The sequence below is a fragment of the Pygocentrus nattereri genome, chromosome 6, assembly GCF_015220715.1.
Source record: "Pygocentrus nattereri isolate fPygNat1 chromosome 6, fPygNat1.pri, whole genome shotgun sequence".
NCBI classification, from domain to species: Eukaryota; Metazoa; Chordata; class Actinopteri; order Characiformes; family Serrasalmidae; genus Pygocentrus; species Pygocentrus nattereri.
Genome location: NC_051216.1, coordinates 26,140,110 through 26,212,198, shown reverse-complemented (window position 1 = coordinate 26,212,198; position 72,089 = coordinate 26,140,110). Strand labels below are relative to the sequence as shown.

The 72,089-nt window shown below is 40.3% G+C and overlaps 2 protein-coding genes across 3 annotated transcripts; both read left to right on the top strand.

Moving 5' to 3' along the window:
• The first annotated feature begins 3,383 nt into the window (after window positions 1-3,383).
• Window positions 3,384-27,596, top strand: wars2 (tryptophanyl tRNA synthetase 2, mitochondrial). Of its 2 annotated transcripts, XM_017704590.2 has the most exons (7): window positions 3,453-3,509; window positions 10,872-10,977; window positions 18,558-18,815; window positions 23,128-23,208; window positions 24,641-24,723; window positions 24,807-24,925; window positions 26,728-27,596. In XM_017704590.2, the coding sequence occupies exons 3-7, from the start codon at window positions 18,651-18,653 to the stop codon at window positions 27,174-27,176; spliced, it is 897 nt and encodes a 298-aa protein (XP_017560079.1). In that variant the 5' UTR covers window positions 3,453-3,509; window positions 10,872-10,977; window positions 18,558-18,650; the 3' UTR covers window positions 27,177-27,596. The 2 variants fall into 2 exon arrangements, with proteins under 2 accessions (XP_017560078.1, XP_017560079.1); XM_017704589.1 differs by lacking the exon at window positions 10,872-10,977 and having other exon boundaries at window positions 3,384-3,509.
• Window positions 27,597-34,706: 7,110 nt separating this feature from the next.
• tbx15 (T-box transcription factor 15) lies at window positions 34,707-57,819 on the top strand. Its single transcript, XM_017704558.2, has 8 exons — window positions 34,707-35,205; window positions 40,139-40,316; window positions 43,376-43,477; window positions 47,327-47,498; window positions 52,174-52,341; window positions 52,743-52,807; window positions 54,201-54,298; window positions 55,857-57,819. The coding sequence occupies exons 1-8, from the start codon at window positions 35,001-35,003 to the stop codon at window positions 56,690-56,692; spliced, it is 1,824 nt and encodes a 607-aa protein (XP_017560047.1). The 5' UTR covers window positions 34,707-35,000; the 3' UTR covers window positions 56,693-57,819.
• Window positions 57,820-72,089: the final 14,270 nt, after the last annotated feature.

Genomic DNA, 72,089 nt, shown 5'->3' with positions numbered 1-72,089 from the left:
GGGTGATGAAAGACTTTCATTTAGTAGACAGAGTTTCGTTTTTCTGCATGCAGTTGGAGTAGTGTCTCCTATAGCTGATTACATCTTTACCACACAGATAAACATGTGATTAAAGCCATTCATATTAGAATCTTTTAAAACAACTGTTCCAATAGGTTCCTTTAGCCTATGTAGAACAAACATAAATCAAAACGCCACACATCATGCTTATTACAGCATGGCTATTTGTGAGAGTATAGTAGACTTCCTAAAATTATATTTTGAAGGTGCCGAAAAACTTCAACTGCTTTGATGTTTTTTCTCAGGCAGGTTGTTCTGAGATGTTATTTTTTCATTAGCTAGTGAATGCAAACAGAAAGCAGCTATCTGTCCATTTTAGTGAAAATAAAATCATAGGTTTGCAGTTAGGATTGGGTGACAACCCAAGGATTCCCAGTGGTTGTATGATGTATTTGTGTAATGCATGCTGGTTATTGTATGAGAGAACATTGATGACCCATGACAAATATTATATTAAACTCTAGTCTTAGGCCAGAATGCCTATTTAAAGTGCAGATTAAGAGCCAAGAAGCGTAGATTCAATAGATGCACCCAACACTCCATGTTCTATATTTGATATAACAAGCATGTGCATACATGCATGTAAATGCAGACTACATCACTTAAAAATAGTTTGTAGAAGGATGCACTTCATATGGATGCACTTCATATGGACCACACACACACACACACACACACACACACACACACACACACACACACACACACACACACTCACTCACTCACTCATGCAACCATGAACATTCCAAAACACATGCTCACACACACAGATTATCCACATATTTTTCCTTAAATCTATCACAGCCAGATGACATGTATGCATTCCCACCCTCTCTTTCTCTTTCTCTCTCTTTACTCTCTCTTTCTCTCTCTCTCTCTCTCTCTCTCTCACACGCACACACACACACACACACACACACACACACACACACACACACACACACACACACAAATAAATTCAGCATTTACTGCTGCACAAAAACAGTCTCTTCCAGGCACCCTGGGCTGTAATAGCAGGTTAAAGATAGACGCATTGGGGAATATGAGGAGAGGTTGGAATAAAACCACCTATCCTGGACAGATGAAGGAAAGAAAATAGCACACACATTCATGAAAAAAAAAACTCATGATGGAGGTGCAAAGTGAAGAATCTCTACTGGGTGGCCAGGAAACAGAGCCCAGAGGCTGTAGGACTGGGTGAGGGGGTAGAACGGAGGACAAACAGGCAGGTCCACTGGTATATTCACACACAGATGTTAGAAAGCTCTTACTTGGGGTTTCATGAAATACAGTGCTGACTGCCGCGGGAGATGATTCTGAATATGGAATGATATTTGTGCAAATACAACCAGATGCAAAGGTGGGAGAAACCAGCAGCAGATGTGGGCCAAGGGGGTGAAGCAGCCTTCTAAACATGTGTAAAACAATCCGGGATGGTGGATAATCCAATAGGGCTGAGCGAACAGTTGGTGATGGAACGTGAAGCAGCCAAGGAGGCCAAGCCAGAGCACAACACCTTTCAGTCATCGAGGGGCAAATTCACTGTGTGACTTATTTGTTGCTGTGGGGTTTTGGGTTTTTTTTCATAAAATGTATTAAAGCTTTTGGTAACACTAAATTTGAGTGGTCCTTTATAAGTGATTAATAAACTCTTAACAGAATTTCAGTCATACATCGACAACATATCAGTGATGTAGCAGCAGTGAAGCATCTGAATACATTGAAGTAAATATCTTGAAGACATACTGTTGATACATTACTTACATTAAGTAGATGCATTGCTATGTTACATAAAGTAGACTTATTACGTTTCTTCTGTTAAGCAAAACATAATCTAACCCAAACTTATGTAAAACCTAACCTTAACCCTGGCCCTAATCCTTTAACCTTTAACCTTAACTTTAACCTTAACTCAAAACCTTATCCTAACCTTCACCATCACATGAACCTGAACACTACAAATAAAGCGAAAAACAATTTAATTTAGCAGATTATAAAGAAAATTTTGTATGCAGTGAATTAAAAGACTCTTGTTGATTTACTGAATGTATTCAGATGCTTCACTGCTCCTACATTATTACTATGCTGTTGATATGTTACTAAAAGTTACTGAGCTCTAAAAAGGACACTTCAAAATAAACTGTCACCAAGCTTTGAATGCAGGCCTAAACAAATCCCGGAGTCTGGTTTTATAGAACGCCAGATATAACGTACAGATATACATGTAAATTTATAAAATACAGAGGTGGACGAAGTGCACAAATCATGTACTTGAGTTAAAGTAGAGACACCCAAGATAAAATATTACTCCAGTAAAAGTAAAAGTCCTTACTCTAGACCTCAACTTGAGTAAAAGTACAAAAGTATTTGCCTTCAAATGAACTTAAGTATCAAAAGTAAAAGTACTAAGAGAATAATTATATCTCTGATGTCCTGTTATCATTTTTATAACAAGACTCGCTTCCTGAACTCATTTTAGGTGAAAATCCTCCAGTGTCTCTCTTGGTAAACCAGTCTTTTAATAGAAAGTCATTAATTAGTGACGCTGACGTCTATTAATATGATCATAAGCACAAAACACAGAAGGTAAACAGTTTCCATCAGGTAGAACCGAGTGGCTCTGAAATCACTTTTACAAACAAGCAAAGTTTCAGTTTAAGATTACTTTGAAACTTAGTTGAATAAAAACTTGCTTTAAACTCAGGATCACAAATAGGTTTTCCTTTACTGTATTGATCTTTAGGTAAAAGTGTTTGTATGAATTCAGAAAAAAAGAAACATGACAGTCACGACTGCATGTGTACATAATTCTATATTATGGTCTATTTACACAAAGTTAGGTTAGTTCATCATTTAGGTAAATGTATGTGCTCCCAAATGTTTATGCTGCTGCACTGATGTTGAACCGTGTGCTGCACTGGGTTGGTATGACCAACAGGTCAAAACAAGCTCAGAACAAAGTGACCGCTGTGCTGATTGGTGTTCTTGCTTTGTGCTTCTTTTGTTTTGACATGTTACATTTTTATACAAACAAAAACCAAAAGGAACGTCAGATTTCTCAAAATGTAGTGGAGCAAAAAGTCAGATATTTGACTTTGAAATGTAGTGGAGTGAAAGTAAAAAGTCGCCCAAAATGGAAAAACTTAAGTAAAGTACAGACACACGAAAAAACTACTGAAGTACAATAACGAATTAGATTTACTTGGTTACTGTCACCACTGATAAAATATGATACTCAACATGAGAAAATGGTTTGCAAACGAGGTGAATTCTTTTGTGACTTTCGAGGTAGAAACGCTTTGGACATCGTGGGCCACCATACATGTTGTGCTTGTGAATTCAATATGGCGCTCTCCGCGAGGAGAAACGTGAAGCGTCTTTTATGCTTCATTCAGAAAAACTCTTTGCAGAAAAGATTAATCTGCAACGAGAAGCTGCCGAGAACGAAGGTAGGCGTTCGTTTTAACCTAATCGTGTTTTATTTAGGTGTCGTCGTTGTTTAACGCGCTGGTTCACCCTCGCTTCTTTCAGCCCGCTCCTTGTTCTAATGTTGCCGTTCCACCTTAAATACTGCAGAAGTGACATTCTGATCTGAGGCGCCAGAAAGCGGCTGCTTCACCATTTAAGGTGGACCGGGTTAATTCAGCCTCGGGGAGGATTGAGAGGATTGAACGCTGTGGGTTAAGTGTGTTTTTTCTCGTCAGCTGTTCCTCGTGTTGGAAAACATTCTTCTTGTCGGTGTCTAGATGGCTAGTCGCCAGATTCAGACCGAAACATGACAACTTTGCAAACTTATAAAGATGTAGATTTGTGTATCTGTGCCTTTTTATGCATTTTGTCCTCAGCTGTTGTACCTGCACCATGAAACCCGGATGTAAGAAGAAACGTTCTAGAAAGATCCAGGAAAGCTTCTGTGCGAAGCTCAACATCCCGGGAAAATACTGTCATATGATGTAGTATTCAGTACAGAAGGATTGGTCACTGAGCAGAGGGAACGTGTCGTCTTGTCAGCTGTTTTCAGAGATGTGATGAGATTGGGCTGCCTTTCGCTGTGGTAGGGTTGTTTCTGAAGGAAACGAACTTAAAGCAATGGTTTAAACAGAACTCTCGGTCTGAGGTTTCCTTCCTCGCACTCCGTGTGTTGTATGTTTAAGCAGTTGTCAGCAGCATCTTTTCATTTGTAAGTTGTTATGGGTTTTCATTTATATGAATACCTACTGGCTTGTGCAGCCTGACTGAAATCTGACAGACATCAGTCTCCTCCAGTCGTCATATTCTGTGTCAGACTTGTCTGAATTACTAGAGGAAAAAAAAACAATAACATTTTTTTTTCTTTTTAAACCGTTTCCATTGTGTCCACCTGTCACCTGAAATATCATATGGATGTTATAAATTTGTACGGTCCTTTTGGACGTTGTCCTTTTGGAGGATTAAATTACATTAATTGTAGTAGTTTATATGTAGTAATTTATTATATTCATAAACTAAAATGTACTTAATCAGACTGTGCTCAATGTTATGGTGTATGTTGATATGGTTTATTGTTATTGTTTATGTAATGTTTATCATTGTTAATGTTTGTTTATTTAAACAAGCCTGCAAGATTATATTCCACGATCACAATACTGTTGTAATAGTCTAGGTGCTGTGTTAATCATAACAATAATATTTTTGGCAGACATGATTTTTTTTTCTTTTGTTTGTTTGACGTTTGAGTAGGAAATATTACATTACGCAAAACCCTGACAACTTCACTCTTAAAAGTAAAGGTGCCAACATGGATTCTTTGCACATTACGATACAAGAACCATTTTTGGTTCGCCAAAGAACCTTGTAGTGGGTGATTCTTTAAAGAACTGTTTTTGTGAATGAGATGTGTATGTGAGAAAAAAACCTTTCAAAGTTTAAAGAACCACTATATTATACAGAGGTTCTAGAAAGGACCCTTAAATTGATACAGAACCTTTACATAATGTGAAGATTCTTTAAGCCTTTAAAAGGTTCTTCACATTCTCATTTTCAGACCTGGTTCGTTAGAGCAGTGGATCTCAAAACGGTCCTTGGGGAGCCCCAGAAGGTCCAGATTCACAACACAGCAGAACTCACAATGCAGCATAAATGTGGACCATCTGAAGGTCCCCGAGTACCAGTTTGAGAACCAAAATAGTTTTTTCTATGGCGTCACCCAAAGAATCTCTTGGACCATTTTTTGTGGTATTGAAGTCCAGCAGTGTTTACTTAGCCCAAGAAAGGGATACACAAAGACTAACATGAAAAGCATGAGAAGATGTAAATATTAGATCTGCCAACAAGAAGGTAAAGAAAAGGCCTCCAAGCCGTCAGCAAGGTTTCGCAAAGAGAGTGAGCAAATACGGAGAGTGTAAACAGGCAGTGATGAACAGAAGTGATTAAGATTACGAAGAGCTGTTGTTTTAGTAATTATGACTGTTCACATCATTCTTGATTGCATGAACTTTAGCTGTGATATAATATATAATCATATATAAGCTAAAACATTATTCATTGTTATTATATTATTGTCTTAGTGCAGCTTTGCATTGTAAATTTTGGAAGCAAATGATTGTGAGGTATTCTCTGTCACAACCTAAAGTCAACTGAATATAAACCAAACAACATGCATCCATTTTTATTATTAAATTAAACATAATAACGTTTTGATCTGCCTTCAGAGGAGGTTTGAATTTTCAATCAATCAGTCAGGTAGTTGAGGGAGGGAAGAATTTACAGTGTAGCTGAACATTATACAAAGTGAATTTATGATGAGAAAAGTACAGCAAAGAAAATTCTTACTTTTGGAACCAATAAACATCAGTTTAAGCATTCAAGGAGAGGATCAGTTTGATCCTGAACTGGTAATAAACAGACTTTATTCAAAGCTGTAGGGTTATTCAGTTATGTGTTATCCTGTTTGACGGTTTTGTTGATATGATGAAAGAAAAAATTTGGTTTTCATTGACCTCAGGTGGCGGCATTGCACCCAGCTGGTCTTGTGAACAATTAGAGAGTCCACCTTACCTGGAAACTGAGACAAGGCAGAGTCAGAATGATAATGAGACAGAGTCAAGGCCAAGACGGTCCTGATACTGAGATCAGACTTGAGTACTACAACGCTAACTTCAAAATTATGTAAAGTATATAATTATAAAACTGTATAATTATATAACTTATTTTAATCTCAGGGTGACCTCATGACGTTCTTGTTCCATCCTGTGCTGATCTAAACCTATTTTTTAACAGAGACGAAATATGTTACTGGGTGAACAGTGTGTTGTCAGCAGACTCCAGTACATTATGCCTAATTTCTCTTTTGAAATGCCAAACACCTCCATGCACAAGGCGTCTTGGGTATGTTAATAAACTGTTAATTAAGCCTATAGCTCCCTAGACACCTGTAACAATCGCAACTGTGACTAAGTACAACAATGACCCTTAATTACTGACCCGCAAGTGTGCTATGGGGCGTTTAAAGTCCACCTCTGCTGCTCTGCCCTTTTCCTTGGTGTGTGATTGACGAGCTGAGTGAGCCGATGGCTGCCTCATGCTTGGCGCGATGGAATGTGCACTGACCGCCAGCCCGTCTGTGTTTTGTTAGCTAAAGGCAGCGTGTCACCAGGGACAGTGGAGAGGTGTGTGCTGTGACGGCAGGGGTGAAGGCTTCATGGATCTAGTGGCAAGTAATAGTAAAACCTCCAAACCGTCTCAGTACCCTTTCATTACCAGCAACAACATTAGGAATGAGGTGTTGGCTTTCATTTGTTTTTCATTCATTTTCTCCAAATGTGAGCGACTGAGCACAAACGTGAACATTCACAATGCCCCGAGGTGTGATGTGCGTCAAAACATTGAGCGTATTCTTGGCGTGGAACGTTTATGAAAAGACACTTTAGCCATGGTGGACTAATATTAAGGTGAGCATTGCTTCTTGTGCCTGAGAGTGCAATACTTGAAATTTGACGTGACGAAATCTCTAATGTAAATAAACATTTATTTGCGAAAAGAATGTTCAGTTGTGTTCACAAGCATGCAACATGAGTAACAGAGAAAGATTCTCTTGTGAAGGTGTGAAGTCTATAATGACTTGATCTTATTTTTAAAGTCAATAATGACTATTTTGGTTAGATTTCCTTATGTTTGGTTGTTAAAGTCCAGTTATTTGAAAAAAAAAAACAGTGTTGTGTGTTAGGGAACTGCTGACACCCCATTTGTGTAAGGATTTTTAAAGGGCCCATGTTATGGAAAACTGTTTTTCCTTAGTTGTTTGAAATGAAAGAGTTGGATGTAGCATAGAAACACAGTCACAAAGATATATGTGTACATATATAAATGCCTGTTTTCTCCTACAGCAGGTTGGTTCTGCTCATTAACATTGACGTAAGGAGTGTTCCAGCCAGAACTGCTGAATGAGGAGCAAAACAGCCAGTCTTATACGCACTGTAACAAAACAGCCTGTTTAATCTTAATGGATAAAAAGAGGCGTGAAAATAGTAATGTAAACATTTTAAAGGCTTTGATACATAAATCTGCAAAGACATCATATGTGGACATAAAGGAACACAATAAAATGTAAGGAAAAATGTGGGAAATGGACCCCATAATACAGTAATAGTGAGATGGGCTGTTTTTTGTACACAGTAAATACTTGACTGTTCACCTTGCCCTTGTGTTGTGTGACGGTGGGCCTCAGCAGGCTCAGGCCTCTGACTGTGTGATAAAACATGATGTTCCCTATCCGGCCCTTAATCGCCTGTGGTCTTAATGGCTGATATCAGTCATCCCAGCCTTGTGCCTTCACAAAGAGGAAGCGGCTCTTAATGCCGTGTCGGCTAAAGCCATTAACCCAACTCCCAGCACCACACAGGAGAGGTAACAAGCGGAAGGGAGGCGTATGCGCCAGGTCTTATAATATTAACTTATTACACAATTAGTTTTTAGTTGTCAGTTAAGCACTTTAATTTGCACTAGTCTGGTGTTATTAGGTTCATCGTGCTGAAGATTGAATGAAGCCATTGCCTTTAAAACATCCTTAGACTTTTCGGGGGCTCATTATGTTTTTGGATTTTTTGGGCTCAGTGTTTTGGCTCTGAGCTCCTGTGGAGTGTTGGTCGTGAGTTGCGTCAGACTCCATGTAGGCTTACACTTTCAGAAAAGCTGACGTTTTTAATTAAATTGAAGTAGGCTATCTGGTATCGCACTTTTGGGTCGGACTCAAGTCAACAGTTACTGCTTGTGCTGGAGGAAATTAGAGGGAGTGAGCAGGGGGAAGAGAGAGAGTAAGAATGTTGGCCAGAGCCATGCCTGAGAGTGACCATAATTATTTATATATATTGATAAATTTATGAGGTGTGTGCAGGTTATTTCTGCTTCATTGTGAGTTTTATGTGGTTAATGTGTTATTATAAGGCTAGCACCTCAGCCTTTTCCCGTTAAAGTTAAAAAGAAAAGTCAACTGACATGGGTAGAAATATTAAGTGATTACATTTTCTGATGTGCAATGTTTACAGTAGGGATAGAGAATGGTATTGGAGGGAAAGGAAAAAAAATGTTGGCATGTTTCAAACCAATATTTGATGTAATTTTTGTTCTTACTTAAGAAGAGCAGATGAAATTTAGGTGATGCTGGGCTACTACTAAAATATGTATAGAAATGTTCTATAGAAGTGAGTGTTACTTTTTGCTGCAATGTTAATTGTTCAATCGCTTGCTGATGATGGAACTAGTCCAATTTTCTATAATTTATATATAATTAATATGTAATATATAAAGACAGGTAAGTATCAGCAAGGGATTGCACAACTGTTAATTTTTACTAATCGTTCAAAAAAGGATTGGGCTGGTTGTTTTTTATTTTTCTTTATTTGGCATTTCAGTAACTTTCTGTTTCAGCCACTCTGCTCGCAGTACCACACTGACTGTCTAATTTAAGCTTCTTGCTAAAATCCCCACAGCTCTCAGTATCTTGCCTTATAGAGAATTTAAGGAATATCTGGTTATCTTTGCTTCCATTTATTGGCATTACTTGTAGTCCTCTGGGAAACGCAAGCTAAATGCTAGTAGCAAGCAATTGCATCTACACTCAAGTCTTTAAGAGTGACGGGTCTGATTGCTAAACCAGAAAACATTAACACTGTTCTATTTTAGGGAGTTATTCCAGAATTTTATTTGAAGCCAAAAGTAGTGAAAAAACGAGATTGTCCTTGTGCATGTCACAGCCAGAACTCCACAACCGTGAATTTTTATGTCATGTCATGGGAACGCTGAGCTAAACGGTCTGTAATTGGTCCTTTTGCTGTCAATCAAACAGACCTTTCCTGTCAGAGATGCTGGTTTTGGTATCCAGTCAGGCTTTGAGCCAGTATTTCAGCAGATTGCAGAAGTTTTACACAGCTTTAAATGGAAATTTGTGTCATATTTCCACATAAATTAAGTACTTTGGGCTTTGTACTTAACAGACAACTGTCTTCTACTCCTGCTGGTTTACTGTAATATTTTTTAAGCTCAATCGCATTTCAGGCCCTGTTTTCAACTGGTCAATTACTGCCCACTATGCTGCCTGATGGATTTATTACTCAATTAGTTGACTATTCTATGTCAGATGTAGTCACCAGCCCCTAATTCCTATTGAAATCCCTACTTTACAGGTCACCTGTGTCAAATTGTCTCATGTACAGTTTTTACAGGTCAGCTGTATCATTAAACTATATTGTCTGTTCCATAGCACTTTATTATTGATTTAATGACGACATTCCTGTATTCACTCAAATATATGTATATGTAGTAAGTGCATTTCTTTCTTGGCTATTGTAGAGTGACCAGTGCTGGGCGAATGTTATAGTAATAAAAGTTGCTGGTGCTAAACGGCTTGAAACTTTGCATTTGGGCTTTGGCCTTGTGGGTTTGTGGAGCAAGCGGTGCGTACTGGTTGCGCCTGTCCTGGCCTGGTTATTTTTGGAGGGCTAGCCGTCCTGTTGTGCTGGGAGCGCTGTTTTTGAAGGGACTCCAGCGCCATTAATCAGGCCGGGGACCCCACGGTGTGAGAGGGCCCCCAGCCCTGGCTCTCCACACTGCACGTTTCTGTTCCTCTGCCTTCACTCTCTGCACAGTGTGAAGCGTAGAGGAACCTCATCAATCTCACCTGTCCGAAATGTCAACCACAGATTTAATCAAACGCTCCGTCTCCCGCACACCCCTCCCTCCCCCGCCACCTTCAGAGCGCCGTCCTCCGTTCCCCTAAAATACCTCTAGTCTCCCTCACTCTGCCGCTGCTTTTCGGCCTCGCCGCTTGTGCTTTCTTTGCCTCTTTTTTTTGTCTTTTCAGGTCGGTTCTCTTTCATTCTAGCCACTCTGTTTTTATTTTAGGTCATTCGCACTTTGCTTCAAGCTGAGTGTGTTTCAATACAGAGAAAACACACAATCCCCACCGTATCACCCCTTTTAAAAGCAAGAGTAGGTACACTAAACATGATTTCCTGCTCAATACCTCACTAAAGCAGGGCCCCGCTGGTAGCCTGGTTTAACAGGCCGTGTGAGTGAGTGAGGTAGAGAGAGGCGGGTACAGAAATGGCAGGTCGGAGGCCCGTGTTTCTGCTGTTCAGCGTGATGTCTGTTTTAATAGGGTGCGTGGGGCTGCACTGACGGACGCTCTAACAGTGGGTTCTGTGTGTTTGAGGCCTGCTGGGGGACAGATGGATTGTAGCGGTCATGTCAGTGGTGCCGTTCAGACTCTCTCCTTCCCTCTCTCTCCCTCACTCTCTCTCACTCTGCCTGTCCCTCTGTCTGTCTCTCTCTCTAAGGATCCCCTGCAGAGGTGGACCGACGTGGAAGGTGGCGTGGGGAAGTGTTGAAATTGGCTTGCTGTCTCAGTCGGAATGCTGAAGTCCACCCCAGGCTATCCATAAAGTCAGACCCTTGCTAGTTTTGATTTGCTTTACTTAAAGTGGTTAAATTGGTTGCACTCTCTCATGTACATTTCTTATGCCCCTTTGTAGTCTTTTCAGTATTTTTTAGCTTGTTTACACTCTCTCTTCATTGTAATTTTGTTATGCACTTACAGTACTGTGCAAAATTCAGAGAGCATTCTTCATTTAAATTCCTGTCGAAACTGCCATTATGTACAATTGTTCCTTTTTCCAGAAGATAGTCTGTTTGATTTGCTGTAGGATAATCCATTTGCATAGAGAATGGGAATGTCAAAGGAAAATAAATATGAAATGGACCATGCAATACCTGGTAGACCACCAAAACTGTCACCATCAGAAAAACAGTATTTAAAGCTTTTATCTTTGAGAAGGAGGCTCCACTCTTAATTCAGATCTGAAAAAGGATGTTTATCCATCCTTCCACTGTGAGAAGACACTCAGCACTATGAGGCTGACTTTAATAAAGTCAAAGAGTGCACATTAATTCAGAAAAAAAACATATTTAATTGTTGAGGCTTTTTTGTAATTTTCTTGTAAATATACGCTATATGGCCAAAAGTACACGAACACCTGACCATCTCACTTTTATGAGCTTGCTGGACGTCCCATTCCAAACCATGTGCATTAATATACAGATGCCCTCCATTTGCGGCTATAACAGCCTCCACTTTTCTGGGAGGACTTTCAATCTTTTGGAAAATTTTGCAGTCTGTCTGTGTGAATTTGTGCCCCTTCATTCAAAAGAGCATTTGTGAGGTCAGGTACTGATGTTGAATGAGAAGGCCTGTATCACAGGCAATGATCCACTTCATCCAGAACCCAGAGTTCTGTGGGGTTGAGTCTGCAGTCCACTCGAGTTCCTCAACACCAAAAAGTCACACTATGTCTTTATGGACTTTACTTTTTCACAGAAACATGAAATGGCATTTCCCAAGACTTGCTACAAAGTTGGAAGCATATAATTGTCTAAAATGTCTTTGTATGCTGTAGCATTAACATTACCCTTCACCAGAACTATTTGGCCAAGGCCAAACTCTAAAAATCAGTCCCAGACCATTATCCCTCACCAAACTTTACTGTTGCCACTTTGAATTCTGATAGGTGGTGTCCACCAAACACAGATTCATCCATCAGACTGCTAGAAAGGGGGGACTGTCCGTGTCTTTTACACCACTCCAGCTGACACGTGGCATTGCAGAGCATATATTTTACACGCTTCTAGCAAAGGTGGCGTCCAGTGGCAGGTCCACATTTAAAGTCACTGTATGGACCACAATATGACCCATTCTACTGCCAGTGTTTTTCTGTGGAAATTGTATGGCTATGAGTGTAGCTGAAACACCTGGACTCAGTAGTTAAGAGGTTTGTCGACCTGCTTTTAGTGTGTTTTTTTTTTTTTTTTTTCTTGTTTCTGCTGAAAATCAAATAACGTACTTAATGTCTGTTGTGGCTAGACATTAAATAAATGAAAGAGTGGTCTATGAAGTTTGCACAATACTGTATGTACTTTTAGGACAAGAAGCATAAAAGTGCTTCAATTTCTTTGACTCATTATAGGTCACTTACTCAGAAGTCCAAACTCTGCTATTGTGGGTGGTTAATGATCTGAAAATTAGTCTTTCTGCTAGTGTTAAAACTTTCAGTTAGCTGACACATCTCAAAACCCAGAGGGACTCATGTTCTTCCCTCAAAGTGTACTTTGTTTTTTGGGAATGGAAATCTTTTCTTTTTTGAAACCATTTTCCTAACTACCTCGATCTGAGGTAGTTGAGGAACCTAGATACTGGAGTAATGGGAACCTCATTCTGCTGCTTCAGAATCATTTGTGTCATGGTGAACCTGATTCTGTTTTTCTGTGCCTTTTGCTGGTGTTTCCATCCACAGTACCTTCTTCGTGTGGAGGTGTGGAGTGGTGTAGATAAAATCAAAGTTCTGCAGTGTCCTCTGGAATTGAAGGTGGACTCTAGTTCATTGGAAATTGAAGGCATTGGACTGTAGGATGCTGGCTACTGTGAGGTCACTCTACAGTAGGCAAATGTGCACACAACTTGTATTACACCGGCAGACAAAATATTCAAAGAAAGTATACATGAGTGTGAAAACATGTATTTAAAGTGTATGTAACCTTCAGAGCTGTTAGCGTTAGTGTCACACGCACATGCATTGTATAGGCTAATGTCTACACCATGTGGTAGATGTGGATGAAGAAAGCTTTCGTCACCTCCTCTGCTCTGTGGTACAGCAGTGTCGTGGCTGTCAGTGTAAAATATGAGGAGAGAAGACCCAAAGTTACTGCTCCTGCTGTGCGTCATCAGGACCCAGTAAAGAGGAAGAAAGTGTCTCATGTAGTCACAAGGTCAGACAGAAAGATTTTTTAGGGATGCACAGTGATTTCAGAATGCAGATATTTACTTCAGAAGACAAATCAGCATCAGAGTGTTTAGATTTTACCAATAGGGATTTGTTGACCTATTTATTATTCTCCAGAAGAGAGTTTAGATGATGCAAGTCTACAGCACAAAAATATGCATTTTATTAATTTTATTTATGAATTAATTTTACTGCATTTTTAACCCTCTACAAACAAGCGCTACATTTCCGTAATGGAGATCCATGTAGATTTATTCTCAATTTATACATTTCCTGCTTTTTTATATGTATGCATCGGCAAGTATGCACAGGAAAAGTATTGAATGTCAGGTGCATCCCTAGTAGATATGGAAAACATGTTGCCATTTAAACTGGTCTGGGTATATCAGTAGGGGTGGGCAATATGGCAAAAACATGTCACGATGCTTGAAAATATATTTTTAATGATTTTACTGTCCTTACATATTTAAAAAAGGAGAAAAAAAAACAAGCATACCAGAACACTGTGAGAGCTCCTGTAATCCATTTCATGCGGCTTGTTATGTAGAAACACCATCTTTCCTGGCAGATCTGTTTAAACGGGAGGATATAAACATGTTTCTGTTCGCAAACTTTATAGCCTAACTTTGTTTTAGTAATAAAATGGCTAAAACTTAACCATATAAAGTAGCCTAAAGGCTACTGTTGTTGCAGCTATGCATATTTTTTATTTTTAATAACTGATGTTATTACAGTGTCAAAATCTTTTAAACCCTCATTCATATTTCGTGAGGACAGCCAGTTTGTGTGTGGAAGGCTGCTGCATGGCTTTATCAGTTTAACAAGCATGACCTGGAGGGCTGATTTAGGACTTGGACCAACATTACACATGAAAAGCACATTTGTTAAAGTAGATTGCTAGACAAATGTAATTCATTTTGTCCATCTTAAAGCCATAAAAATATTTTTTGACATTGAAAATACTGTTCACATCTTTTAATGGTCATACTTGATTGATGTTTTCGTCAGTGGGATCAAATCTAATTGTTAGGGTTTGAACTTGCCATCTCTCAACAATATGGTAAAATCTTGGACCACTGCTAAATGTCTTTTTAATGAAATCAGAAGTCAGTGTTCTAGAAGTTCTGTCAGTGCAATAGAAAAGCTTATTTGACATGATGTATTTCAATATCACCATATTACAAGATCTCACTAAAACTGGCTCTTCTGGGCCTCCAGTGGGGCCCAACCCTGGTCCTACACACTTTAAAAAGATGCTTCTTCAAGGGTCCTTTAGTAAAGAATATGATGTGCATTATGAAAAGGTTCTACAGATTGATGGAGATTGTACTGTAGATGGTTCTATATAGAACCTTTTTTGAAAAGGCTTCTACATAGCACACAAAAGGGTTCTTCTATTGTAACAAGCTTGACATTGTAACAGTAAAAGAATAATTTTCAAGAAGCTTCTATACAAAACCATCTTCAGCACATTCTTAAGCGCCCTTTCATGATACAAAGAGCCCTTTAATCATGCAATGGGTTCTTGGGGTTTTTTTAAAGTGTATTGCACCACTGTGCCGCCTATTTTAGTGTTTTCCCTGTTCCGACTCAGTCATGTCAACTCAAGAAGGGCTTATTGATTAATTGATTGGTTAGATCAGATATGATTGAGCAGGGAGAACAAAATATGCAGGGTATGGGTTCTCCAAGATGATGATTAGGGTTGCAGATGTTATGTTAGTTTCAGTTTGTAGAGGCTGAAGATAATCATTTGTGCATGATTGTTAAAGGTTGTGTGTTTTATCTCTTTATCTCATCCTTGGTAGGTAGTGTTTATTCTAATTATGCTGAAGGGCTTAAGGAGCAATGTTGTGATAAGCTCTGACACTCTGTGGCCTAGATCTGGACCTTGCTTTCTGGATTTTTTAGTCACTGGTAGGCATGACACTAGGTGGCCATTAACTTACATGTTACAGGCCAGTTAACTACCAGTGATTGCAAAATACAGGACTGAAAACTGCATTCATGGTCTGGATTTGAAGACCAGGGTCCTAAGGTTTGATATATATATGTGTGTGTGTGTGTGTGTGTGTGTGTGTGTGTGAGACGTATGAAAAAACAGACTGTTTTATCAAGACTGACGACTTGTGAACAGAGAGAAAGATTATAAATGTGATTTAGCTGTTAAGAAAAAAACTGTAGAAGGTGACAGTTTTTTTCTTAGGGAGTGTGAGTTTCCATTTCATTGCTATCCAAGAAAAACAAACATTTTCCATTTTCGTTTTCTGTGTCATTTGTGCTCAGCAGCTGGCCACAGCAGATTCTCCAATGTCCTAAGTCTAGTCAGTGATATAAATAATGAGTGGCACAGTGACACAGTGCTCAGCATTTAGGAAAGAACCAATAACTTTTTTCACCAGTTAAGACATTCCTCAGTGCTGGCAGAAGCAATGTGTGACAGTTTGATTATTCCTTTGGTGGTTGAGGTTTGCGTTGTTAAAGCTAATGTGCGATTGTCTCGAATGACACCATTAGCATGTCTGAGAGGGTAATGGCTGCCTGAAGGGGAAAGGGGAACATGCGTTTGGTGTGTCAGAGCGAGGTGAGAACACACATGAGCCAGACTCAGACTCTGTGCCCTAAAATCACCGCTGACACCTCAGGGAGGCCTCTGCATCCGGGCCACTGTGCAATCATTACTCACTCCGACATGGCATAAATACCTTGTTCCTTCCTACGGGCCAGCCTGTTAATAACTCTGCCTGAGTTGATGTATGCTGAGAGACATAGACTAGCCTTGAGCCAAACTGACTTCAGATCAGACAGTAATCTCACTCTTAGAACGGGGCCCATGACTTATCATTTAATGCAAAATCATGTAGCTGTTCTGTTCCAATGATTAGACACAGTCTTGTTTTCCCAGGAGTATAATGTAGGAATATGTCAAAGAGGAGAACTTGTGATTATGGGTAGATTCATGGATTATAACTTCAAGCAATGATTTGGCAAAATTTGATTTACACAGTTTTCTGCTTACCCCAAATGTAGTCAGTCTGCTTAGATACATTTGTTGTCTGTAGGCTTATTTAGTTCTGCACTCTAGTTCTGAGTGAAAGCTTATCAGTGTATTAGTTTGGCATCATGGAAATTGCACACCTAGATCATAACACACAGGCCTCAAACCACATTGAGTTGTTAAATAATGCTTATGTGTTTTTTTCATACTGTATGATGGTGGTGGACAATATGATAATATTTGTGGGTGCTGTCAGTACTTGAGCTGCATGTTTTATTACAAAGATGGAATAATTAGTCCTGTTTTAACTGGATTTAGTAAATTGCAGTATGTCAGCATGTGAAATGTTGAACAGAAATGATTCAATTCATAGTTTTTTTAATGGTGTTTTTGAAACGTATGTGAGTATAAACGTATATATGAGCCACAGAACATTTTCCTTCTTCCATCAATTTTTACTTTTGGCAGTATGTATTCCGGTAGGTAGCGTTCTCCTAGCATCTGCCCGACCCACATTCATCCATCAGACTGCCAGACCGTGAAGCATGATTCATCACTCCAGACAACATGTTTCCACTCCTCCACAGTCCAGTGGCGGTGTGCTTTACACCACTCCAGCCAACGCTTGGCATTGCGCAGCTTCATGTACCATCTTCTACTGGCTATGTCCAGCACGATAATGTCACAAAGGTCACAAAGGTCATCTCAGACTGGCTTCATGAACATGACCATTCAGAGTTCAGTGTTCTTTAGTGGCTTTTTCAGTAATTGGATCTGAATCCAATAAAACATCTTTGGGAAGTAGTGGAACAGAAGATTTGCAATGTAAAAGCGCTCCTGAAAAATCTGCAGGTATTGCATGATGCAGACATGTATGGACCAAAATCTCAAAGGAATGTTTCCAGTGTATTGTGAAATATATTCCATGAAGAATATATGTAGAGAATATATGCATCTGCCCAGAATTCCTGCATTAGTCCTGAATGCACTTCAGCATTCAATTAGGCCTAAAGCACCAGTTGCCTCTGTGCCCTCTCGTTGTCCTGGTGCACCCCTCACCTCTCTGTGCTGAAGTATGGGCTGGGTGCCACAGGCGGCTATGTTTGAGCTTCTGCACAGCCTGGCACTCTCTCAGTAACCGCTGCCAGCACTCAATGCAGCCAGCCTCACTGGTAACACAATATTTGCCCAGGGATCCATGAGTGAGGAGCGGTTTCTCTCGTTCTCTGAAATAGGAGAAAAGAGGGAACTCCTTTCCCAGTCCATGGCTTTTAAAATAAGGCTTTTGTTTTGCTTCTCTTAATTCCCCGATATGCGTGATGGGTTTACGATGTTTGTGCTGCCGATTTCTCTCTTTCATTGCTTTGGGTAGGACTGCTACTGTGACTGTTAGCCCTCCACTGTGTAGCTCTTAAATCGTTCTCATTGGCTGGCAGCGGAGTGTGGAGTGTTTTCATTGGCCAGGAAGTGATTCCGCTCTAGTGCTCCCTCACCCTGCGGGACACTCTGAAGTGTGAGACATGCTTCAGATTTATCGTTTTGATAACAGCCGTAAAACTTTGTGTAGACCTCCTCTTCTCTCTCCTGCCTCCTCACTGTTAGCTAGAGTCACTGCAGGTGCCTCACTTACTTCCCCTCTCTCTGTCTCTTATTATGTTCCTGTGCTTTCAGCTGTCTCTAGGAGAATTCTTAGTCTCTTATTCTTTGTAGTGTCTGTATGGTTGTTATCCATTAACTCTGGAAGTCATTGAGTTATTGTATTGCTGTACATTTGAGTTAAATTACATAGTTATTTATATGTAAGTGCATAGTTAGATACATTTTAATTAGATGTATGTTCAGTATCGAAGAATAGAATTTAGAATATACATTGTCCTCATGCAAATTGCCTAATAAATGGCTGTCAGTTAACAACATTTATCAGATTGTAATCAGTACTTTTTTGAGTAATCAAGTTTAATTAAGTATTTGTGACACTACTTTTCATCAACTAGACACACAAATGTGGCAATTGAATGTTGAACCAGCAGGGTTACTGTCAGATAAATGGATGATGTTTTTTTTTATTAAAGCAGAGCACTGTTTTATAACTGGATCTCTCTCTCTCTCTCTCTCTCTCTCTCTCTCTCTCTCTCTCTCTCTCTCTCTCTCTCTCTCTCTCTCTCTCTCTCTCTCTCTCTCTCTCTCTCTAGGACCCCTTAGGGTCACGAGTGTTTTCTGGCATACAGCCCACAGGGGTGCCTCACCTGGGGAACTACTTGGGTGCTCTGGAGAGCTGGGTGTCCATGCAGAATGAGTACAGTTCTGTTCTGTACAGCATCGTGGACCTGCACTCCATCACCCAGCCTCAGGACCCTCAGCTGCTCCGCGATAACATCCTGGACATGGCAGCCAGTCTGTTGGCCTGTGGCATCGACCCCACACGTTCCATCCTATTCCAGCAATCTGTGGTCAGTCACACCAGTGTCCATCCACACTCATTACCTTTCACTTTGATTATATTAAGATACCTACGAAAAAACAGCATATATGAGTTGGTTTACAATCATATATAAACATATGAACATATAAATGCAAACCAGATTTATTTTAAGGTGAACAAAATCATGTGTAAAAAATTGACAGTATTTGTGACTGTATTTCCTTGAGAATAATGCCATTATTAACCACTCATCAGCACTCAGTCAGGGTCAAAGATTTATAGTTCAGTAAAGAAGTCTGTTAAATCATTGTTCAGGCCGAAAGATTACTCAGTAATTATAAACTTTAAAAGAAGGCAAGGTGCTGTCAAGCAGTTAACATGCAGTATGGCTATGTCTAAATGCATTCAATAAAAATTATAAGATGTTTTAACATTAATAAATTAACACAAAACTCACTTCAGAATGTACAGGACTAAAACGAAAATGGCACATACAGTAGACCTGAAAACCTTATTAAATTTATTTAAGTCAGCAAGGAATGGACAGACAGTTTTTAAGTGTCTGTCTAAAATGGCCTGAGGTTGATTTATCATGCTGAACAATCAAGAGTCAGCTGGAATCGTTGCCATCGCTAAATGTTTATTTAATCGAGGTTTGCTTCAAATGCTTATTTTACTGAGCAGATCTCTATCTCTACTGTGAGCTGTACAAATTCTCTGGTCAGTGAAAACACTCAGATTCATTTCCATCAGTGACTTCAAAGAAAGCCACATGAAGTGAAGAGACGGATAATAATAGATTTAGACTGTATGCAGTAACTCACCAGCTCACTGCAGAGTTCTAAAGGTTCTTAAGAAAGTTCTTTTTAAGGACAGCTGTAAAGAGAATGGGCAGTTCTCTCTTACTTGGTGTATGTGTGTATCTCTTTATGATACGGTACTGTGCAACAGGGAGAGACCTCCCTTCATTTATTAGTAATTAGCCCAGTTAATTCTAAAGATAGCCCAGTTTCCAAAACTGAAGATCCATGGAACCATGTAAGACCTGGTAGACCACCAAAACGGTCACCGTCAGATAAACAGCACTTAAAGCTTTGATCTTTGAGAGGAGGCAGTGAAGCTCCACAATCTAAATTACAGGTGTTTCTGCCCATCCTTCCAATGAGAGAAGACAACACTATGTTTCTGAAAGGAAGCCATTAATGGGAAAAGGAAATACACAAAAATAAGAAAATTTACAAATCAAAGAAGTTGCAGGTCTGACCACAATGAACTGACCACCCTAGAGCTCAGACCTCATTACTGAATGTGTTTGGGTTAACTTGGACTGTGAGACACAGGAAATGCAACTACCTTCTAAGACTGAACATTGGAGGTGTGGAAAAAGGTCCCTGCAAAACTGAAAGCAAATTATAATTAAAGCTGCTATAAAAGTCAAATGATTTCACACATTAAGTACTGAAAAATCAGAAAATATATTGAGTTGTTGGGGTTTCTCTTGAATACGTTTTCTGCTTCTTTTCTTTTCCGTGACACTGAAAAAGGAGAAGCTTGTGACACTGAAAAAGGAGAAGTTTGTACTTATTAGCTGTTTTGGCTGAAAATGAAATAAATAAAGGGTGGTCTCTGACTTTTGCACAGTACTGTAGTAGAAACTGAGATGGAGAGAGATAGTATAAGTGAGTAGTAGGGCTTTTGTGCTGTCTGCTTGGAGCACTAATGCACACACACTCACAAACCTCTGTTTTTATTCCAGTTTAACTTCATGCCACATATCTTGGCAGGGCTGAAGACCTCCCATTGAACACACGAGCTCAAGACTGTTCCACATGTAAAAATAAAGCTGCTGCCCAAAGAAAACACTTGACTTCATTGAAAAAATGGTGACAAGCTGAAATCAGTCGGATCTTAAGTGAGGGGCTTCATGTTTGTGTATGTGTGTGAGTGTGTATTGGGGATATGTTGAGGTTACACCCCTTTTACCGGAATAATATCCACACACCAGAGAGAGAGAGAGAGATTTATGTGAATATTTCTGGTGGTTTCACATGATAGAAACCACTGCATAAATCTAAGCAAATATAACGCCAACTTCTCATCTCTATTGAATAGTTGATACGGCTGAAGAATATTCTGTATTTATATTTTGCTGTATCTTTAGTAACTGCTTCTTTACTTTAGGTTATGTAAGTCCTCAGTCCATATGATGTAAGTGAACAATTTAACCTTTGCATTTTCATGTTTTAAATACACCTGTAGTGGTGATGCACCTAAATGACAATCATTGAAGAAAACCGAAACAGAAATTCAGTCAGCCTGGGCCAAAAACTGATAAATGGAAAAAGCTCACAAAAACAGTTTGCATAAAATAAACATACTAAAGCGATTACAGTATTTAGGGTGCAGCCCCCAAATCCAACATCTTCAACAACAAAGAATGGTCATTTTGTCGTGTCAAATACTGTGGCTACAGATGCCGTTGGGGTGCTTACAGTGACTTCGCTATCTGTTTGTTTTTTTATTCTTTATCCTGCATTTTAAAAGATATCAAAAGTGCAATAGAGATGTTCTTGTGTGTTGTATCCCCTCTTGATACACAGTATGAATGGTGAGTACAAATCACTTGTCTCTTATAGAAAACTTTAAAATACTTTAACATAGCTTATGTTTTCACTGTTGATCTGCTGCTGCTCTAACTGTTTGAACAGATCTGCACTGATAGCATAGGAATATCTAATCACCATTTCCAGTTTTCATTACCTTTAAAATTGATAAATTGATTGATGTAGTTGAGATTTTTTTGAGATTTTGAGACTTCATTGTAGGCCTATTCAGTGTTTTAAGGTCCAAATGTTCTGCCTTTTTTTCCGGTGGCTGAAATTTCGGTTCATCCCTAACCTCTAGTCCTATTCCTTACTCTTTCTCTTACTTATTTCCCATCATTATTTCATCCACTATCACATCTTTCCACATAGATTTAGCAGGGTGTAGCTAATATCTCTCTTCGTGCTAAGGCGTAAAATTGCTTTTTATGTTCATTCCTGCTTCGATTTACGTCAGGCTCTTCAGAATCCTTTTGTGAGCGAGGGAGATGGCAGCATCATCGCCAGCACCCATAAACTTTAATTCTCTGAAGCAGAAGGATTTTTCACTTTTTGTGCTCCTCTCCACAACTGGAGTTTTTGGCAGAGAACAGAGTGCCCGGACCCCTCCGCGAGCGCTCACTCCCTCTCTTGCATGGTTGTAGCATGAGGCAAAGCCCTCTTTAATTGGCCATGTTGAAGCCAGAGGATGTCCATCTTTAATTGGCCATGCTGAAGCCCCAGAGGATGGTCATATTTAATGACATTAATATTATTAGACAGCATGGAGAGAGAGACCCTTGCTGTACCACTGTGGGCACCTGTTAGGACGTGTGTGTGTGTGTGTGTGTGTGTGTGTGTGTGTGTGTGTGTGTGTGTGTGTGTGTGTGTGTGTGGAGGGGGGCGGGGGTGGGGGGTGTTGCTGTTCTTCTCACAACTCTGTAGAGGGGTTGGGGAGAATAGAGGGGCTGCTTTATTGCTGCGTACTACAAGCCTGCTAGCACTGCTGCCTGTCAGACTTAAATACAAAAGCATAAGCTCTTTACTACACTTAGCTTCAAAGTCTTTTCTGTAGTAGTAAGAATGGATTTTGCCTAAATAGTGATTTGCCAGTTTCAAATCAAATTATTTGGCAGTAGTTTTCTTTGCCAAACTATTGTTAAAAGCGCATTTTGAAAATGTTTTGGTCAAAATGTGGTTTAAGCACTTGAAACGTTTGGAGTGATGGTGAGTAGTGACATCACAAGAGGTGAATAAAACATCTGAGGTGTGGCATTATTATAAGGTACTAAAGTGACAAATATTTACACTGCTGATATTGTTAAGTTCAAAATAAACCTGGTTAGTCTTTATTATGTTGAGTAGAGTCTTCTAGGGCATCTAGGGGTGTAAGATCGGAACTGGCCCCGAACTTGTAATTAACAATCAACTCATTTATTTTTATTTTAGCTGATCTATGTTGCAATTAATATGATGAGGCAGGTAAGTGCACTCATGCTGTATGTGCTGCTACTGTTACACTTGTATCAAAATATCACATAATTACTTCATGTGATTCATATTATTTAAACAAAAACAAAAATGCTAATAAAAATTGACGAAAAAAGAAAATTCGGACGTCGGCCATTCTGGCTACAAAGAAATCAAAATTGGCCCTTAAAATTCATGATCAACAAACCCCTAATTGAAACTACATTTAAAAACATATTGGTCAGGATTTATGATGAGATTTACTTGAGTACCTTCCTTTCTGTGCAGGTTTCGGAGCATACAGAGCTGTCCTGGATCCTCGGCTGCCTCACCAGTATGCCTCGCCTACGACATCTACCTCAGTGGAAGGTAATGGGTATTGGGGGAAGCACCTTGTATTATATCAAAACTAAAATAATAACAAATGGAGCTATTTGCAGCAAAGTATCCTTTAACAAACATGGCTCTATTGTTTTGGTTTTAAAATGCCAACAAATGACTTGATGCACTAGCCTTCGCTTTGTTGTATAATGAGAAACATGAAAAGGCTGGATGTGGCTCAGGGACAGTCCACCGTGAGCGCTGATGTTTAGGCCTTTCTCAGTATTTGTTCTTGTCAGCGCTGCTGTATTGTTGATCACAAATGTGTCCGCACCTGGCAGTGATGGAGAAGTTGAGAAAATGATTGTGATTTACCCAAAGTACAGTACAGTTTTATAGTGCGTGTGTGTGGAGAAGTGCTCAGCCAGTGGCCTCGTGTCGCTACAGGGAAAACACCTCGCTGTTTACTCAACAGCTGAGTGCATGTGAAACGTGGCGGAAAATGGCCTTTGAATGCGGCCTGCATGTGTTAACGCGAGAAGACTCCTCCGTGCGCACTCGCCCTGAAACGCTTTGAGGGGGATTATTCTACAGAGAAGCAAATAGACACTTCTTACTGAGTGGGATATTTCATAAAGCATGGTTTCTCTGAGCCAAAACTCAGGCCTCTCCAACAGGAGGAAAAAGAAAGACAACCCTTGCTTTGGCTCAGGTTACTGAGCTAAACTGTGAAATCCCCTCTATGGGTATGAATTAGTTTTTTGTTTAACATGTATTTTTATACTTCAGCTCATGTTTTCTGTATGTATGCTACCGTTTATAATCTTGAACCACCATTTAAATTATTTGGAATCACTGCATTCATCGATATAAAACTTTTTTTTAATTGCTGCAGGTACATTTAAAAATGATTCTAAAATTGAAAAGTGGTGATCAGGCAGATAATTTGTCAAGAAATTACTAAAAATACACAATTACAGTGTTATTAATTAGCTAATAGTTGTTCCCAAATTCCTTCTAATGTGTAGATTGTAGTGTTTCATTCCACACTATATATCATGTTATTGAATAAAATAACAGAAATTATCACTGTGACAAGTGACTGTTTTTTTTTTTAATGGTACTTTGTAGCTACAGTCATATGCAATTAATTGAACATCCCCAGTCAAATTACTTACAATATTGAATTTCTAAGTAAAAATAAGTAAACATCCTGTACATGGGATGAATTTCTCAAGATTTTAATGCACAGTGTAATTTGCAGAATGTAACATATTAAGAAGTATGTGAACCATTTTATAATTTCTTTTGTATTTTCCAATATTTTAAACTCAGCAAATAAATAAGAATGTACATTTACCACAAACCTTTTGTGCACATTTTCAACAAAACAAGTAATTGGCCAGAGTGTTCAAACGTTTGCATATGACTGTACATGGATTGCTATTAAATCTCCTTCTCTGCTAATCTCTCCTTTCAGATGAAGAGTAAGCAGAAGAGTGAAGGAAGTGTGGGCCTGTATACCTACCCAGTGTTACAGGCTGCAGACATATTGCTCTACAAGTAAGACTGGTGCTGTTCACTGCTTACTGTCCAAATAGTGCTGAGGATTCTCACCTCATGTTCACTATTATTCTTATGTGTAGATCCACACATGTACCAGTAGGGGAGGATCAGATCCAGCATTTGGAGCTGGCCCAGGACTTAGCCCGAATCTTCAACAACAAATACGGAGAGTTCTTTCCCGAGCCTTGTGCCTTGCTCAGTAAGTGGACAGTTGCCAGTTTTCAGCCAGAGAATAATAACATACTTATTTACTTTACTCTAGCCTGTTTTTCTCATAAGTGCACGTCTATAAGCCGCCGCACGCTTAAAGGTAGGACAGGAGACAGTTAAGACAAATCGCTCGGTCTCACTCTGTGAATATGTAGATGCACAATCAGCACTATGAAGTGCTGCTCATTGTGTCCCTCAGTGACTGGAACAGCGTGTGTTTCATCTGTACACGCACACATGCTCTGTCGCTCTCGGGACAGTGTATCTACTCACATAATCACATATACGCACATGGCCACCATGTTAGCAGTAGGTCAGGCTCTTCTTTGAGCTACACCCTTTCATGCTCTGTAATTATCACCATCATAAGAGCACAATATGAAACCAATCATGCATGCAATGGTGCTTTGATTAAAGGAGTGTTCCATTCCTCTTCTCTCTGAATAATAGAGTGATAATAGATTGGGGGGTTTCTCAAGCTGACATCAGAGAGGATGAGATGAGGACAGAGATGGAGAATTGGGTTTGGGGGGTGTGGGTGATGGGGCACACTCTCTGGAATAATTCACTTCCTTCTATTTACTTGATATAAAATCTCAAGCTGCCACTACACAGGATTTATGTATCAGTGCCAGAACTAAGTGATGCTAATTATTAGCCAGCATATCTGAAACTGTATCAAAGTACCGCAAATCATTGCTCATCTGTGTTTTGATACAGCTAGGATAAGGAAGTGGGTAACACAAAACATTTGTTTTCCCCCAGAGACCCATTTTATGTCCAGATGAACCCTTGACTGCCTTTCCCTGTGTAGCATTCAGCTCAGGAATGACTCACCCGTTGATGTGTGTAACTGTGTAGCAGTGTTTGATTAAATTGTAACTCAGAACAGATTCTTATGAATGCAGAGCATTTTTGAGTGTATATTGAGCATGTAATGCAATACTAGTTGGTTCACAGACTATTAAGTACAAAAGGCTGGGGCTGTCCCCTATAAGATTGTCAGTCATTTATTATTTTATTATTATTATTGCTACAAGCCATAGTAGTATTCACGTATGTCATTTACTTATTTGCAGTATTGTACAAAAGTCAGAGACCACCCTTCATTTTCAGATGAATTGCTTGGCCAGCCCAGACTCCAGACCTCAACATTACTGACTGTGTTTAGCAGAAAATGCAACCAACTTCTAAGATTAAACTTTGACTGAAAAACATCTCTGCAGATTTCTTTGGAAATTAAAAAAGTCTCCCAAAATATAATTGGAAGCTTAAAATAATGCTTTCTTTAAAGGCATCTTTTAGTTATTGAAACTTGTGTGCAATTTGTTGCTGAATATATAGAGTTTAATTCTAAAGCTCAGTATCACAGGATTTTTTTGTTTTGTTTTTCATGATAAATCTTGTTGGAAGTGGATTATGCGCATACAAGAAATATTAATGCTACATTATAATTAATACCACCTTTTATTAGAATTTGTTTTGAAAAATTGTGTTATTTGTCAACTGTTATTGTTTAAAACCTCTTATTTTCCGGGTGGGTGGATATACTGACACAAAGTGAAATAAAGCAGGGGTGGTCTCTGACTTTTACATGGTACTGTATTTATTGTTACAGGTGAATTACAACTGAAAGTGTACTTATTTAAGCAGATATTCTGAGCAGATAGAAAATGTAAAACAAATGGTTGGGCATGATTTTGATGTTTAGTTGAAGATGATGCTTAAATTCTTAGGGAAACTCTGTTAATAGCATGGATCTGATTTCAACTGGAGCTCTTTCCCCTTTAGGTTCCACACGAAAGATTAAATCTTTGAGGGACCCCACCTCTAAAATGTCGAAGTCAGATTCTCAGAAGTTAGCCACCATCTTCCTCACTGACACCCCTGAAGACATAGTCTTTAAGATCCGCCGAGCAGTGACAGACTTTACCTCTGAGGTGACCTTTGACCCTGAGGGAAGGCCAGGGGTGGCAAATCTGGTCTCCTTGCATGCTGCTGTGTCTGGCCAGACTGTGGAGCATGTGGTCAGCCTAGCCAGAGGACTGGACACTGGAAAATATAAGAACCTGGTGGCAGAGGCTGTGGTGCAGAGACTGGAACCCATCAGATTGGAGATCCAGAGACTAAGAGAAGACCGGGGCCACCTGAAGAGCGTGCTGGTTGAGGGAGAAGCGAAGGCCCGCAGCTTGGCTTCTCCAGTAATGAAGGAGGTCAGGAAACTAGTGGGCTTCTCCTGAAGGTCAGGAGGGAAGCAATCTATGTAAACAATCTGTGTTACAGGTGGACATACACCACAGTGAGCCTGGAAACGGTCACCACTACTTTTTGATACTTGAATGCTCACTTTTTTTTTTTTTTTTATTAATTTGACAGTTTTCTTCTATTTATTTTTATAGCCATAAAGGCTTCTCCTTTTGAATATGCAGTCCTTAATAACATACTTACGTCTGGTCATACAATTTTGTAATTGTCACTATAGTGATGACAATGACAGTCCAGAGCTCTTCTTAACCTGTGATCGTACAACTTACTTTGTACACATGTGCATGGAATGAGACCATTTTAACTGTGCTAAGGGTAATATCTTCATGCTTTGTGGTTCATCGGCACATTTTCTCCCACTTTCCTACCAGATCAAATAAACTTCAAACTGTGCATCCCTTTTTCCAGATGGAAATGTTGGCTTACCTGTAAAGAGGGTTCAAATTTCAAATCTCTCTTCTCCTCTTAAGGCTAAGGCGAGATCAAAACCATTGGACAGCTTTTTGTAATGTTGACTGAGAAGCCCTTCACTAACAAAGAAGTCTAGACTGAACAGGATATGGCTATTTTCATGATTTCATGTTGCTATTTGACAAAAATATATTTAAACATTAATTACATTGATTGTTTTGCACACCCTATCACTAAAGTATAACTGTCTATCAAGGCACAAAGTAACGTGTTAATGTGATTACTTTTTTCTGTAGGAGAAGTAGTGTAGTGTAGGGCATTACACTTTAAAGTCTTGTAGTAGCAGTACAGGTCCTGAACTAAGAATTCTGTTGCTCATATTTCTCAGAGAGCCATATTAATTACTGGTGATGTATTTAAAAACATACATTTACTAAGCCAACGTCTGTTAGCCTTGCCTGTAGTTATACGTAATTTGCGCATGCGTGAGGCTACCTGCGACAGCTCACTGCGCAGCTGTGATTGTGAATTTGAGCAGCAGGGCGAGCGCAGGAAGAGCCATTAACTCTACAAGCTGTCGAAATATCTGATGATGTTCGTGTGAAAGTGATGGATAAAGCTTCCCTGCTGAAGAGGAGAGCGACCCGACTTCACCTCAACAGACCAGACTGGACATTCAGTAAAAGCCCTGTAAGGTTGCTGTGAGTTTGCGTGTTCCCCCCGTGTCTGCGTGGGCTTCCCCCCACCGTCCAAAGACATGCAGTCAGGCCAGTTGGAGATGCTAAATTGTCTCTAGGTGTGAGTGTGAGTGAATGTGTCTGTCTGCTCTGCGATGGACTGGCGACCTGTCCAGGGTCCTGCCTTCCGCCCGGTGACAGCTGGGATAGGCTTCAGGACCACCGCGACCCAGAAGGAGAAGCGTCTTAGAAGGTGTGTGTGTGTGTGTGTGTGTGTGTGTGTGTGTGTGTGTGTTGATTTTGAATGACTGGTGTTTTAGGGTTTTAAACGACGTTAGCATTAGCCGTTCACAGCCGCTGTTCAGTGCCAGGTCAGGGACACTGACGGGCTAATGGTCTCTAAACACAGAACCGAAAGGGCTGTATGTTCCAGTCGGTACAGGTCTGTGTGGGTTTGGAAAGTAACACAGAAGTAAAGTAATGACCGCAACTAGGATCGCCGCCCACACTGTTAACTGCATTAACTGGAAGATTTTTTGGTTTATCTCATTTACAGAAATCACCGATACAAATCCAGTCAGCCATGATTTCTAGCATAATATTAGTTACTTAGATTAAGATCAGTTCATTTAAGTCGTACAGGCTGAAGAGTTATTTGCCCCAAAAGCTCCCCAGCATTCTTAGCGGTTTTGTTGGTTTCTGTTCATTAAATCTTATTTTTCTAATTTAAAACAAGTTGTCTTTGCAAGTTGTTCTTTTTGTGCCATACGGTCATGTGAAATGAGGAGTTTAGCATCTTTCTTGTTTTTGTTATTCTCCTGATTTTGTGTTCGAGTTTACTTGGTCAGCCTGGAGCCGTTTTAGCCGTGAATGCTAACAGAAGGGTTCTAGCCTTATCTAAGCCATTTACTCATTGCTGTTAAACTCCGGTCAAAGTAATATAACCGAGTCAATCAATTAGGTCAACCTAATTAATTTAAGACTAAGCAGAACTTGTAAAACTAGAGCGCTCCCAGCTCGATGGACATCGTTTTGGGCAGTTGGAGTTAACCTGCTGCTGAAGTGTGGATCAAGCTTGGTCCTGTTAAGTTCTATACTTTTTTTGTCTAGTCAGCTAGTTTACTAGTGCAACCAGGAGTTTATCCTAGATTTTGGTCGTCTGTGCAAATATAAATGAATTCCTTTCTTGGGCGCAAATTGTCCCAGAATGCTTCACACTTTTTTCATGCGTTGGCTTTGTTCGACCTGCTTTATTCCCAGTTAAGCCATGCTCGCACAAAGAAAGGGCTTGACTGGCTCAGATTGTTTAATGTGGGGACAGCTGACTGGGAAAGGTGCTCTGTTGGTGACTTGTTAAGGTATTAGGCAGCACAGCAGTACTATCCCTGAAACGATTAGACTCAGTAGCTGAACTAACATCTATCTTAGACTGCACTCTGAGCTCACCTGTCAGTCCTCTGAATTTGGTAATAAACCAAATCACCCACGGAGTGTCCAGGAACGTCACAGGGCTGAGGTGGCCACCTCAAACCTCAACTCTGGATGGTCTGATAGGCCTGTTGGGACTCCGTGGAACCATAAAAAGGTTGGTATGATCTTTACTACACGATGTCTGTTCAGCTCCGTCTCAACTTAAATAAATAAATAAATAAATAAATACATCTCAGCAATTGGAAAACATTCTGCAGTGAATGTCTACATTTACCTAACTTCTAAACTGCAGACCTCTTTGCAATGTAAAAGAGTCTCTAAGCCGGCAGTAAACCTCAGAAGCAATTAATCTGCGTTAAATTTCAGCAGTTGTAATGTGTTTAACAATATACGCGGCTATTAGTGAGGAATGGAACCCTCGTCCAACGGTTCTTTATTTTCTGCGGGGTGTGAAGAGCCACATCTAGCTGGTTGACTCCATCCTAAATCAGCACTGTGCACACTTTGTGTTGAAACAGACTAAAGGAAGCATATATTTAAAAGTTATTTAAGTAAACATTATTACAAGTCGCCCATGTGTTCCATAATTTCTCGAACTGCTAATTGAAATAGTTTCCATAAATAAAAAAAGCGCCTCGGCCAGGAAAGTCAGATAGTTTGTAGGTTCCAGGAAACGTGCGAGGATTAGGCGAGTGGCATGTAAATCTTCCTGAGCAATTACCTTTCAGTCTGGCAGAATGATTCATTTGTCTGTCTGTTTTTCCTCGGGATAATGATGTAGTGTGACGCAGTGAGGTGGTAGACATCTCGCTGTTGGCTCTGAGATGATGCTGCCCGGTTCATTAAATGTGCCCGACCAACACTTTCTCACAGTGATGCATAGTGAGACTCTGCATACACTAATAGAAGATGGTGGATGGGTGTTCAGGGCTTGCTGCAGTGTCTCAGTGGAGTCTGTGGTCGCTCCCACCTTTTCCCATTTTAAAGTGATTTACAGTTAGAAAAATGCTCCATATTTTATTAGACTTTCTACAACGGCGGTAGAAATAATGTGGTCTTATTTTTAAGCTGTTTAGGGTTTTCGAGTCTCGTCCATCAAGATGTTGTACTCGTTGTGCCAGATATCATATTATACATATTATTAAATCACTAATATGCAGATCATATATATATATATATATATATATATATATATATATATATATATATATATATATATATATATATATATATACACACATACACACACACACAGACTACTCACAAAAAGTTAAGGATATTTGGCTTTCAAGTGAAATTTATGGATAACGTAAAAAGTTCATGCTACAGTGATACTATATCATGAAAGTAGTGCATTTAAGTAGAAGTATGCAATGGAGATTTCTTCATCTTAAACAATTTATTGAAACAAAAGCCAACAACAGTAGTGGGTATAACAACAAAAAATGTCAATGTCTCAGTAATTTGTCATGTGCCCTTGAGCATTAAATACTGAGGCATGGCATCCCACTCTTCTTGAAGGGCGGCCCTCAGGTCATTGAGGTTCTGGGGTACAGGGTTACGAGCCTCTACACGGCGAGTCAATTGATCCCATAGGTTGTCTATGGGATTCAGGTCTGGAGAAAGTGCAGGCCACTCCGTTTGAGGTACTCCAGTCTCCAACAGCTGTTCCCTAATGATGCGACCTCGATGAGCTGGAGCACTGTCGTCCATGAAGATGAAATTAGGCCTGTGTTATTCATGCAGAGGCACAATGACTGGATTAATGATGTTATTCAAGTAGTATGGGCTTGTCGCTGTATCATTCATAAAGTGTAGGGCAGTTCTGTGTTGACTAGACACACCTGCCCACACTGTAACACCACCACCACCACCTTGCCGTTAAGCTCCTTGTTAGAGAACAGCAAGTTGTGCAAAAAGTACTGAAATACTGAACAGCTGGACACGTGCATTCAAAGGTTTTGAGAAGGTCACATTAAGTTCACGTGTAAAGGTTAGAGTGCATTTTATGTTCATCCTGAAATTTCACCCGAAAGCCAAATAGCCCTACCTTTTTATGGCTTTTTATTCTAATTTGAAATGTAAAAATCGCGTTAGAAAAAGGTGCAAATATGCCATTTTCTTTTCAGGAATTGAGTGTCGTGGACCTTTAATACTCATTTCATGTACTTAACTGGACATTAACGAAGAATTTAAGGGGAAACATGTTTGAACTGGACAACAATCTACCTGCACCCTTTTTCCTTTTTTCCCCACACCTTTCCTGTCTGACCAGCTCACAGTCACTCATTCACTGTTTCTTCATCGTTCGGCTAAGAAGGGCAAAGTCTCTCTGATTATCTGTATTGTCTTTATAGGAAGCGCATCTTCATTTGAACGGTGTCTTCCTGCGGAGCTGCAGTGAGAGATGCGCGCGCTCAGAGAGATGTAAGGGGTCTATGAGTGTGAACCCCACGCGCCTCTCCAGCCTGAGGACTTCAGCTCAGCTCGGCTCTGTAAAGCTGTAGGAAGGTGCCTGAGCCGTGTGAGCGAGTGTGCGCAGTCTGGAGGCTCTGAGGCAGTGCGGGGGGATGTAGAGGCTCTAACGTGTGGCCGCTGCAGGGGGCACTGCTAAAACTGCTCAAACTACACCAAGCCTGCACTGCAGAGCACCCAAACCTGGAGCTCTGCCCCGTCCTCATTCAGAGTTTCTCATAGTGAGCGCTGTTCTGAAGAAGATCGAGTCCAGCTCTCTCTATCTCAGTGCCGCTCCTGCGCCGTCCCGCCTGCAGACAAATACGGATTCGCTTCAGCGCTTCTCCTCGTGCTGCAGAGCCTGATGTACTACAGCAGACCTGCTTTACATTCCACTTTACGTTCTACATCCGGAACAAAACACACTAAACCGTGATTTTGGGCAGAAATGTATTTCTTTTTTGCCTTTGTTTTCGCTTCTCTTTAACAAGAGACGTCAAACTGATTTATGTTCGCTCTTAAAGTGAATTTTATTTTTTAATATACATTTTAATGTAAAATTAAAAATGTACAAAGTACCCGAGATTTGTTAAATAACAACACTTGTGTTACCAATTTGAACAATTTTTGTATCATATTGTTTTCTAGGTCAACACATTCTGTGTCGGCACAGGAACGTTTTAACACATTTTGTGTTAAAAGTAACTAAAAAATGTTGTGTCTCCAACCGAACACACTGATGCGTCTGTCTAGAGACAGAATGTGTTTTTTTTACCACATCTGTTTTAGAGTGTGGTCTCATTTTGCGCGTAATTTTAATGTAAACCATGAACGCGCGTAGAAATGATGTGCGTAATTGTAACGTCAAATATGGACGCCTAATGCAGGTTTGTGCGTAGTGTTAGTGTAAAATATGATTGCGTATGCGTTTATTTCTGATTCAGGCTCTGCTTTCATTTTTAAATGCGTGTTTTCCGTTTTAAAAGCGATTCTAGCTGCTGCAGGGCTGGTCTGTCCGTGTTGGTTTAAATGCAGCGGTGGAGTTTTGGACTACGGGCTGCAGCGGAACGGAAACAGACTCGCAGACGCTCCTCACAGGCCGCGGACTGCCGCAGAACCCATTTATTAATAAGGCAGTAATTGGTTTACATTATTTCAACGAAACACGTAGATAAAAAAATATGAATAGTACCAAATGAATTATTGTTTATATTTTGCTTGTTAATCATCAGCCGCGTTTCTGTAACGAAATACAGTCCGGACGATTTGGAGGTGAACAGTAAGAATTTACACGTGCTCATTTACTCCACAGAGAACTGGGAGCTGTGGGCCTGGTTGTCGTCTAATAATGCATTTATTTATACTCAGATATGAAGCAGTAATCTTCACCAATTCTTCACCGAGTTTTGTTTCCTTCTGCTCTGTTAGTTCTTCACCTGCTCTGCCTCCTGTGTTCGAGTACAGCAGACTTCAGTCTCTGTTCCTGGAGCTGGTGAGTGTCGGATGTACAGCCTACAGCTGCGTGGGGAAGCGCTGAAGGCGCTTCTGGGCCAGATAGTTTTTACTCCTGATGTGTTTTCATTTAAAAAGAATATTTCTTTCTCTCGGCTTTAGGCTCTTCTGTCCAGTTTCATCATCTGACCTGCCACCCTTCACATTACACGTCATTAAAATGATCAAAACGACCCTTATATATATAATTATACACTGAATCAATCCTATATTCTGTTAAATTAATGATCGAAATTTTAACCGTTTGTCTGGTTCCTGTAGTGTTTTTTCCTTTATCTACAGAAAGACTGAGCGCATCGTCCCTGTTACGCTTTTCTCCTGAATGAAACATCTCTCTGTACTAATGTGAAACACATGAAACGCCACGTTTCAGTCGGTTAATGTGCAGATAACAAACTTGTAGGTTCTTGTAGGAATCAGAGGACGTTTTACCTGTAACTGTGTTCAAACTCCAAAACCACAGAGCTCATGGTCCTACATACGGCGCTGTAAAAACGGTCAGGTGGAAATCTGAGGTCTGTCACTGAATTAATGCTAATTAAATCATTTTTAAACTCATTAATTATTACCTTTTAGCCACTGATAATGATCGATTCTTTGTATTTGAGCTGAGAAATGTTGCACTGACAGCGAGAAAATCCAGCTCAGTAGGAATATTAGCACGAGACAATTACAAAACCCGGAGAAATTCCCCTTTTTCAGAAAATGATCTGCTTCAGCACGAAGGTCACTGAAGTCTAGTTTTTCTGAAACTCCCTTTTCTACGCTAAATGAGCTCTAACAGTGCTTTCCCCGTGTCCAGGCTGTGGGGCGACTCTGCAGCCGCAGATGAAAGTTGTTTCTCGTCCTCTTTTTCTATTGGCCCCCGTGTTTTGGTTCTTTCCCCCTCGGCGCTGCTGATTGGCTGCAGAGGGGCTGGCAAGGAGTTAGAGGCTCAACGCTTGGAGGAAGAAAAAAACTTCAGCAGCAGTGAGTATCAATCAGAGGGAGGAAGGGGAGACACAGACAGAGAAACGGAGAGCGAGCGGAGCGACAGAGCGGCGAGCTAGAGGAGACAAAGCCCAGAGTGAGGAGAGGAAAGAGAAGGAGAGGTGTGGAAGCGCCGCTGCTCTTCAGGAATGGCCTCTGACGCTTTCAGGCGCGTACAAAGTACGAAGTAGACTCTCGTTTTGGATTACTTTGCTCGCCGGAGAGTTTGGCTCGCGCTGAAAGTTTGCAGGCGTCTTGTGTGTGTGTGTGCGCGTGTGTGTGTTTGCGCGCGCGCGCGCGCGTGTGTGTGTGAGTGTGTGCGCGAGTGTGTGAGTGGAGGGAGAGATGAGTGACCGCAGGCGCTCGGCCGCAGCGCTGAGCTCCAGAGCGCACGCGTTCTCCGTGGAGGCCCTGATCGGCTCCAACAAGAAGCGCAAGCTGCGGGGCTGGGAGGACAAGGAGCTGCAGCAGCTCTCCATGGACAGCCTCACCGCCAACGGACAGCTGGGAGACGCCGAGGACCCTGCGCACTGTCTGGATATAGACCCCGGTTAGTCCACCGCGGCTCATCTGCATTTCCACAGGAACACTTAGACTCGCGAGGTGGTCGATGTTTCTGAGCACGTTAGTCTGAGTAAGAATGGAAATATCATCTCAGAAAACGGTTATTACGCCCGAAGCAGGCCTGTGTTTGGGGCCTGTAGTTCTGAACGCTTTTTACAGTCATTAACAGAGCACGCAGCTATACGGTGTCTGCACCACTGTAAAATGACATTACAGTGGCTGTGTAATTCACTCAGACGTTTTAAATGATAAAACATGTAATAACGTTTTTATATTCATTCACGTGCTTTTATATCAATGCAACACTTCAATCTATTTTGAGTGATTAGCGTTAGTTTTAAAGGCGAGAATTTATCGACCGGCCGTGGAATGAAGGGAGGATGCTTTCTCGACGTGATTTGAAATTTTCATTTTAGTTCAGTTTTTTAGTTTTACTTTCTCCCTCACGCTACCGCCGCACGTTGAAGGCATGGTCTGAACTCACAAATGTTAGTTTTTAATGCTGAGACAGAAGAAATGAGGTTTTAGTCATAATTCGTAGAAATACACGTGGATCTGCAGAACTATCCTGTTCACATATAACGGCTTTCATTCAAGTTAAATGCCTTCAAAATGAACACTTTGATTAAAGAGCTCCAATTTCTAAATGGAAGATCGCGCTGACCGCTGTGTTTTTGAAGAACTCACTCCAGTCACTCTGAGCTTTACTACGCCATACTTCATCTCCATCAATTGCGTGTTTAGTTTCAAAATTATAACACAGACAGGGAACTATAACACGGCCGTTATTGTCTAAGACCCTGAAAGATGGAGGGACACTTCTTTACAGAGAAGTTAACCAAAACAGCTTAATCGCCCACAGCTTTTCCACCCTGGACACTTTATGTTCCTCTACATTGTCCAGTTCGGCCTGGTCCAAGGTTTCAGGTCGCTTTTGAGTTTAGGCCTCGTGTGTGTGTGAACTTGCATGTTTAAGAAGGCAGGCGGACATGCACATGTGTGTGTGTGTGTGTGTGTGCGCGCGTGTGTGTGTATCAGCTGTAGAGCTGAACTGCTGCTGCTCCAGTCAGCACTTCATTAGTCTCTCCATGACCGGTCCGCCTCCTGTAGGATCCCGATTTCACTCAGCAGACTGAACTCCAGCCTTTTCACCACCACCGTCCTACATGTAGCCTGCTTTAAAACAATAACATGACCATCGATCTGAGGAAAAGCTGAAAATATAAACAATGCGCGGTATTTCTCAGAGCGGTGTTTAGCGCTCGCGCTCTCAGAGAGGTGAGTAGACTGCTGTGGATATTAATTACACTTCATTAAAGCAGATTTACAGTAATGATTATTATACTGCTTCTGAAACACAGACAGACGGATGAGCACTGCTATAGGAAAAAAATATCGTTATAAGTAAATTGAGCTGAGGTAACTTAGTGGGCCAGTGTACAGTTTAGTTTATATTTACATTTGGTTAAATTTGGATTCTAATCAGAAGCGTTTAATTAATAAGGGGGCGATGACGGGGTGGGGGGCTGTTTATGGGTTTATTTTAACGAATGTCTTCTCCGCTGAGCTGTGTCACAGCCCGGGCTCGGTGTTTTCAGGGCTGTGCGAGAGGAGTGACTGTAGGCCTTTCAGAGCTCATCACAGCCAGTTTACCCCGCACATTATAACATTCAGCCCCATTCGTACCTTTATCTTTACGACTTAGTGCGTCAATTAAAATACGCAGTTTCTTTTACATTTAAACTTTTAAAAATGTCAAAATCTTCTTAGACGGGTGTAATGTTTTGAGTTGTGAGTGTATCCGATGGTGACGGGGTCGTGTTCAGAGCAGAGCCGGATATGAGCAGCTTCACCTCTGCTCTCTGAAAGTTCGCCTCAACCCTGGAAGACGCGTTTTTCGCCGCTCTGTCATCAAACACGGCGCAGAAGAGACCTGCACCTTCACGCAGGGGGTCAGCTCAGCTGTGTGTGATTCAGAGGAGGTCGCTGGTTGTGTGCGGCGTCTGCTGTTCCTCTGAGCGAACGCAGTGAAACAATCACCTGCTATTATCCGTGAACAGAACTGCGGGATAAAGCGCTGTGGAGTGCTGTGGAGGAATCACGGCGAGGAACGGAGAAAATAAAGGAGTCGATCTTATCTGTTCCCCAGGGCGCCCGAAACTGCTCACACACTCCGCACACACTCCCGTGTTTACCGCCCTTTGAAATGTGTCAATTTATCCGCACAACAATATTAGGCGCTAAATTAGGCGCAGAACAAAAGTCGTTTTGTCGTGTCCTTATTCAGCGTCCTCTGATTTACACGATCAAATTGATTAAACTTTCGCATTTTTATCTGTGTATGGACTGCGGTGCTACAGCGCAGGCTGATCGGAGTTCTTCATTATTCACGAGCTTGCATTTTAATTTTCGGTGGTGTTTCTGTTCGTGTGATCTTAATGAAGGTTGTGCTGTAAAAATGAAATTGCGCTCAGGAGACGCGGAGAGAATCTAATCTTGAGTGTTTATTTGTTAAAATGTTTCCGCATTAATCTATTTATTAATGCTGCCGTAACATCATATTAACATTTGAAGATGGAATGTTTCAGAATTTATGAACATTATAATCATGTAAAATATGATTTATTTTGATTGATTAACTTTGATTTATCAAAGTTTTTATCAATCAAACACCATTTAAATCTCCTAGTATTTCCTCATTAATGTTACTCTAGAGGGATATGAAGATGTAGGACTCTGACGGCGCTCCTGAAGAGGCTCCTCATATTATCACAGTGTGGCGTCATCAGGACCATCTCAATCTGATGTTTGTCTTTTTTGTTCGAGACCCCGCACAGAGGAGGCTTTAATGAAAGACGACAGATGTGTGCAGCCTAAAAGGGGTTTAATCTTTATTTTTACTGCCTCTCTCCTGCTCGGGATTGAAGGGAATCCAGCGGAAACAGGTGTCTGTATTCCTGCTGCATTGGGTTACCCTGAAATTTCATGCTCACTAGATCGCCTCGTACCCGAGTAAAAAAAAACAGCCCGGCTCGACCGCATTACAGTCAAATTCAATTCGCGGAATCAGATTCAGTTCATTCCCACAGACTACCTGCTTTTAAAGAGAGAGAGAGAGAGAGAGAGAGAGAGCGAGAGAGAGAGAGAGAGAGAGAGAGAGAGAGAGAGAGAGAGAGAGAGAGAGAGCGAGAGAGAGAGAGAGAGAGAGCATCTTCAGCGCTGACTTACGATTAATTCACACTGCGCATTTCTAATCATGTCGATCTGATCTTTATATGGGTAACTAGGTTTAGAATTGTCATCTGTGTGTTTGTCTCCCTTTATTTATTTATTTATTTATTTATTTATCTATCTATCTATCTATCTATCTATCTATCTATCTATCTATCTATCTATCTATCTGACGTTACATACAGAAGACACATAAAACAGTTACTAACACATTGTTAATATTCAAAATAATAACAATCGCGATGTTTCTGAGCACGTGTGAGCCACAGCGCGCTGAGGTGTAACTGAGAGTGTGTCTGAAGGCGCTCACAGTGTTTGCAGCTCCTTTTCGCTGATTGAGATTCCGATTCACACTTTGTAAGCACTGCTCGCTTCTCTCCCACACTGTGCCTGTTTGAGCTCGACTGTTCTTGTACGTATCGGATTAGTTGCTTTTCGATTTTAAGCACTGTTTGTGGTGCATCAGCATCAGCTGCTCTGGTCAGCTCTGGTGCTGTTAGTATGTGGCGAGTTGGCTGCGCTGGTCTTGATGTAGATTTGGATCAGAGGCAGGTTAAGTCGAGGGAAAATACTGAGAGAGAGAGAGAGAGAGAGAGAGAGAGAGAGAGAGGGCACGATGTTCATGCACGATCTGCATGAAGAGGATGAGCTTTCACTCACGTGTCCTCAGAAGGCTCCACACACACACACACAGGGCCGGCCCGGGCTGTTGGCCAGTCTCTGTGCAGCCTCATTTGCATTGTGTGTACTGCCAAAACAATCTGCCCCATGTGAGTAGCCTCTGTGCAGGACGAGGAATACAGCGCATAAATAAGGCGCACCTACAGCAGAACTCGGCCGCTCCTCAGACACCAGACTGGATGTTGGTCTGCACTCAAGGCCGCGTCCTCTGTACTGGAATGCTGAGTCTTTGGTTACATTTCAACGTATGACACATGAAAAACGTGTAGTTTATTCACTGAAATTCTGTCAAGACCTGAACTGGGACGAAATGTTTGTTTAAACACAGCCGGTTTATTTTAGGATTTTAGAGCGCGCGCTACATTTTTATCGCGCAGTGAGTATTTTCAGCTCCGTCCATTCAGAAATCAGTCGGTCCTGCACATTAACTGTATCTTAGTCTGAGGGCTCATCTTGTGTGTGATGGGTCTCAGAGAGATGCAGCTGAATTTTTAGAAAGCTCTGGTTGTAATGAGCGGCTGATGGCGTGTAAATCTGCTCCAGAAGAAAGAACATCGCCTTATTTTAAATCAGGTTGATCCTTTATTTTTACCGTGTAAATTAGCGAGCGTTATTTAAAAAAAAAAAATCAGGAAACTAAAAATAAAAACGGTTGCATAACAAACTGTTTTTTATTGTGTAACAATTTTATAAATAAATAAATCATCGGCAGTAAGGGAAGTATGACATCTATGTATTATTATTATTAATATCATTGTTGTATTTTTATTTTTTATGTTTATGGTTTTAATGTTTCAATGGTTGCACTGCCAAGCATATTTTATTTTTAGATATTTTATTTTAGATATTTTTTAGATATTTATAAACAGTCTGTGCTGTAAAGGTGTATGAAAAATGATGCTTTCACTTCTCAGTCCAGAACCACTACTTAATGCTGGTGATGTGAGTCCGACCGTCTCTCTCTAACTCTCTCTCCTTGTCTGTGTGTCTCTCTCTGTCTCCCTCAGACTCGGCGGGCAGTCCGGGCTCGGAGGGGGATTGTGAGGGTGTGGTCTCAGGCTCGTGCTGCGAGCCCGCGGCCGCCGCTGCCTCCATGGAGGAGATTCAGGTGGAGCTGCAGTGCGCGGATCTGTGGAAGCGCTTCCACGACATCGGCACAGAGATGATCATCACCAAGGCGGGGCGGTAAGAGGGCAGCTCAGCGCTGCGGACTGCAAACTCACTCTGTTTGAAAAGAGAAACAATCTAGATTTTAAAACCTCCTGCCCCGTGCGGGGGGCAGCAGTTACACTGGCACTGTGCTGTACATTATTAAAGACATATTTCACCACCACAGACGGTGGCATAAAAAAAGGGGCGACATACACACACACACACACACACACACACACACACTACTCACCCTACTCACCCCGTGTCCTCTGTCGTTGGGGAATAAACTGGGCGTTTCCGGGTGCTAATGCGTTGCATATGGGCTCCGGACACCGAGACTGAGCCCTGCAGGACATCAGCACTCCGAACACTCTGGGCCGCTCCTCATTAAACCCTCTAAAACATGGTTTACTGTTCCGGCTCTTTTGGGCGACAATTGCGGCTCAAGTCGAGCATTTAAGCGCAGCCCTAGAGAAGAACGGAGCTTCAGGAGAGCACCAGAAACGCCGTCAGCGAGGCTGCTTAAAGCCGAGCATCGCTCAGACTGACCGACTCTGTTCGCCGCTCCCGCGTTTATGTGTCTTGTGTTTATTTGACGGAGGAGCCGCACTGAGTTCATCTCATTCTGTACATGGTTTCTGAATGACACCCACCACACCAGCAGTTTCTCTTTCCGTTCCTTCACTTTCGGCAATAATTGTGTTGATGTACAGTCTTACGCAAAAGTTTGGGCACCCTGGTCAGAATGCGCTGTGGTAAAAAATGCTCCTCAAAGGGTTCTTTAGTGAAGGCAGTGCGCCAGTTGCGTAAAAGGTTCTTTACACGGTCAAATGTTTCCTCTCTATAATAAAAACAAAACAGTTGTGTATGATTATTTAAAGAACCCTTTAAAATGGTTCCGTACAGCAATAAAAAGAGGCTTCACTGTTGTTACGAATTGAAAGAAGCTTGCGACAGTGCGAGTGAAAACACGGCATTTTATGGCACTGTTTCTGCAAAAAATGTCTTTGCTGAGTTTAATATGTTAAAAAATAAAAATAAAACATAAAATATAAACTGTGCCATAACCTTTGCACAGGCTACAATTTTTCCCCGATGTGTTAAATTCAGCAAATAAACAGTGACTGTGTATTAGAATAGTGTGCTCTCCGCCGAGGACGTGTTAACCTATTTTCACTCAGACAATCATTTCTCACATGTGAATAAAGAACATTCAGTGCTTCGGTTCTTTTCCAGACGCTCAAATTAAATGGAGGTGTGAACACAACAGCTAGTGCAGCCCCAGCGCGCGCTTCAGTACAGAGAAATATGACGAAATATTAAAAAACGATCAAAGCATGGCTAGAAAATGAGTTTATATAATATATAATATATGTTATCAAGGTTAGTGTTGGTGACTGCTAACAGGAAATACAGAACTGATTCTGAATAAAAAGTATAAAAAGTACACATAATAATAATAACAATAATGACAATATTATTATTATTATTATTACGTTATTTTACATGTTCATCCGAGGCATAACTCTTATATACTCTAAAATATTCAGCCACTTTAGACGAATTAGACCAAATTCTGGCTTTTTTTCATCAAACTAGTTAATCAAATGAGTTAAACACGGGTGTTGTTCTGCAGCTTAATATATAATATTAATATACAGCAGTACAGTAGTGACTATTAATGTCCTACTAATAAAAGGCACAGTGTGCACGGCGAGCTGTGGAAGTCTAAGTCAGTACGGATTTCTGCCTTTACACGCTGTTACTGAACCCGCACCACAAATCCAGATCCATATTCACAGAGTCTGACACACATCAGTGAAAGGCAGCAAAACAAAACTGACGTTATTGGGAAAAACTACATACAATTAAACACAGAAATAAAGTGCTGAACGAACAATAGACTAATTGCAGCTTCAGGAAAACATTGTGTCCACTCAGACCTTCATTCTGCTCTGAGCTACACAGAGAGAGACAGAGACAGACATAGAGAGAGACAGAAAGTAAGAGGCAGAGAGAAAGGCAGAGAGACAGAAGGAGAGAGGAAAAGCAGCAGTTTTTTCTCATTATAAACCGAGAGATTTACGACGTTTAAATGAAAAGAAAAAGCGCTTTGAAGTGTAAAGTGTGGAGCTGGTCCACTCTGCCTTACAATTCTCTTCAACTTCTCTTCACTGTTCGCTACAATTTTACTGACGTTTCAGAGAGTGGAAACGGCGAGAGAGCGCCAGCTCAGACCCCTGTTCCCCTCATTTCTCCCTTATTTCCCTTATTTTACTGTCACAGGCAAGTTTAAGTGTATAATCATATCTGATTGAAATATTATTGCTAATATAGATGCTGGTCTTTTTTGAACTGTCTTTATGTAATTGTCCGAATCTCTGCCACCACTACTGTAATCACATACAAAAATATATACATTTGGGGGTTTTGTAGATTTTCTAGCACTATGTTAAACTTGACTTTTCTTATAATCCTGGAAAAAATCACTCAATTACTTTAAAATGTATATACAGTGAGATCTACAAACTCAGAGACCACTGATAAAAATGCTACTATTTTGCATTTCTTTCTAATTTAATACAAAGTTTTTCATTAATAAATGATAATATCTGCATAGCAATTTGTTTCAGGTAATCTTTGAATGTTTCTCTGAAAGTCAAAGTTTCTTCATATTTGGTGGCATATCCCTCTTCCTTTAATGACTGCCTGGGCTCAGGGCAGCATTGACTCAGCCAGTTTATGCAAAAGCCTCTGATTAGTAGATCAAATCCACCTGAGAGTCTTCTGAACATGAGCTTCAATGAAAGGAATATGATATAAAACATCTGACCATTTTGTACACAGGCCATAACATGGTCACTTTCACAAATTTGCTTCAGTTTGAATAGTGACCTAAAATTAGTGCAGAATTTCAAACATTTCCTCTTCATTTTAATTGTCATAACTGTCCTTCATTACAAGTATTTCAAAATTCTATAACGTTGGGTTGTTTATTTACAGGTTTAAATGAAAAAAAATGGCAGATTTTCAGTGTAGTGAGACTTTTGGACCCCACGGTGTTTGCATTCATTTATTCATTCCTTTTACAGGAGAATGTTTCCAGCCATGAGGGTTAAAATAGTGGGACTGGATCCTCATCAGCAGTATTACATAGCCATGGACATCGTGCCTGTGGACAACAAGCGATACAGGTGAGCATATAAGAACGTCCGAATGTATAGATTTTTCTGCTTGAACAGAGAACCAGAGACGATGAAAGGAAATGGTCAAAGAAGGGTACTGGGTCTGTTGTCTTCATCAGTTCTTCATCTTTAGAGAGAATTACTCTCCTTTGCTGGTTAATTCCACTGTTAATTCTGGGCAAAAGTCTGAGATCACGAGTCAATATGGCCTTTAAGTGTGTGAAGTTCAGAGTAAGTTGGTTGCATTTGCTCTTTCTTAGCACCCAAATAATCTCAATTGCACATTTAGACTCATATAATCACAGATGTCCAGTTTTTGTGTTCTGTTGATTTTTTTGGTCATTATCAGCTTCTGGACAGCTACACACCCTTTCAGACTAATAGTGTTGAGTTGTCTCCTCACAGAAATACTTGTGGACTTTTTCACATCTGATGCTTGATTTCTTCCTCCCTTTTAAAGATGAAAGCTTTAGTTACTCTTTAGCTGATGGTAACAGTTTTGGTGCAATACAAGGTCTTAGGCATGGCTGTACTGATCTTTTGGAAACTGGGATTACTTCATATCTAATAGCCTCAGAAACATCTCCTGAAATGGTACTACTTTGTTCATAATGGACATTTTGGCTGGAAATGACACAAATAAAGGGGGCTCTCTGACTTCTGCACAGTGCTGTACATGATGAATCTACACTGGACTGAGCTGTACCACAGTGCACTAGTGTGTGTGTGAGGGCAGGCGTGCAGGAGCAGTAGATACACAGAGCAGTCACGGCTGAGTTGCTGTATCAGCAGCGAGGGCGGTTTAGTGTGTCTCTGTGATTACGGCTGCACCATGACAACGTTCCATCACACTCGCAGTAGATCCATTTCATCTCAGCAGAACCCAAGATCACATGTAGGCTTTATAATAATGCATTTGTTCTCAGTCTTCAAAAAGAACAGGTTAAATAATTGGATTGAAACAAGTGCCTTTGTCACACATTGATCCAATCATATTATAATGAACATAACTAAACTTAGTGGTGATTTATGAGGGTTCTGCTTTCAGTGGAGATCATAGTGAGCACTATGTCTCAACCAGGACAAATTAAACACATAGTTTTTTTAACACTGGGCCTCAAAAGTGTATTTTTATACCAAATTCAGAGTTCCAGAAAAACCTGAATCCACTCTCGTCCATACGTTAGAGAGGAGTAAAGGGATTTAGGATCACACTACAGATCTTTCACCAGGAAGGCTGAAATTCCTTCGTTTTTCAAGGCTTGTGAATAGTGAGATAATTTTATTCATGTATTTATAGAAGAAATGTAAGAGAGAGAATATTATTATTCACTGTTCCTTTGGCGTTTTGTCACTTTATGGTATTTAAGTTGCTTAAAGGTTTAAACAATATAGAAAATGTTTTATGTTATCCAAGCGGGTGCCGTAAGCGTGAAACATGGTCCACCACTTGTGTAGTACTTGAGAGGATTGATAATGACCGAAATAAGCATGCGACACCACAGCACTACAGCTGTTACAGGTAGCTTTAAAACAATTTATGACTTTGTGACATTTGCTGCATGTCAGTATGACTGTATTTGAGCCAGTTGTCTTTATTCAAGTTTCAAATTAAGCTTGAATTAATCTGGTTCCCGAAAATAGAATCACAGTCATTCAAAGAGTGCAACACAGAGCTTGAAGAGAATCATTTAGGGCCCCCAAATATCACCAAGGATTTTAGAAGCCAAAAGATCTTGTAAAATTAAATGGGATTTTCTCCCTGGCTGGGGAATTTACCACAAGGCTTTGCAAACGGAGCACAGAGCTGTCACTGGAATGCTTCATCCATCTCGAGGCCTGGGTCTGGAAATGCAGCCTTTATTGGAATTTACTCACTTTACTTAGGCACACTGCCTTTTTTAAGGAACGTTGAGTTTATGCTAGACTTGTTAAATCTTCCTTTATGTGTTTCTTGAATTACTTTTTTCTCTTTAATGTGGCAGTTCGGAATGGTCTACTTTTGAAAGCACAAATAGGAAAGTGCAGAACTGTCCAACTCCTTGGATCTCTCTCTCTCTGGACTTCATCAATGCATATATATAGCTATTTTCTCTCTCTCTCTGTCTCGCTCTCTCTCTCTCTCTCTCTCTCTCTCTCTCTCGCTCTCATTTTTGTGACTTAAGCATGTAGATTCACAAGAAGAGGCGTAATAGCCATGCAAGGCAACTCTGTCAAGAACTCACTGCAAGACAATCGATCTCTTTTTAATTACTTTTTTTTAGTTTGCTCATTGCCCTGTTTAAACACTATATGCACATACGGCTTTAAAGTGGACAGCTATGTCTCCAAGGCTCTCAGAAGGGTGTCACATAAAGTTGGATCTTTATCGATTGTGTTGGTGCCAGATGGCAGATTTATGGAAGATGAAAGAAGACTAATCAAATTTCCAGCACTGTTTGGGGGCTTAGGTTTCCCCTTTCTTTAACACTTTCCCTGCTACACAGAGCGTAACCCTAAACAGCACTCCAAACAGGAAATTACAGAAACGCCTGGTATTCTGTGTGTGTTGGGGGGTGGGGTGGGGGTGATGGTTGGTATAGGTATATGGCTATTATTGATGTATCATTGTTCTTTTGTTTATATATACAGTTTATATGTAGTGTAAATACTTTAGGCACCTGAGAAAATTCCAATGAAAAGGCTGTTATTCTGGGTAGTAACAACTACCCATTGTGTGAACAAAACCGTATATGTCCAAAATAGTATCTTTGCAGGAGAAGCAAGAAAACATGATAATTTACTATGGAAGCTAATCTAAAAAAATATATATTCCACGTAATTAAGGAGCATTTCTATTGAACCATTCATCTTGAAATTTTCCTACAATGTAAAGCCTAGTTGGCATGTTAAAAAATAAATAAATAAAATGGACATAAATGATAGCATCTATACCACATCTCTGTGTGGAAGGCCACAAATAAAATGTAGTTATTATTGAACACTTTGCTATATGATAACAACGATGTGAAATCAAGTGGGCCGATGACGGAATTGAATAAATCCATGTGATGGCTCGGGCATTGAGGAAAAATCTCAAATCACACTTTTTTTTTCGAACAAGCTCAACTACTACTATGTTTGGCAGTACTTTTGTTTGTATCTATTCTAATTCTATATGGTGTTTGTAAAGGCAAAAACACTAATTGCCAGGATAAATCATTTTAAACAAATGTAATTAAGTGCTTAAGACCCTTGCACTGTACAATATATGAACTGAATATTTTGAATATGTATATGAATATGTTTGGAGTGCATACGTGTGTAAGTCTGTTGAAGGCTGCTGTAGGGGGATGTAAGGGGTATGCAGAGGATGTTTAGCACTGCCAAGCAATAACAACAGGACCAAATGAGCGTTTTGTCCATGTTTTAGGGCTGAGTGATGACTTTGGCAAAGGCGTTACAGCTAAGCACTTTCAACTGTGCTCATAGCCAGAACTAAAGGCAACCAGCTGTGCCTCAGGCAGCAGAGTGTAGAGCCTTCAGAGCAGTCAGCATGGAGAATGCACTGAGAACAACTAGACAGAGAGGGCTGGGAGCAGACCCAAAGGTTAAAAATTGCATATCTGATGTTACAGCAGAGGTTTAATTTAGGACTTTCTAGTGAGAGAATCATTTGATTTCTTATTCAGGTATTTGGTATTATGTATATATATTGACGCTGGCACTGCACTTTCATCAGTTTCACGCAGGGGATTTTTTTTTGGCACAGTGTGTTCCTGCCATGGATTCTGATTCGGTCCATTATAAAGTTATAGGGTATCAAATTGGTTAATGTGCTGCATGACTGTATCTCATATCATATCTCTGCATTTGCAGGTATGTGTATCACAGCTCGAAGTGGATGGTTGCAGGAAATGCGGATTCTCCTGTGCCTCCACGTGTCTATATACACCCAGACTCACTGGCCTCCGGAGACACGTGGATGAGACAGGTGGTCAGCTTTGACAAGCTCAAACTCACCAACAATGAGCTGGATGACCAAGGCCATGTGAGTTTAACACATTTACATTCCTTTTGTTATTCCTTCAGCAGATCCACACTGAAAAATAGTGTTATGTGTTGAATTTACTGAAATGGGTACTCATATCCACTTAAAGGGCCATATCCTCACTTTTTTTAAACACTGTTTTGTAAACATTGTACCTACCCCAGGTCGTACTCTCCATGTATGGAAACTAAGCTACAAAAATAGCCCTTTCTGAATTCATTGTTTTGGGAATGTCACAAATCAAACATATTTATGCATAACCTATGTGAGCTGTATTCCTAAGAAGTATTACAGCCTAGAACACTTTCTGAAACGGTCAGAACAGAATGGGGAAGTGGTCAGAACAGAAGTCAATTACATACATCAGTCTTAAAAGCGCAGTAACAAAAATACAGCCTATTTAAATCTGAGGGATGAAGAGGTTCTGATAAGTGGGCATCAGGGGAACAAAATAATAGAAGGAAAGTGTATGTAGTAAATAGCAACTAGTTTTATTAAACTCAAAAAATTATGCTGATTGAAAGAATTGTTCATTCAAAGTATTTATTTAGGTTAAATAAAACTAATTGGTTTACTTGTTAACATATGAAGTAATTTTTTTAGGTTGATCTGACAGGCCATTTTTTACAGTGTACTTGAAGGCATTGTTTCTTTTCAGTCTACTTATATTTGCCAATAAATGATTTTGATGTAATGTGTAGGGATGCAAAATGATGGCAATTATATCTATATTAGCAAATAATTAGTTAAAAAATATCAGCTGTTTAGATGTAATCAATATTTGATGATGTAATGCACTGTGGAAGTGCAGAACATTTAGGCTACAACACTACAATATCTACATTTTATTCATTTTACAGAAATAAACATTACAGCAGATGCAGATCAGCACCAGCCCATAATTCCTATATCAGTGCATCCATAGTAATATATTTTATGCATATGGAAATTATGCGCACATTACAATCAAATTCAGTGCATTACTTTTTTTCAGTGCACTTACCCAGAATGACATTAGAATTTTTTTTTAAAGTAGAGGTCGCAGAATCTGCAAGGATACATTGTAAACATAACAACATGTAATAAGTGTTTTTTTCCCAGCAAAAAATATTACAGTGAGATGTCCACATCTTTGGGCATTTCAGCATAATTATCTGAATAGTTTTCAGTGTATTCTCAACTTTGCAATGGAAATGTTGCATGTAAACTAAATGATTTTCAAGTAAAGTCAAAATGCCCACGTTTTATTTAGTCAGATCTATGATTTTTAATGAAGCTTACTCTGCAGTTTACATTACGAAGTACCTGTCAGGACAAATACTCACCTATAAACTGCTCACATGTGTAATGGAACTCTGCTTTGGTGAGTGTTTTCACACCTGTGAGTGGAGTGAGGGGATTGGCTGTGCACCTGCTCTAGCACACACCTCCACACCACAAAATTCATAACCCAGACGCTAGCTGATGGATCACATGCCTTATGGACTCTCCTGACATCTGTATCCTCTTTCCATAAGAAAAATGTTATTCAACTTACACTCAGGGGGACTGGCGAAAAAAGGAAAACGAAGGATTCGAATGCACTTGACTAATGCTTCCTATGTGTCCGCATTGAACGACCACTGGCTACAAAGCAGAGTACGGCCCGCTGTGTTGTTTCGAGAAATATTCATGTTTTTTCCTGATGTGTTTGAATTGCACTCAAGTGTGCCAGCCAGATCTCATTACCTTTACCCTGAGTCATAAACCTGACTTAGAGAATGACTGACTGACCCTTGCTGTAATTTGGACTGTCCAAAGTATTTTTCCCTGATTTGATAAAGAGCACTCTGCGCATGCGATTCCCTTTGTTGGAGTGCACAGAAACGGTTTTATTGAGGGAGCATCACATGGCACTCAGTGACATCCTGCTGGGTTGTCATGGATATATACCATCACAATGACAGAGATGTAGAAAAATGGGGTGATACATCTAACTCCATTAAAGAGAGACACAAGGCGAACATGCCTAATGGGCTCAGTATGGTTTCAGAAAGGCCTGATGGAGCTTGTCTCACAGTTCCAGAAAAGATATTAAGTGTTGTGCTACAAGGCCTGCTGAGAGTTCATCACAGAGAGAATAAGTTAGTATTTGCTGTATTATTTTTTAAGTCACTTTGGCCTCTATTCCTGAATGTTTTCTTGACTGGGATTGAATATGACAAGCTTTGACACAGCAATGGGAAAAAGCTAGTCTAAGGCTTTTCTTCAAGTCTGTGAAGTCAGATTGCTTTGATTATTGTGACCATCGGGCCTTCAGAAATGCGAAGCAGTCAGTGCATCTGTTCAAGGCCCACATTCTTAGTTCCGAGCCTAACAAGACATATATTCTTTATGCCAGGATTGAGACTTGCTCTGCATTTTAAATGCTTAAAATGGCTGTCTGAAATGAAGGTGATGCCGAGTTCCACTGGCATCTTCTGTGCATATGGAGATGTTTTTGTTTGAATGGCTGATGCTATCGCTCTACCATTCTGACAAATGTAATAACATGTGGGTGTTAGAGCGCCAGAGGGCTGGTGTTTTTTTGGAAATGGGAGAAGGGCCTTTTTTCTTCGACCACAGCCTCGTAAAAAGAGACTTTATTTTTTGTTAGCCTGGAGGCGGAGAGGTGGAGTGCAAGTTAACAGTGGAACGTCCTGTGTGGGACACCTCGCTATGATGGAATATCCACCCCTTCCTTAACTACCCTCCTCTTCCTCGTATTCACACTGACCAATCTCTCAAGGAGCATTGCATGCACAAATATAAATGTATTTTTAAAATAAGTCTTGATTACCAACGATTGCCTTGCGGTCTAAACACAAGACAGCAAATCTGTACTAGTGCGTCAAGTGATCCCATGAAAGCTTCTAAAAATTTTAAAAAGCACAAATTTCCATTTGATCACTGTAATTTCAAAACTTTGTAACTCTACCATCTGTAGTTGTTTAATTTTTATTTTATATTTTAAATATAAATAGAGAGTACAAGTTGCAATAAAATGCTGATGTTTTTTCCTTCTCGTGTAAGATTTCCTCACCTCAGTGATGAGGTTTATGATGACAGCAACTACTGGTTTCTAGCACAACCTTATGTCAGATAGAAACTTGTGCTCTTAAGTTGTTGTTGAAGTATGTCTTATACTCAGTCAAGTCTAATTTAATGCTTTCATTGCGGTTCTGCACATTTCTCTTGGCTCTGTGTAGTTAGGTTCCCCTGAGTTTAGGTGGTATAGTTTTACCCCGAGGCAGCTTTAAGATCTCCTGGGCCATGCAGTTGGATAAGGTAAAGACAGTGGGGTAGGAATATTAAATTTACTGTCACCAATCTTTGGAGTTGTTTTGCAAATCCCTCTGCTCTCTATTTTGACCCCCTTGGTTGTAGCTGTCCCAGGGTAGCCCCTCTGACACCGGGATTAATGAAAAACAGACTAAAGGCTGGAGGGGAGGCTGTAGCCACTGACGCCGGTGCAGAGGTGTGAAATACTCACCGTGGGCTGAATGTGGGTCGACTCATGACTCTCCATTTTTGGCCTTCATATTCATTGGGATACATGATGACACGAATGTAGATGAATTTAAAAAACACTGTACAAAAGTCAGAAAGCATCATTCATTTATTTCCAGTCAAAACAAGTACAAGTTCTAAATTATTTTGGTGTCAGGAAAAAAAAACAAAATATGTATTTGCATTTATTCTTTTTGAAAAGTTTACTTTCATCTTTTCAAACAAATCTGCAGAGAATTATTTTTTCTTCCACACTACCAAAGTTTAGTCTTGGAAGTTGACTGCATTTTCTGCTTCTCATGATCCAAGTAATACCAGACACATCTACTGATGTTGAGGTCTGCACTCTCTCTGGGGTGGTCAGTCCATTGTTCTGAGAACATTAGCAGCTTCTTTTTTACCTGCCATTTTTTCCATTTTTTATTTCCTTTTTTTCTACACTGTCAGAGAAAAAATATACTGTGAACATTTATGTTCATTAAGGTACAAACAATGTAAATGTACCCTCAAAGGTATAGAAATGGTTTCAAGGTCTAACTGTGTACCTTAATTTTTATTTTATTTTTTTTAACTGTGTAACAATGTCTTAAAACATAACAATAAAATCAAAAGCATGGAGACAAGTTTAAAGTATATACTTAAAATATATCATTTCAGTGGAATTAAAAACTGAAGACCCAAGAGAGAGTTCAGGTCCTTTTTTTTTGAGAGGGTACCCATCCCTTCAGGCTCATAGTGTTGAGTTGTCTTCTCACTGTGAAAGGATGCACAGAAACACCTGTTTGTTTGTTTTTTTTTCCCCAGATCTCAATCAAGAGTGCAGCTTGAAGTGTTGTTTATCTGATAGTTTTGGTGGTCTACCAAGCCTTGCGTGGTTATTAGGAGCCCCATTTTCTCTATATATTTTTAGAATTTTTGATACAAGTTTTGAAAACCTGTTTTTTCCACTTCCTTTCTTATGACTTTCTCCTTCCGTATACAAGTGGATGATCTTATATCTAATACTCTCAAAAGTATCTCCTAAAAATAATTTACTTAATGTCCATTTTGACTGGAAATTAAATAAATGAAAGGTGGTCTTTTTCATAGTACTGTACAGATATCTGTACACAAATATCAAACATAAATCATGTTTTTTCCCCTGCAGATCATCCTACACTCCATGCACAAATATCAACCTCGTGTCCATGTAATCCGGAAGGACTTCAGCAGCGAGCTCTCTCCGACTAAACCAGTGCCTAATGGGGAGGGAGTGAAAACCTTCAGCTTCCCCGAAACTGTTTTCACCACAGTTACAGCTTACCAAAACCAACAGGTCAGAATATAGCACCTTTCAGTACTCTCTTAAAGTGCCAACAAAGGATTCACTGGAGCAATAGAAGAACTACTTTTGGTTCCCCATAAAGAACCATACAATGTGCAAGTGCAAAGAATGGCCACATAATGTAAGGATTCTATACCCATTAAGGGTGTTTCTGGAGCCATATGTCCAAGCCAAGAACTATTAAGAAACCTCTTCTTTAAAGAGTGTAGAGAAACTTTCCAAACAGTGCAGTTAGCATTTTCTGCACTTCTGCAACTTTCCTGACCAAATGTTTTGAAGGAATTTAAAGTGAAAGTGATAGTCTTTTTGTGAAACAGGCTGTGCTGACTTAATATTATTTTATCCTTAATAGAAACATAAATTAATTTTGGTTTCCTCTTCTTTTCTCACAGATCACCCGGCTAAAGATTGACCGCAATCCATTTGCGAAAGGATTCCGGGACTCAGGGAGAAATAGGTACATTTTCATGAGCTCTGAATGTAACTGAGCCCTCCACTGTACTGTCCATGCTGTGTGACCAAATAAACAGGTTTTGCAAACGGGGCCTTTTAATATGGAAATAATCCTCCAGGGAATCCTCTTAATCCCATATGTCCTGCCACAAAAAAAATTCAGTCACTCCTTCGCCTGCCAAGAAAACCTCGGTTGATCTGTGATAGCAGCATCTGATTTAGGGCCATCTCGCTCCCCCTCCCACCCCTACCCTCTTTCGTTATTTCCATCTCCTTGTGTCATTCATCCGCTCTTCATTTTCCTGTATTGTTCCACCTTCTTTTCCTGCAAGCTTCTCACTCCACTCTCTGTTTCTCTCCATCACTGTAAGATGTGAGTCTGAATTATCATATAAGGAGGGAAAGGCTGGAGCAGGCCCTCAGCACATGAAAGCAGGCTGCCATCTGGAGAGCATTATCGGCACAGATATTTGAGACATCTTTTTTCATTTTTCAAACAATAGAGGGCCTGATTTATGAACTAGCAATAGATTTTCATTGCAGAAAAATACAGATGAAAAGATTATTTGGGAGTAAGATATTTATAGAGAGAAAATATATTTACTCACACATATATCCTTATTTAACTCATATTATTGCTTGAAAACAGAAAAATTACACACAAAGTACCCACAGTTCCATTTATGTATACTGAAGGACATTTTACTGCTTGTGGGATCAAACCCAGTAGATTTGTCTAATAGTTGTTATTCAGCCAAAATTTACAGGCAGTTCCATCAATTTGAATGCCTGCATTCAGTCATGTTATTTTTTATTTTGATGAATCAGATCCTGACCCATTGGTATGGAAGGATTACTGTGTGATTGAGTACAGTTGTGGCCAAAGCCGGTCCATGTTATTAGCGTGTGTGCCTAACGAGCAGCAGTAAGTGGAGAGTTACAGCCCCTAAAGGGAAGTGGTGTGGTGTGGACCAGGGCGGCCTGGGACGGGGTTAGGCTCGCTCTCCCCTGCCTCGGCCGGGAGCAGCACAGGGGAGTAAATCACACAGGAAGGAGAGCCGTGTACAGAGCCGAGATGAAACATCACCCAGATTTATGTGCACAGTAAAAAGCTGCTCCTTTTTACAGGCTCTGATTTCCGCTAACTCCCTCTCTCCTCCTCTCCCTCTCCCCCTTCTCTCTGTCGCGCCTTCTCTTTTTCACGCACACAATCTGACACTTTCTCTTGTTTCACGCTGTGTTTCTACCTCCCTCTCTTCTCATTGCTTTACTTCTCTCTTGTTTGGTTGGTTGTTTTTTCTTTTTATCTTGTACATGAGTTGTTCAGCACCTGTATTCCTCTGTATTTTCAGTGTTCCTCATTTCCACTATTCTCATTGTCACATTCTTTTGCACAGGACTGGTCTGGAGGCCATCATGGAAACATATGCCTTTTGGAGACCACCTGTGAGGACGCTTACGTTTGAGGACTTCACTAACATGCAGAAACAGCAAGGTGTGTATGTTTGTACATGGGAAAAACAATTTTTTTTTTCTTTTTCAATTCAGATGTCAATATATTTAAGTGGCTTCACTTTATATATAGTATATAGTTCTAGAAAAATGCCTTTACTGTGTCATCATGATAATAATGTTACAAATCACAGAGGGCAAATATAGTAGTGCTGTCTTCAAACTAACTTTACAGAGGAAAAAAAACTTTATTTCTTTATTATTTACCTATATTTCTCAGTATTTCCCATATTCTCAACCTATAAAAATTGGACAAAAATGAGATGCCATGTCAAAAGTCACAAAATTGATTTGCAGTGCCAGAAAAGCTGCAAAGCATGATTGGACCCATCTTGGATAAACAGCTCTGTAATAGCTACTGCCCCATTTCCTTAGCCAGGGCTAACATCTAACAAAGTCCTGACAAGCAATATTGCAATATTATTTGTTCTCTCTTGCAGAGTAACAGGCACATGAAGCCAATATTTTGTCTGAGCAGACATCTGTTTATCATCACTAACTCTTCCAAAAAGATTGGATGTTAATTAAAGTTCTAGCACCACTGATGAACTTTTGGTACTCTGAGCCGCTCCCACTTCCACACTGGAGGCAGTTCTCTCTGAGTAATCAGCTATTCCCCCAGCACCTCTGAAGCCTCTCTCACCCCTGCTCAACAACAGGGGGAAAAACATGACATCACTCTGAGCTCCGCTTTGCCTCCGCCAGCAGAACAGAACCAGCACAGCTCAGCTGGATTATCGAAGGCATATGGAGCTGGCCCAAACCGCAGCCAAGACTGCGAATCCTGAATTGTTTTGAAATGCATGATTTTTTTTCCACCCTTCGTTACCATACACTCTTTATTTTCCGATAACAGCAAAATGGGTTCTGGCCAAATTCTCATTAATAAAGAAATATGTGATTTATGTACCACAGTGATCATTTGTATTCCAAGACTTTGACTTTGTGATGCATCTGCCAAGCGTCTTTTCTCCTTCTTTCTAACTGTATGTGCCTACATCATGAATACTGTTTTTTATAGATATCCAATTCTAAACTCAAGCCACATTCACATAATGACATTTGCCACACAGTATTTTTTGAGATGATTTCAGCTCTTAGATAATAGCTGAATATTAAAGGGAATTTGTCAGCTATTTATGAGTGAGGAGATTTTACAGATTACTGCTCTGGAGATATATGACCCATTATATGCCTCCAAGTGGCATTTATTGCCGATCTTGAACAGGCCCTCTCTTATTCCTGGAGGATGTTTAGGATGCAGTGCTTTGCCCTTAGGAGACTCTGCGACTGCTTGTTGCTCCCAGATTGAAATGAGAGTTCATTCTCAGTATGATTGTTGGCTAGTGTGCCTGTTTTTAGAGCTGGCTCTGATTGTCTGGTTCCTTCTGGATGTGTTCTGACGTGCTATATATAAGTCTTATGTGCATATACAGTATGTCTTTGTATCCTGTATTATTTTTGCATTTGTGTTTGTACCGTATGGCTTTATGTTTTGTATTACTTACCATTTTTATTTTGGCTGACTGTGCTTTTTTCAGGAGGGAGCACTGGCACCTCTCCCACTACCTCCAGCACTGGTACGCCATCTCCATCGAGCGCCGCCCACCTCCTGTCCCCCTCCTGCTCTCCTCCCACCTTTCATCTTGCGCCCAACACCTTCAATGTGGGCTGCAGGGAAAGCCAGCTGTGCAACCTGGGTCTGTCTGAGTATCCTGCTTGCGCCCGGAGCAACATGGCCGCCCTGCAGAGCTATGGGGGACTGGCTGAAGGCTCTTATGGCCGCCTCCAAACAGCAGGTGGCAGCGTAACGTCCGGCCAGCCTTCAGACACCTTTTTGCCTCAGAGAACTTCCTCTTTAATAGCAGCAGGTATGCAGGGTAGCACTCACGCTTCGCTGGCCACCAGCAGTAGCAGTGGAGGCGGTGGTGGTGGTAAGATGGACGCTTATGGAGGCCAGCTGGCATCTTTCCCTGCCTCCCAGCTCCAGTACGTGATGCAGGCAGGGGCGGGCTCAGCCTCTGGCTCCTCCTCCTCCCCAGGAACCTCACCTTCCTCCACCCACATGTTCACTGGGAGCCATCATCATGTGCAGCAAGGCTCATATAATGCCTTTTCCTTGCACAATCCCTACAACCTGTACGGATACAACTTCCCAGCCTCACCGCGCCTGGCAGCCAGCCCAGAGAAACCTCAGGCAGGCCTGCTGTGCTCTTCCTCTTCAGCCGGAGCCTTCGCTGAGCGCCAATACCTATCCAGCAGCAGCATGGACAGCATGCACATGATCGGAAATCCCACCAGTAGCCAGCAGGGGGCTGTGGCCTGCGATGGCCGCCAGTATGGCTCCTCCTCTCAAATGTCCATGCACATGGTTTGAAAGAAAAAGAAAAAAAAAAAAAAAAACAGAGTAATGTGCACCATCACAGCAAGAAGCCATAGCAGTTCAATTCTCAGCTCTTATGGAATTTCGTTATTTTTTTAAATTAGATTTTTGATCTATTTTTAGAAGAGCAAGTCAACTTGCCTGTGGTTGAAGATCCAATCCATCATCATTCGTCACTGATGTACAAAGGTACAGAGCACTCCTTTAAAAAACGGGAACTCATCATCTCAATATGTCCAGGCCTTAAATTTCCCTAATCAGACTTTAGATATGTTATTTATGTCTGTTTCCTTAATGATACTTGCCCAAATAGGCATATATGTAAGCCGATATTGACCTGCCCTCTTTACTTTCACAATTTCCAACCTCAATCCAGAGCTGTATTGGTGCAAGTGAAGTCTCTGTCTTATGAGGGTGCTCTTGAAAGATTCTAGTGAGATTTGGTGCAATAAATGGACTCAGTGAATCATTTCTTATCTCAATTAGCATTTGTGAAAAGAGACACTCAAAACTGACCTTGTTTATGTTTTGTTTATGTTTATCTTATATCACATTTACTTCACTGCAAAACAGTGGCAGAGAACTGGAAACTGCAGAGAATGTCAGCAGTGATGTCTCCCAAATAAAGGGACTGTGATAAAAGGAGAACTGAGAAATGTTCAACAAGATGAAACACAGTGATGCAGAATAACCCAAGCATACAGTTAACACCAATAGAAATTGCATCTTTTGTAAAGTTCACCTGAAGGACACTGGCATGCAGTGACTGATTTTTGGATTTCAAGGACTATTGTTTTTGCTAAATCATCTTGCCTATTTTATCAGAAATTGTCTATCCATATTTTGAGTGGATTACCTTTTTAAACACATAAGTAATGGAGAGTGCACGCAAGACAAGTTTTCATGTTGTGTGGAAAAATAGGAAACCAGAGTAATAAAAGTATGTTTTGGAGTGCTGTAGATAACAAAGTATTTAATGCTAAGTGACAATATAGTTATATGGCCAGGTTATGGTGACCTTAAAAAACACACATGGACAGCAGATATCCTTATAGACCTTTAAAACTGTACAGGTGCCAAGCACAAAACCTCAATAAATAAACAATTCAATACAGTATCTATATTGTTTACACCTTTCTTGGACAGCCTGTGCAGAAAGATGTGATGGTTATTGTGAAATAAGTGCATAAACCAGTACAGTGTGGTAATTTTGATTGCAGATATGCAGAAAATGTAAATAGTCAAGGTCATAGGCCTGTAAACAAAATCAGTTTGAACATTTTTGTTAGGATTTTGTTAAATAAAGTCAGATCTGTTAGGATATAAACTAAGAAAACACAAATACGCTCCTATCCTCAGAATCTAAAGCAGTACAAGACACTTTTACAGCAAAATCAATGTCTACCTTAAACACATGTCTCTATTACAGCCATGTGCTTCAAAGAGAGTAAGTTCATGGATATCTGAAAATAAATACATATATAAAATTAAATAAATATATAACAAATGATAAACCCTGTTGTTTCTGTTTAATATAGAGAAGAAAGACTATTCTATTGTGAATGACAACTAAACCTTGTCGTTTATGATGCTTATAACTATGCCACCTGTTCTGAGAAAAGTACGGAAAGATTGGGTTGGTTGGATGTGGATAATTTTTACATTTCTCATTTTAATATGTCTGGTTTTAATACAGTAATGCTATGTATTTATGATCACTCTGCTTGCCTCGGCCATGCTCCTCATTATCCAGGCACAGGCTCCAGTGATTTAGAAGCACAATCAGCATCCATTACATGGATGTCTTCAGAAGTGAGCGGATTTTTTTTCCCTCTTCCTTCACTCTCTTTCTTTCTCTTGCTCTCTCAAATCACCTCCCATCATGTGCTCAGTTTCAGCCATGAAATATCAGATCTGAATCGTCATCAGAAAATGAAGGGGGTAGAAGACCGTGGAGACATCCCTATGTATTAGAAACACCTGTTTTCCAAACGGCGCTCTAGTAATGACTGGATGTTTCGTTGAAGAGAGCATGATTTCATAATTTGGCATATCTCCATCTATCTGGACATTATTTCCAATAATTATTCACGTTTATTGGTCTGATATACCCTGAATATGGATTTGGCAGCATTGCCAATTGACTGGTCCCATGTGTAAGTTCAACATTGAAACATTGCATACTGGATAAAGTACTATGGCACTATTATATGTACAGTACTGTGAGGGGCAAGATAACATCTAAGGTGAAGCACCATTTTAAAAAAGTGTGAAATTTTAAATATGCAAAAGGATTTGTTTTGTTCAGACAGCTGATGAATGTGGTCATTATAGGTGAACTCCACTGATTTTTCAATATTTCTGCATTACTAAATGGTTTACTTAATATAAACAAAGTCAGAGTGGTTTGATGTGAAATGCTCCATTCTAGAGAAAGTTCCATAGTATTCTTCACAGTAGTGGTGATAGGAACCAGCCGTCCAATAATGTCCCTAAAAGCTACCTCACAAAAACACATGCAGTTCCAAAGAAAAAAAAATAGTGGTTAACCTGGTAAAAGTTATCAGCCTGGCATATTAAAACTCATGTAGGTTCACTGGTCATTCTGAGTATTAAATAAATATGTTTGCACTCCTGGTTGCTATGACCACCATGAAGAAATCTTAGACCCAGTATGTTTCTCTAGAATGGAGCATTTCACAACAAATCACTCTGAATGACTTTGAAATGCTCAGAGTATTTGCTCTTTAATCTCTGAGAGCGAAATATTTCTGTTTTCTGGTTGCAATGAATGTTGGTATTTTACAAGTCATTCTAAGAATTAAAAAGACGCTGCTTACCACATTGCTTAATTAAGTGACACCCCGTTTACTGATATCCCATAAACCTTTGTGCCGCAACTGATCTTTGCTGGAGCCAGTTGAACAGCTGTCGTCCTGAGCAGCCTCAGGTGCTGCAATTCTGGGATAATAAGACAGTGAGTTTAAAAATAAAACAGTTGTTTAATTGGTAGTATGTCTTCTGATGCCCTGGAAGACTGGATTGAAATATGCCCATATAATGCTGGCTGACAGACATTTCTGGTAAGCTGTTGCCCTCTTGTGTTTATATTTTTCTATGCTAGGGATTCCTTAAGCAGTCCACATAAGCTGAGGCTCTTCATGTGTTGCTATATTAAATAAACAGCAATTTCGTTAAACTCTGAAGTGTGAGTAAATCTCCATCAGCATGCAGACAGCTTGTGCCTGTTTCACAATGAGTAACAAGATTTTATTTTAATAAAGAAATATCGTAGCAGTAATACATTAGCAGATGTCAAGTTATTGCATACAGCCAAAATTGTAACTGATCTACCTTCTGCTTCTATTTACTAATGCATTACTTCACATTTGATTTCATCATATTAGTGCAATGTTTTCTGCAGATGGGTATGATATTATTTCTACTTGTTAGTTGTCATTCTTCTTTATTGGATGTCCACTGTTCTTGCTTCAAATGTCCATGCTATTTTTATGCGACTAATAATCCAAACTTGGTCCTTAGGAAACTTTCCCCACCCACATTCCCCATCTATGTAACAACTCCTTCCATGCTTTCATTTCTCTCTCTGCACTGGTTGTTTTGGCTTTTCTCTCCACAGGGAAGCAGTGAGGGAGAGAACAAGCAGGATATGGAGAACAGAGGTTGAGGTTGGGTCTTCCACCAAATGCACACCCATTCAAAGCATCTGTCATAAATACAAACACATCTGTACTGATGTGTTACTCAGTTACATTCTCAAACACACTTCAAAAATGAAAAGTTTCTAGGAGAGGAAGAGAGATGTTTGAGATAGTGAGGCCCTTAAGGCGAGTGGTTCTGATAAAGCGATAAGAACGGAGGGAAAGTGCTCTGCTTTGGGTCAGGCATGTGTCTCCTGTGGATCAGAACCTGCTGAGCACAGAGAAACCCCATTGAGCTGCTTCCCCCTCTAATGAGAGAAGTCCGGCCTGGAGAGATCCCGCAGATCCTGTGACCGACCCTGCATTTGAACTAAACACAGAACCAGACCCTTCACTTCTCCCAAAACCAGTAATGAGAGAGTATGAGGACAGCAGACTTGCTGGGTGGATTATGTACTCTGGGGTGAGGCTGCTGAGGTCTTTCACTTGGGTCTCTGATTGCCTTCTGACCTTATGAAACCACATGCCTGGAAAGACCTGCTCTTGAAAGGGCTGTCTAGAATTGGGGGAGAATGGCACACAGATGTGGGATAAGAGTTTGTTACATGAAGGGGGTGGAGGGGTGGAGGGGCGGTTGGATTCTAATACAGGCAAACAGGTGTCTTTACATCCACCAGAATGTGGTTGAAGCACAGTGTCTGCATCTCCAACTGTACATTGAGCAGTATGCCATGCTAAACCTTCATAGGAGAAATCTAAACGAAATGGAAATGACTGGTGATCATGTCAGTTAAACAGTGCACTTATACAGTAACCATCAAAGCTGAGGTAACAACACATTTTAATTAAAAATAACATGATACCATAACAGCACTATGAAACGCAGATGCAGATATTAATCTTCACAGAATAGCACAAAAACACATTTGGTGATCGCGCACACATTTATGGCCAAAACAGAGGCTGCTAGTTATAGCTCTTTGCCAAGACAAAGAAAACACATTTAATGTAACCCACCGTCTGTGTTTTATTCCCACCGAGCAGTCTCTGTCTGTCTGTGCCGAGTCTGCCGCTTTGTGAAGCCACAGTCGCTCAGTGTTTTATTCGAGACCCACGAGCGGGTCCTATGATATTTATCCATAGTGTACATTTCCGCCGTTTTTTAAACTGATGTTTAAAAATTACATATACTTTACAGAATTATTCATTTTTCCAGCCTCGTTAAAAAAATAACCTGTCATTTGAGGAGGAGAGCGACGAAGGTGTGAAACAGGAATTTAACCCTCCTATTATGTTACGGGTCAAATTGACCCGTTTCAAGGTTTGAAGATCTAGGAAAAATAGTTAAAAGTATTTTTTCAGCATCAAACTTCTTCTGCTTGCCTTAAATTGTGTAATCAACATATAATATGAAAATGGTTCATCTCACATATTTGTAACCACCCCCTGCATGTTTATATCACATAGATACTGTTCGGGTCAATATGACCCAGCAGTCAAACTGGAGGTAATAGGGTGTCAAAAATGTCAGAGTATTTCTTTCTTTGCAACTGTGAGACATATTTCACCCCAATCACACACACACACACACAAACACAGAGGTGCAGATGTTATGACTTTTACCTTATAGAAACCATTTATGTTCTCGTGGGTAAACTACACCCACATTCAGTGGACACTAAACAGGGGAGGGGCAAAATATAAAATCCTCTGCATGGGAGTACACCCAACATTACACTCTGTCAAGCAGACCAGACCTTTACAAAATGAGCAGCTGAAGCAAAAGGATGACAGTCCAGGAGGCTCCGGAAGTCATCATTGATCATGACAGTGAAACAGAGGAGGATGTGTCTGAAGACGATGACTATCTTGAGCTAAATTCTGATTCTGATGATTCTGATTTTGAACCAGATGAGGGAATTGTTATTCCTATTCCTCCAAGCAAGACATACGTGTCAAAAAAATGGTGAAATACAGTGGTCTTCATCCCCAAATGTGCGTCAGGCAAAACTGTCTGCAGAAAACATAATAAAGACAGTGCCAGGGCCCACTAGGATGGCACTGAGTTGTGTGACTGACATCAAGTCAGCCTTTGAGCTGGTCATGCCAGATTCAATACAAAAAAATCATTCTGGAAATGGCAAATCTAGAAGGGAGGCGTGTTTTGGGGGAGAAGTGGAAGGAGGGGGTCTATAAGTTGAAAGATGAATTGACAGCCGGTCTGTGGGATGCAGAGACAGGCAGGGCTATATTTCGAGCCACAATGTCTATGGAGACTTTTCATATTTTCTCCAGAGTAATTCGATTTGATAATCGAGAGACAAGGGCTGATAGACCAGAGAGACAAGCTGGCAGCTATTAGGACAGTGTGGGACAAGTGGGTAGAGCAACGTCCACTACTCTACAACCCAAGCCCTAATATCACAGTGGATGAAAGGCTGGTGCCAGGTCTGCAGGCCATCTGACGATGTCAAGACAAACATGACCTGTGTGAAATGTGCAAAATTCATTTGCACAAAGCACAGTGTGATGACATGTCACTCGTGTGCTGTGTAGATAGTAGTACATTTCTGGTTCATAGTGCATGCATGTAAAACTATTGTGTTTTTTATGTTGGCATTTCAAAAGTAATAAAGTAGTGAAACATTAAAAAAGTTTGAACATGCATTTTTTAAAATGAAAAACGAGTGAATTATCCTAATTGAACCATTACCTGTTACAGGTAAAGAACACCATTGCACTAAATATTGGTAGAATAATTAGTAATGGAGTTAGTAATTAAATATTCACACTGCTTGTTAGGATTTTTTTGGTTTCAGACATCTTTTGGGTAATTAAACATGTACCGGGTCAAATTGACCCGGGAACACCATGGCTGTTCCTGACAAATGAACATAACAGGAGGGTTAAACAGGAGTTTAAACTGGCGTCACAAAACGACAGATTTGGCAGAGACAGACAGACAGACAGACAGTGCTGGGTGAGACCGAAATACAGACCAGATATAAAGGTGGGTTCAACTAAGCGTCTTTTCTGGATGTTGGCAAATAGCTGTAAGCTTTTATTTTGGCCGTAAACAATTAGAGTAAGTCTACCTCGCAGTCGGCACTTGGCAGGAAAGTGAAGACAGCTATCTTCAGTGTTAAGCTAGCTAAAATGCGAGTAATTTGGCCGGCCGTTTAGCTGTAAGTAGTTTTGCTGGGATGTTTTGGGATTATTTGAGAAGATCTGGGTCTGCCTGCTGCAGACGTGCACCTCCAGCCTGTTGATGACGTCAGTGCGCGCTCTGCCCCGACAGTGGTTTTTGTCTTATTGCTGGGCTGTAAGAGTCACGCTGAACCTTAACGTTGCCATACTGATAATAAGGTAATTAAACATGGAAACTTTCAAAATAAAAGCTACCACTACGATAAGACATGAATGTTTATTCGCAGAAAAAAACAAAAAGGCTTCTGAAACTCAAGCCATGCTGAAGATTATTAGAACCGGTTATCAAACAATAATAATAATAATATTAATAATAATAATAATGATTAAAATAGAACTTATTAAGGATGCTAGGAGGTTGTGACAACGTACAGTCAACGTAGTACCGATTACTTTGCTGTCACGGCAACGTCGTCATAACATCCTAGAAAGTTGTCAGACAACGTTGTCATAACGTTCTGAGGAGTTACATTTCAACGTTGCGACAATGTAGAGAGCACCAAGCAGACAATGTTGTCGGCACCAAGACAGTATGTTGTCACAACGTTACTGTGTTTGCAGAGCTGTTAGGAATAAAACCTGCTGGTTTTGCTTCCTAACAGGAATTGTCTTGATGGTGTATATATATATATATATATGTATGTATGTATATATGTATATATGTGTGTGTGTGTGTGTGTGTGTGTGTGTGTGTATACTACACACACAATTACTAAAGGCCTTAACATGACAAACAACACTGAAGACCTCAAGAAAGGATCACAAAGTGAAATGTCTTGGTTCATTTATTTGGTCCTGGGCCTAAGATATGACTCCCTCAGGCTAAACAACCTGAGGATTATGAAGTCTCTTATATTCGTGCCTTAGGAAAAACCTAAGCACTTTCCATAAGACACACTGGCTACTGCTAAACAACAAGCTCCTGATAAACAACAGCTTTGTAGCACAGGAACTGAGTTTAACTAAATGTATCATAAATGTGTCTTTGAAATATAGTACAAACGTAGCTAAGAACCCCATGATATATAGTCTGCTGTGTTATTGTTATGTTATGATCTTGTATATAGTAATCATGACTGATTAGCTGGCTCTTGGGTGTACACTAGGCTTATAATGTATTGTGAGGCTGTGAGGAACTATTTACTGTGTTATTTCTTCAACAGCAAGGTTAGCATCTGACCAACAGAAATTGTCAACAGTACAGTGACGATGGAATAAATCCTTACGCCATAAATAATAAAGGCCAGTAAAAACAACACATTGACCGAGGCACGCTTTTCTCTTCTCTGTGATCCAGCGTGCCTCCGATGTCCTTGACTAAGCCTCTACACTCACATTCTGCAGCCCCATTCGTTACGCTCGTTATTTTCACAGGAAGTTTGTTTAACGCTCGATAGATGGACAATGAACAGCCATCATTCAAGTTGCTTTAAAATGCAGAGCTAATCCAGAGCACCCACAACCCCCACCCTTCCTTCCAACAGTTAAATATTCTGGGAAATATTCTGCCAACACACATGTGTATGATAAATCACCTTTATAATGCTTGTCACATAAAATGTTACTATGACTGCTGGCTTAGGACTGTGTCCGTTAAGTTAAAGCTAATGTGCATGACTCGGACTGTGCTAATGCCATGCCATTATTTTGCCAGGCTATGTATAGTGGCCTGTAGATATGTGTTGGGTGCGTGTCTGAATGCAGGTTTGGAGAGCAGTCGGTGCGTTCTTCTATGGCCCTCACCTGGACCTGGGCAGTCCAAGCCAAAGCCCCACACTGCTTTCATGCAAACTTCACAGCAGCCTTTCAAAAAAGCCAAACTGTTAAATACTGCTCTGACTGATTACTTGGATAAATTGTCCATTCTATCCTGAAACAGTATCAGAACAGCTCTAATCCATTCTAACAGGCTTGTTGAAAGGTCTCACACTTGTCCACAGTAACAGGTCTGCTGAAAGCTCTAATACTGTTTGTGCCTGGACACCCTCTGCAGCAGGCTATGCTGCCATGTGAAGTGACTATAGAAAGCTTTGCAAGTACATTTTCTCCCACCTCAATGAGATTCAGCATTGCTGCACACTTTCTGTCTCAGAGCCCTTTGTCAAGCAAGAGGGCCTGCTTTATTATCAGCTGGTTTTCTGCATACCTAAGGTAGATGAAGGTCCTGTAAGTCCCTGATATGTAGACAGTTGATAGTGTGTGTGATCCTTACACTAAGAAACACATCAAACCCATTCTTATGCACTTGTTTGTCCATGTTTACACATGCATCTGTGCGTCTGGGTTTATGTTTGGCCATGTTCCACATAGTGTGTGTCTATGGTGGTGGTTAACATAAGTCTAACCTTTGACCCGTTGTCCTCTGTGGCAGTAAGCAGTTGGATGCTTGGACTCGGTGAGAAGCTTTTGTTTCACAGGCTGATGGGCTTTTAACGGAAACAATAAAAGTTACAGCCAGCTTAGCATCCTCACGTTGCACCCTTGTCCCCTCAGTATGGAAGGCAGGTGGTGGAGGGAGCTCAGAGGGAAGTGTGGCAGGTGGGCTCAATACATAAAACTAGGAACATTGGAATAGATAAAAGAGACTTTCTCCTGGTATGGATAAGACTTAAGTACTTCAAAGAGAATGGAATTGTCATTTGAAGTAATGATTTGTAGGTATATGCTGTATATCCACAAGTAAACCACTAGTGTTTGTCTACCAATTTTAAAAATGCACAATAATGCAGGTTAATGTCAGCCATTAACCAATATAGGTCATAACTAACTTTGCTCCATAATGAATATTGGACTTTGGGGCAAGCAGATAATCACAGTACCATTCTTGAGGCTAGACCCCTCTACATCATAGTGCTATACAAAGCAATACATCATAGTACGACAGTGGATTCCTGATTCGGTTAAAATAGATTTTGATAATTAGTCAATAGGTTATTACATCTCGGGTATGAAAAGGTTGTTCTCCCGGGAGAGGCCCATTTTCTTTCCTCACAAGGTCATATGTAAGGGCAAGAACACTGTAGAGAAGAAAAGAAGAAAAAAATATGCCTTACTATTGGAATGGCATGAAGTTCAAGTTCAGATGTCCCACAACAACTGCCTGCCTTTTCCACTATGCGTCCCTTGAACACCCCCAACTCCTTTCTCAGACAGGGTTTGCTCTGTAATCCCTAACACCTGCTCTATTCAAAGGAATCCCAAGTTAAATTTACTGTGGTAAGTAGAGCCCTTTTAAAAAGGGCTTTTTAATTGAAGGGCCTTCTCTTCCCAAGTACAGCCCGGATACTCTTTATTAATATATTATTAAAAAGGCTCTATATTCATAACTATTAAGTGTGGGTTGTAGCTCCAGTTACTTTGCCCATGTTACGTTGCTTTTGCCACCCAAAAAACGGTTTGCCTGACAGATGAAAAGACATTTGGAAAATACTACTTTATGAGCCACTCCTCACAATAATATCTGCAGATTTGTTGGCCAAAAGAATTATGCACACAGTATGGCATTTGAGCTACAGCCTAATGCAATATTTTGATTTTGTTCATTCTTGAAAAAAAAAGGAAGAGACTTGAAAGGACTGAAAGCAATTTAATTTGAGCCATTCTGACCAACTAATTCCCTTAAGCATAAAACTATTTGTTACCTTACATACTTATTTTATTTTCCAGCGTGCTAAATGAAAATGTATTAAAAATGTAAATTTTCAGGCTTTCTAGGTAGAGGAAAAGAGAACTGAATGTGTGCCAGTATGCAATTATAGGAAAATAACTATGCAGTGTTTAATTACTAAGTACACAAAAAATCATTTGAGTACTAGTGGAAAAAAAGATTTTCTCTGCAAAATGCAACTAGACTATTGTCTTTTTCTTTTATGGTCCCAAATTACAATGACTGTTTGGTAACTGACATATCACCCTGATTTTAAAGCCCTGTGCATGAGCATGGGGCCAGGATCACAGTGAGTTGCAGTACTATTCTCAAATTAAGCTCTCATGTAGAACCTTGGGCCTGTTCCTGTAGAGTTTCATTCTCATCCAGACTGCTCTCTGCTTTTTGTTTTCTACTAAAACTTTTCTAAAGTACAATTTCCATCATAAGTCAGCCTTTAACGCTATATTACGGACAAATATGGTTCACCAGTGATGCCTAATTTGTTTTTTGAACTCCAGTCACGCAGTTCCTTATTTTCACTGTGGGTGATTGCAAAGTAACTACTCAGTCTAACACACAGTCTTTCAGATTTTATAATGAAGGCTGACTCTGTGTCTGTATAGTCTGTGCTCAGTTCTGGCTGCGTAGCTATGTGCACGCCAGCACCTCGGTGCCATGCCTAGGTCCTAATCCACTTAAAACCAATTACAAGGCTATTACTGTGATCGCCCTCCCGAAAATGACAATGGAAGCACAACACAGGAGAGAACGAGAACAATGGCAGCCATTTGCCCCAGCCCTGCCCGTTCCTGCTGCTTCAGGAAAAACTGGCGGCAGTATCTTGATCACGGCGGATGATGATGGACACAATTAGTGTTTTGGCGAGAGGGCGAAGGTGCTGACTGACAGGTTCCGAGTGTGGGTGGTGAGTTTAAAGCTTTTGAGCTCAGTGTTTTGGGGCCATTTTCAGGTCAGAGGGATTGAGGGATATACTATCTCACTCTTCCACCTGGCAGGTTCTTATACTTTAATTAGATCACAGTAGAGTTACAGAGATGGCTGTGTCCTTTGTGTTACTCCACAAACTAACAGGATATCTACAACACATTAAGCTATTTAAATGAGAATAAAACACAAATATATGAATCTACATAAAAGAGAATGTACATTTTTCATTTTAGTTTGTAAATTTTATATATATATATATATATATATATATATATATATATATATATATATAAATTTGAATAGATAAAATGTGTGTGTGTGTACTCTGTGTGTGTGTATTTATTTATTTGCTTGTTTGTTTGTTTATTTACATTTACATTTGAGCTGTTTATGTACCAAAAAAAAGTCATAATGCATTTTTACATGACCATTTTCCAACAGCTCTGTATCCCTTAAACGGGCTATTTTTGTTATTGTGCCTTTAAGACTGGTATTTATAATGCGCTCTGTTCTGATTAGCTGCCCTGTATTCTGCCTTATACAAAATGCAGTCTGGGCTGAAACACTCCCTATAACTTCAGCCTGAATGGATAGGACTAAATGTAAAATGCTATAGGCTGAAAATGTAAAGTGTTATGTGACATGACAAAAAACAAAGTATAGAAAATGCTTTGGCTTGGTAGCTTAGTTTACATATATAGACCTTATGAACTGGTGAGTGAATGGTATGTTTTGATTTTGAAATTTCCTTTTTCATGATTTGGGCCCTTGAAGTTTTCTGTCATGGGTACTGGAGGGAAACTATATACAGAAATGGATTGCATAGGCCTCACAGTGGGTCCTTTCTGAACATGGTCAAGTATAACCCTAATAAACTTAAACAGGGGCTGGATTACTGCTGGGAGTCGTCTTTATTAAGAAATCGGGGACTGTTTTATGGCCATTTAGAAAGACATAAACAGAGAGTTAGAGCGAGAGAGGCAGGGTTGGTGCGTGCGAGGCTTAGCATATGTGCTGAGACAAGATGTGTTTTTTGTCATGCATAGGGTACACACACAACACTAGGCATTCACAGCATCACACAGCTCACGTTTATTTAATTAGGCAGGAAGCAGACCCTGCAACATTCTCCTGCTTATTTATGATGTGTGACGCCCACTGACGAGGCCAAAGGGCTTCAGAGGAGGAAGCCCCCTGTTTTGGAGTTTGTTACAAATTTATTCCAAGCCATAATTCTTCATAGCATTTATGTCCCGCTATATGTTGTAGAGGTTTGCAATTAGTTGTGACTCGTGAGCTACATATGTGTAAGGGGGGAACAGTGTTACTCAGTGAAGTCTTAGGCCTGTGTACAGAAACAATATGGCTTGGATATTTATTTCAGCTGTGTGTCTTTTAATTTTAGTCTGTTTGTAGTCAATGTTTATATAATTAATTGCAATGTTTCAAGTATATTGGAACAAATTTCATGGAATTATGCGCATCATATTTAGCCACTGATTAAGTGCTTTTTTATACCCACTTTCTTGCTTTTACAGCTTCACTGATCGTACCTCTCTGTGCTTTATTAGTCATGCTTTAAGTAACAGACAGTATACAGTACTTTTGACCATGTAGACGCATAGTGATTAAAGTTTATGATTAGTTCTCAGGAACATTGAGACATGCTTTTTGGATGCTTGGATGTCTGTGGGTAATTTTATATATATATATTTTTCCTTGCCCAGGCTTAGCTTGCCAGCCAGAGTAGTGTTGGGTTCAAGAGCACACACAGAGAGGCCTATCTCATAACCCCGGTCTGTGCTTGTGAGTGTGTTTGGCAGCGGTGTAGAACGTTTGTTGAGTGGAAAATGGCCTCTAAAGCTCCTCTACTCACCTTTCGCAGTGGCAACATTTAGCATGGTGTGTCTCCCCTGTCTATGGCCCCCGCTCCTCTGCCCAGAACCCAACCCGCACCCATATTTCCATATTAAGTTTTCACAACCTGTTTTAGGAGTGATAGGAGGATAAAGTGATTTTACAGGAGTAATGCCCTTCAACAGATGGTCAGACACAACCAGGAAGGGGGTGGTATGGAGTTAGAGCCGGGAGGTCGAATGTGACAAAATGCAAAGTGGAATTCGCCAGCCCTCCATTCCAAAATTGGCCCAGGGAAAGAGCATGCGAGAGGTGCGATGGCATGTCCTTCGCGAGTCTGGCGAGCTTGGGTGACAGCTGCGATGTTTATAGGCCAGCTTCGATGACAGTCAGGAGGGGATGGCTCGGCTCTTTTCAGACAGGAATTAGGTTTGTCATCAGATTCTAAAATCCAGCTGATTTATGACATTTCCACTCCTGGTTTCCCTCTAGACCCCCTTTCACCCTCTCCTCAAAACCTGCTTCACCATCACCGAGATCCACTCCTCACAGTAGGTTGATGACATTTGGAGAGGGGAGTTGTTTGTTTACCTCTTACTTTCACCAGAAATTTTGGTTCTCTCTAATTTTTGGTGTTGCTTGATGAGGGCCTGTGCACTATACTGCCTGGTGACCATCTTCTATTTTCTGTGCTTGAGAGGGCTGACTTAAAAGTTAGTCCTATTCTTAGGTTAGCACAAATGCCTTGAGCTAGAACTTTAAAGAATTTAGAAGACGAATAATCACTTCATGCCAACAAGTAAAGATAATGCTTTGTTACTGGGAGCACAGCCCAGCATTGAACCCAGAATCCCTGGTCCCCTGATGGCTGTTCCACTGTCTCTTCTGGGTCAAAGAGCACATAAAGACAAATATTTGTCAGCAGGACTCTATAATGAAATAAATGGATGCTGTCAGCCCCCCCTTCCACAGTGAGCTCATGACCTAAAGGATTTGAGAAGACATTTATGAGGAAAAAGTCTTTATGACCTTTGGCCTGAACAGTGCAGAGACTTAGAATGACCAACAGAAACATTTAACTCATGTCCTTCACAAAAAAGCAGAGTGTAATTACCTGACGTTCCCTTTTTGTTGATCTGTGTTGGACAGATTACTCATATTACCATCATGTCTAATAATCAGTTGCTTATTACAATGTTTATCTTGACAACCTATTAATGTAGCAATTAAAGGCAAAGCATGATTTTAATAGGAAATGTCAGTGATACCAGAGAGGACAGAGAAGAGTTGCTATGCAGAGGAGGGATTATACAAGAACTGCACCATCACACTAAGAAACTGGGGCTTTACCCTTTAGTAATATTTGAAAGCAAGAAATTGGTTTAGTTTACTGAACGAAAGAAAATGAATGGCTAGCATAAATATATATTTGGTGCACAAAAATGTATATAAAACCATGGAATAGTTATTACATGATGAAATCTTTAAAAGAGAACTTTGTTGAAAACAAGTGTCTGTCTTTTGAAATCAGACTGTGGCTATTATAGTGGTGAAACCTAAACAAAACTTTATTGAATAGGTCACTTTGTCCAGTGACACTTATTGATCTGAAGAAAAAAGCATAGTTAGGCCCTGCCTCATCCATAAAACATTTTTGCACCTTGCCAAACCTCGCAGCATTTCCACTATTACTGTATTTCAAAAAAGAAATGAAGCCGTGTGGTGTTCTCTCACATCTTAAAAAAATGACGCCCAGTTATATGACACGTCCCCTCCTCCTTAACCACTGGATTTATATTCTCCTCGAGTCAGGTGCATCGGACATGAATAAATACACACACTCGCAATAATTCTACTCTCAAATGCACATTTCTATTCACACCCACAACCAACAATCAACATTCTCTTCAGTCTCCCCTGGCCATTCGTGACAGACACTATTGTTCAGTTTGCCCCTTGTACTGCAACTTACTTTGTGTTGTTAACTGAGAGTATTTTACAAGCTGTAAATTCTGAGCAGATATATAAATCATAGGACAGGGTGGGTAGGGGGGACGAAACGGGATCT

Coding starts and splice junctions, on each gene's coding strand:
- tbx15 (XM_017704558.2), top strand. CDS start 35,001: ATGAGTGACCGCAGGCGCTCGGCCGCAGCGCTGAGCTCCAGAGCGCAC. Junction 35,206..40,138: donor CTGTCTGGATATAGACCCCG/GTTAGTCCACCG, acceptor TGTCTCCCTCAG/ACTCGGCGGGCAGTCCGGGC. Junction 52,342..52,742: donor CAGCTTACCAAAACCAACAG/GTCAGAATATAG, acceptor CTTTTCTCACAG/ATCACCCGGCTAAAGATTGA.
- wars2 (XM_017704589.1), top strand. CDS start 3,405: ATGGCGCTCTCCGCGAGGAGAAACGTGAAGCGTCTTTTATGCTTCATT. Junction 18,816..23,127: donor TCCTATTCCAGCAATCTGTG/GTCAGTCACACC, acceptor CTTTCTGTGCAG/GTTTCGGAGCATACAGAGCT. Junction 24,926..26,727: donor CGAGCCTTGTGCCTTGCTCA/GTAAGTGGACAG, acceptor TTTCCCCTTTAG/GTTCCACACGAAAGATTAAA.